Here is a 72,089-nt window from a genome sequence, read left to right on the forward strand (position 1 = left end):
TCACATGATACGCTTTTCCTCCCTGATCAGATGAGTGAACATGATAGCCCATTTCTCCTCAAAAAACACCCAGCAGTCAGCAGAGCACATTATGTAAACTGTCACATAGCTATAAAGTGGTATGAAATATAATATGACACAATACAACAGTACAACAGCTTTTAACCCTGCAGTGTAGTCAACTAAAGCACTTAGACCTCATTATAGCTAAAGCCTAACTTAATACAGCTGAGTGAGAGGCAGTTGTTTTCTTTGAGTTTCAGAAATCAGGTGGTTTAGGTGGAGGATCAGCCTGCCACAGAAAGCACTTATTTTGCATACATAAAATTAACTTTCCATAGGTGTCCTTGAGTATGTACTTGAAGTTTACTAATAGATGAACATCAGTATACTCTGTAAAAGATTTGTGAGCAAAGGTTGTTACAATAAAATTTGTGGAAGAAATTTCACCTGTAGAAAAAAACACATTGGAAATTATTATCTTTGTAGTCTTCTCCAGTTGTGTAAATCTTGAAGATCTGCAAGATAATACACATATCTAAAGGACATAGTAAATCTGTTAATGGATTTGGTCTCATAAGAACATAATTTTTTTTCTTTATGCTTTGGAGGCAGATGAGAGGGAACCTAGTTTTAGTGACTTTTTACAGGAGGAAACATCCAATAGAATTAATTTTTTTTTCCTTTCTGATTTTATACTATGTTGCTGAGATGAATTGTCTTTTCTGTAATTTGTACGATGAGAAAAGAGGATCTCTTAAACTAGTAGAAACTGTGGCAGATGGTTTTTCAGGTTTTCTTTCTAAGGCTATGACAAAATCTCACTCCTCTTCAAGATAATAAGCACAGTATTTTATCTTACATTCCAGAAGAATTAGTGTGGCTTTACAAGTTTGTGGTTCTTTTATTGTTTGTTTTACTTTTCAGCTCTGAGTCATGTAACATTTATTCTCCTTTGGTTTAAAAACCCCATGAATTTCCTTTAACACTTTCCTGTTCAGAAGATCCTTGAGGGATGCTTTACTACACCTTTCTTCTTGTCCAGGTCTCCATTCTTTTATTGCAATATTGTTTGGTTGTACATTGTAATAAATAATTATTTAATGTTTTTGAATGCACTTATTTTATTTTTTACATAATACAGAATTAACCTTGCTTAGGTGGAGAAAAGTCAAATTACTTGTGTTCACATTTATTCAGCATTCAAATTTGAACTATTTTCAAAGTACTATATATTCAGGAAGTAAATTCTATTAAGATCATCATCTCAAATGTTATTCTGACCTTTTATAAATAAAAAGGCTTACACAGGCTATTTTTATACCCTTACACAGGCTATTTTTCTACTGTAATAAATTAAAAACACCAGAGCTTGAAATTATTAGTTGCAGTCAAGGGGACTGAGAGACACTATCCAAAACTGCCCTCAATGCAGCATTGACAAGTTCTGTTTTCCCCAGGAAAATTGCTCAGAAGCCAGGACATGTCCTATAACCCTGTAGGCACCGAGCAGCTCAACAGCCAAAATTCTCTTGGGATCCAGAAATGAGACATTCTTCCCTTATTCTTTAAGGGCCTGTGTCAATACACAGTTTGCCTAACAGGAACAGGAGAAGGTTTCACACTATGAAACAGCGGCAGCTTTTGCCCAAGATAAAGCAGAAAGAAGTACTGATTGTGTGTGTCTTTACAGAGCAACCTGAAGGTAAGAGCATTACACACCAGCTTGGGAGATGGATTCAGTCCTCCTCTCTGCCTGAGCAGATTCAGATATTTCTTGCTCCATTTAAGAAACACTGTCCTTTAGGCTGTCTTACAGTTGCTCAAGTGATTGAATATGTACCACTTCTCCAGAATCTGTGAAAATGTAAGATTTTTTGGACTGGACAGAGAGAAGTGAAGGACGGATCGGTGATCCACTGCCGGGATGCTAGGGAAAACAGCATCCAGCATCTGCTCCGAAGACTTTTTTATCTAGTTACGATGAACTGAAAAACACAGACACTTGGAGCAGTGGCTTTGAGCAGCTGGGTGCTTCTCAACTCTATCACTGTCCCCAGTAGCTTTGTGGTTAGGACACTGCTTCAGGCAGGGAAGTGAATTAAACTTGATTCTCCTGCTTCTGGGGGAACATTCCAACACATTGAGCAAGAAAGGAAGGTAGGAAGGGGGTGAAACAGCAACCTTTCTGTTTGCAAGGAAAACCTGGACCTTGCTGTGTTTTAGAAAGAGCTTTGGCACCGTTCTGTAGAAACAGGTTGAAGCTAATCCTAACTGGAAGGAGATATGTCTGTTCGACCTAACATTTGTTTATCTCTTGTCCTGAAAATGACACATCTATCGTCTTCAGCACTGCTCATCGTTAACTAGGTTTGCACATGGGGAATTGCATTTTGAGGTGCCCATTTCCTTAAGAATAGAGAAGGTTCATCAGTAGATATAATGTAGTTTTGACTATTAGAATTGTAGAAAGCATGTAGACTTTCAAACACAAGGAAGGCTTATGTACCTGATAGATTGCATATCTTTCAGTCAAAAAGAGATAATATCTTAACCTAGAAAGCTTATTTTGCTTATCTCTTTAGGCTATTCTGTCCATTACAGCACTAACAGTGACTCTTCATGGCTTCTGTAGGAAACTTCTGAACCTGATCAATATGGATTGCACCATCTGTGACCGTGCATGAAGGAATATTTAGTCTATGGTAAAATTAAAACTCTTAATGATGAGCAGCATATAATAATGTAATGCAATAAATTACTTTTCCATTGATGCGTTATTTCTCTGTGCTGTTTTTCTTTTCAGTTCTTTTCATGAATGGACTCAGAGAATTTTGCTTTAGATTAATTCTTTTACAGCTATGGAGAAAGATATAGTAAAAAATTAAGCAGTGGTCAGGCTTTCTCTCCACAGAGCAGTGTAATTACTGCTTGTAGCAATCCGGCCTTACCACTGGAAAATAATGACAGAATGGATCTAGCAGCTTTGATTTCTTTGGGCCTAGCAGGACTGAAAAGACAAGGGAAGAAAAGCCTCTATTTTCCGGGATGCTTGTGGATCTTTCCATGTCAAACAGTCTCATTTGCCCCTTTGTTTCTGAGGTAGTGTTACTTCCATACCTGAAGGTGGAATTTAAAATTTGGTGACTTCTTTTGCATTTCACTCAGCCAATTCTGCATATCTATTCTTGTTCATTAAAAAGCAAGTTATTTGTCAGGTTTCCTAACACCTTGAAAATAGGACAGAATAAAAACCAAATCAAGATATCATGAAAATCATCATGAAAGCCTTCCTGTAAAAGATGAAATTCCTAAGTATTTACTGCTAGCTGATTATGTTATTTAAAACCATTACAGATTTTGAGAACTGGCAACATGACAGCCTGTCAAGAGAACAGTTTTTTCTGTTATTCCTGAGGTTGGAGTACTCTTGATAGAGTAGCATGAGGATGACTGCTAACAGCTCCAAACTAGGCCCAGCAGTCATAATTGGTCAGTTCAGCATCTCCCTGGCTATTCAGTTGATCATACAGACAAGCTTTTAAAAAGGCTGTCAGATGTTCATACCTCCTTTGCTGCCGATACTTAATAATTTCTGCAAAAGCACTTTGGGTACTTCACTATTCTTTTATTAATGGTCTATTTTCTCTCTCACAGGCTGAAGATGCTTCATCTGTATGGTTTCTGCTTCAGTCACGGTCTGGAGTCCATTAAAGAAATCAATGAGACTGTGAAAGTCTTTCTTAACCTCACTGTCCCCACTGCTAACATTTCAGCTGAATGAAAAATTCTGTGTATCCTGAGGGACATTTTTGGCTTTCAAATGTACCTCTGCTTTGACAAAGAACTTTTATGTCATTTTGTGCCTCATATTTTTTATGAAGTAGAAGCATAAAGTTGTGTTCTTTTGCAATATTATGCAAGTTTCTTAATTTCTTTGCCTTGGACTAAGTTTTTAAAGATATAGGTCATGCCTTTTCCCCTTCAGAGGTTATAAAGATGCACTATATCTGAGAAGTACAGTCTACATGACACCCATTACTAAATACATCACGCTCAGTTTTTAATTGAAGAGAATAGGAGTGAGTCACATTCAGCACGACTAAAAATTATACAAAGAATGAAAGTATATAGCAATGGTCTATAATCTGCCCAGACCTGGTATTTAAGTATGTGCACCTATCCTACATGCTTCACCTGAGGTGCATACCTGGATGTAATGGGGTAAGCAGCAGAAAATGCCATCAAAGTCATAACAAAGGCAAATGAAGGTGCAGTAGGAGAAAGGCAGAGAAGGGAAACAGCTGTGGGGAAGAACCACTACCACGGCACATCTGCTGGAGAACTCCCAGAGCCACTCCGCTCTGCACGTCACCCTCTCACCATGCCCTTCACCTGCCTGCACACGCTGTGCTTCCTTTCTGGATGGTAGGGAGAGGACTAGCTGCATGAGCAGGTACGGGTACAAAAGGAAGAGATGGAGCACCAAAATGGGATAGTGATGCTTTGAGGTATATGGTGGCTTGCAGAGATGGCAAAGTTTGTGTCAGCAAGTGGATAAATTGGAGCAGGTTTAATTAATTAGTGTTCACAGTGCTGTGGCTGGTATGATACCTCTGTAATACTAACTGTTATCAGTGAGGTCCTTCTATATTACTGGTTGGTTCTATTTTACTTATGCTCTACTTGCCAAGTAAACTGGACAGTTTGTGCTAATTGCTAAATTACATGTCCAAATGTAAAATGGACAAAGATGAATATGCAAGTTATTGTAGCCACAGAGAGATCCATTCACTCTCTTAACCATCCATAATATTGGGAAGATTAGTTAATATATGCAAGAACTATAGAAAAGAAATACTCTGTCTTCAGAGTAAGGTCTGAATAGCGTGCATTAAATTGTAAATCATGCCCAAGTCCACATACAATAACGAGGAAAAGCAAATTGCTGAATAATTGTTCCAGTTTATGTTCCATTTCCTAACTTTTAAATGCTTGATATTCCAAGCAGAAGTCTTCCTTTACCTTGTGTGCAAGATTACTAAAACGATATATAGAGAAGGATGGGAAGAGGTCTGCTATTCCAGCTATAGGATCTGCCTGGAGCACAGCACTGCAGCTTTTCTCGGCTTCTGCATTGTTCTGCATGTATTCAAATCACATTTAAGAGTTCTGTAGCTTATCCCACCGGCCAGCTCATCTCCTCTGCTCTTTTACTGCCTGGGGCAATGCTAGGTCTTGATGTCATGTGGTGCCACACCTCCTGTTTCCCTTTTCCCTGTCTCCTCTAATCTGCTCCATTTAATCTCTGTGTCAAACCCCACCTTTTCCCACTCAGTACAATAGGACACTTTAGTAGTGATATGATGAAGCTCTTCTTGGTTTTTGTGTTATCTTAGGCCTCCCTGAAGTTCCTGAGCATGATTTCATGTTCAGTTCTGCCTCTTCAGCCAAACAGATGCTCTGATTAGCTTGTGAAGTAAAACAGATAGACTGAAAATTGCATGTAGGGTATATCTGTAACTGTAGCTTTGGTATCTTCTGAGTTTAAAACTTCTCCTGTACCATATCCATACTAGTAAACCACAGAAACAGTGCTTTGGTTTTTCATATTTACTTAATTTAGAGCTGGATTTGAAGGGACAGATCCTTCTAAGAACAGGCACATAACTTCAGAACAAAGCACTGTTTTGCCATTGCCTGCTGGGAATCCTGCCCTTACCACTCACTCTTAGGTCTCACCAAATAAATAATCTTTTGTTATCTCTGTGCTGTTACGTTAGGACCATTTGACTGAACCATGGCCGGCCAAGCAAGCACTCGTTGCCTGGCACTGTGTAACACTGCAGGCATTGTCTCTTTTGCAGATATACCTATGCCATGGCAGTGCTAAGTGACACACCGTACTTCATGCCAGTGCCTGAGATTTGTGTGAAAAAACTTCTGTAACAGTGGAAATAAGGGCGGTGCCAAAGACAATTACATCCACCAAATACACAAGGAATTACCTGCACAGGAAGGCAGAAATTTGGTCCATGTAGGCATTGCATTGGCAGATATTGCAAGACTTTTATACAGCTTGATTCAAAATTGAATGTTAATGTGAAGATTTCCACTTGTTTTCACTGTTACTAATTATTTACTTGTATCATATGGGTAGAAACATAAAACTTTCAAAGAAAACAAAGATGCAGACATTTTGCTGCAGGAGGGTCAAATCCCAAGTCATATAAGAAAACCAGGGTTAGACAGAAAAGTTTGGGAAAAGATGATGCTAAATCTCAGAGGAAAAAAACCCCCACAAACCAACAAAAAAACACATGGGGGCTATATGTCCAATGTCTATGCCCTCTACTTAGCAGTCCAATGTAGTCACCACCACAAGAGATACCCACAACAGAGTGAATAAGAGAGTGAGAAGGATAAGGATTACTGACAAACATCAACTCAGAAACCTACAGCCACAAAAGCAAACAAGAAGGTAAGCACATCAATTTAGGTGGGAGCTCCCTGTCTGACTAGTGAGACCCCTTCAGCCCCGGCTGAGACTCTTGCCGTTCAGCTCAGGAGCTTGTCCACGCTGAAAGGCAAACCTCCTGACTTCTATGAACAGGTAGCTGGTGTGTGTAAGCAAGATAAATTTGTCTCTTGATGGCTGAACCACCCTTCATCAGCCCCATAACGGCTTCATGATACTCTTTGGGTACAAAAATTTGATGGGCGGATGAGAAACCATGAAACAGAAAGAACACTTTTGTTAAATTAATTCTGCTTTACTAAAACACTAGATCTTGCTAGACTCAGAATCCGAAGATGATACCGCTTTGCTACTCTTAGTAGTTCTACAATTGTGTAATGGAAATGTAGTAACAAAAATGTATAAAATCATAAATTTAAGTCCTTCAGTTATCTGATATTTGTAAGCTAAAATTTATATTCCACATTACTTAGCAGCTGTATTTCTCTGGAGTGCAGAGAACATTTCACAAAACATTTTATTGACTAGATTGTTGGCAGGATTTATGCTGAGTCTGTCTAAGCCTGACAAAGTAGTACGCAAAACCTGTAAAATAATAGTAATTTCCTTTGAGGACATTCCACATGTCTCGGGCAGAGGAGCACTTACAGTTCCGATTCACAGCACGTGATTTATTCTAATGAGAGGTCAGCTGGACTATTTGTACTTTTCTGGATGAGGTACTTAGCCTTGGGCTATGTTTTGGTCAATAAGGAAACACCGTTTTGGTAGTTGGATTTGTATTCTGTTTATCACAACCTTGGTACACAAAATTTACATTTGCAGGTAGACGTAAAGAAGAGTAAGTGCAGGGAAATAATAATAATAATAATAATAATAATAATAATAATAATAAAATCTCAGTTAAAATTTATCTGCTTCCAATGAAATCTGAGTTTTGAGTCTGACTTCAAGAAAGTGAGAAGCCTTGACTTCTGTGAAGAGAGACAGGTGCTAGTTCTTCTGTGCAGAGCACTGGAAATCCGGCTCCTTTGGCCGATTGGTTTGAATGTAGCTTTCACATTTTCAGTTTAATCTGGTATTTTAACAAGGTGCACGCCTAAACCACGGGCGCTGGGATGGCAGCAAGCACGTGCTCGGCAACGTGTTAAGCCCACGACCACTCGTGGTCAGTGAGCAAGACTCCATCGAGCGGATCTTTGGGCCACCCTGGGTTCTTTGCCTTCCACGAACGCAAGGACTACTCCTTGTTCGGTTGGCGAACAGAAAGGAGATTTCACGCCTTGCGGTGACCGCATAGTACCGGGGCTCACATCTGACGGCTGCGGGGTGGGTGGGACGTGGCTTGAACCTGTGCTCCTCGCAGACAGTTAGTTACCTGTGCCGTTAGCGACGTGCGGGGCGGGGAGGTGCGCAGGGGGAACACCCTGCCCGTCCTCCTCCGGCTGCGGGCGGGAGCCCGGCGGGGGCGGAGGGGGCCGGCACCGGACCGGCCCCACCTTCCCCCGGGGGCGCCGGCTGCCCTGCCCGGCTGCCGCGGGCCGCCACGGCACGCCACGGCACGGCACGGCACGGCACGGCACGGCCGGGCGCCTGCCACCGCCGACAGCCGCCACCTGCGGCCCGCCCCCCGCCTCCCGGCCGCGCCCGGCCCCGCGGGCCGCCGGGGTGGAGCAGGGCCCGCCCCGCCCCGCCCCGCCCCGCCGACGGCAAAGTTGTGCCGCCAGCTCGGGACGCCGCCGCTCGCTCCGTCCCGTCCCGTCCCGTCCCGTCCCGTCGGCGGGTAGAGTATCCGCGGCCCCGGCCGCGGCGCCGGCCGATGGATCCCGAGGCGGCGGGGGACGAGCTGTCCCGCCTGCGCGCTCTCTTCCTGGCCTGCGACGCCAGCGGCTCGGGCCGCATCGAGCGGGAGGACTTCGCGGCGCTCTGCGCCGAGCTGCGCGTGCGGCCGGCCGAGGCCGAGGCCATCTTCCAGCGCCTCGACAGCGACCGCGACGGGGCCATCACCTTCCCCGAGTTCGCCCGCGGCTTCCGCGGCGCCACCCGGCGGCGGCCCGGCGGCGGCGGCGAGCCGGAGGGCGAGGTGGGGGAGGCGGCGGCGGCGGCGGCGGGCGCCGCCGCGGGGCTGGAGCAGCCCTGGAGGGACTTCGAGGTGCGGCTCGGGGACGAGGCCAGGTACATCCCCAGGTAAGGCCCGGGCCCGCCGTCGCCGCCGCCCGCACTCCCGCCCTCCCCCCCCCCCCCCCGCCGCCGGGGGGGGGGGGTGGCGGCCGCCCCGGTGGGAGCGGGGCTGAGCCTGCCCGCGGGGAGCCTGGCAGCGGCAAACCTTGCTCCTGCCGCCCTCCGGAGGGGGAACGGCCCTCCTGGCAGCGGCTTGCGCCGGTGCTGATGCAATACCCTGCCGGGGAGAGGGCAGCCCGCGGGACTCGCAGGTGCATAGAGCCCTCACCACGTCTTCTTCCCGGTTTTGAGGGTTTCCAGCTCTTGTTTTTCCAGCCTGCGGCCGCTTTCTTGCTTCCTCTCCTCTCCTCTCCTCTGGGGAAAAGGAGGCCGGTGAAACGCAGGGGACGCAAAGGGCTGCCAGCCCCTCAAAAGAAACTTTGTCCCCCCGCCATCCCCCGGCCAGCCGCCAGCATCTTTTTCTTGCACCCCTGTCTTCCTGGTAAAGGCAGGCTAACACCGCCTCTGCCTCCAGGTTAACGGTGCTCGTAAGTACGGCTGTCGGGCTGAGGAGCTCACTGAAGTCCGTGGGAGCCTTTGCCCTCGATGACAGTGAAGTGAAGACAACTGATGGTAGCTTGGTTTGGGAGCAAACCCGGTCACCACGGCTCTGTCAGTACCGAGCTGGTTCCCGTTTACAGAGGCACATTTTGGTGATGCGCAGTAATCTGCCTGGAACCTGATGTGCTCAAAATTAGTGGGAAAACGTTGGCCATAAAAATTACAGAGTGATTCTGCTTCGCTTTAAAATCGTAACTTAAGGTGGAAAACAAGCAATCCGAGTTGAAGGGGCTTGGCAGCTGGCTAAGAGGCAGTTTAAAAATAATGCATACGTTAGTATATCTGCAGAGGCTGTGTCAAGTCCCAGTGGGTCCTGGCTGTGAGGTACACAGAAGCCAGAAGTAAAAGGCACCTTAGTTTCTGTGTAACTTTTGTAACAATCTGGTCGAATGTGCAGTTTGTTGTTTTACAAGAGCATGTATTAAATAATCGGCAAATTTTTAGCATACCTGTCTCCATGTAGTGCACCTTAAGTTCTTATCTATCCCAATAATATGGTTCTAGCCGCTTTTAAAAATGTGTTTGGATTGTGAAGTGAAAAATGTCTTCAGAGAAATTTTCAATTACTTAACCTGCTACTCATGGGCGCAACTGGAGTTGATTGTTCTTTTATTTTTGGACTGGAAGGGTAAATAACATTGGTTAGTCTTACTGGACCGCTCCATTTCAGGTGGATCAGTAACTTCATACAGCTCTTACCTAGTTCCTGATGCCTTCCTTGCTACATACTTGCTTTCTGCTGAAAGAGAGCAAACACGCTCCCCCCACCCCCCCAAAAGAAAAAAAGGCCATTGGAAAATTTACAGAAGCAATTTGTAACTCAACCTAAAGCCAGACAGAAACTCAATAGGAGATAGAAAAAAACTGACTCGTGAACAGTGGTGGCTTGTGAAAACTTCTATCTACTTTTGGTAATAAGCATATCTCGGTATCTTTGTTACTATGTTTGCAGCAGCAGGTTGAATATGGTCCAGTTGTTTGTCTAAGAGGATAGTAGGAAGGAAGAGGAAGAGCTTTCGTTGGCTTGGCTGTGCAGACACATCCTTTACTTTTGTTAAATTTATCATGACACAATGTCTTTTGTGTTATGATTCTTGTACATCTAAATTGCAAACAGAGCTAAATTTTGATAGTTAAATACATGTGTATCAGGTGGGCAGTAATTTGATGTAAATGCTTCCTATTCTTGTTCAGCTTTATAAATAGCTTTGAACATCCTTTGCAGTCAGCTGTATTTATTAGGTGTGTGTCAATGTCAGCTGAAGAACAGTGTGCCCTTTGTTTTCTTGTTCTCTCTCTTTTCTGTCCTGAAGTGCTAGCAGCAGATCTGTGTTACAGCTCAGCTTTTTTCCATTTGTGGCCCACATCATTTTTTGTTGAAACGTGTGTAAGTTTTTTTCGCATGAGTAGTCCCACTAAAATCATTAGGACCGCTCGTGTAAGTAATGAATATATTGAAATTGATTGAGGAGTCTGGTCATAGGAGAGTTTTTAAGTAACAGAATATAACAAAACCATACAAAAGTACAAGCTGGTACTTCAAAAATGTTATTAATCTTTTTATTTAAATGATTATTTTTTTATTTTAGTTGTTTATCAGTTCAGGTTTTTTTAGGGAAAGGCAGTGCTTTGAAAAACAGACCTAGCTTGGAACGTACCTCCGTCTTAAATACTATAAAATAGTTGGTGTCCTCACATTGTGGTTTATTACTCTTCATATGTTTGTTGTAACATTGTTGTTGAAAACCATTGGAAAAGTAATTACAAAGAAGAAACTCCTCAAACCCAGGTGAGTGGAGCTAGTTGTCCCTATTTTTTTATTTAGAATTTGTGTTTTTTATCTCAGTCATTTTGGGGTTCAGTACCCTCAAAATGCTGTGCCTTCTGGCCCCAGTCTAGCAAAACCCTGGCACATGTGCTTTGATGCTATTGTGGTTTATATAGACAGAAACAAGGTATAGCAGATGCAAGTAGTGAGAAAAAAAACCAGGGCTGAAGTCAGGAGAAAATTATGCAGTAAACACCTGTGGTCTCTAGCATTCCTAAGCTTGATTAAGTGCCCATGGAAATCAAGGGGAAGTTTTTCACCGATATCAAAATGTATGGTTCAGCCTCTGTTTCTGTGACTGAGCTTTTAAAAGCCATAAATAAGCCTCCATAATAAGGTGTGAAACCCAGTACACAGATCAATATCCTGACCCACTCCTCAGCCTAGTAGCAGCCATTAGATGCGAGACTGTTTACTGCCAGCTACTGCCTCATTCCAGTTACTAAAATGAGCATATGCTACAATAAGTGTATTTTGAATTTAGTTAATTTTAAAAAAGGATAGTTTTATTATGGGATAGATCCTGCTTCTTTGTAGTTTGGTGTACAATTTGCACAGTTCTGTTAGCTTATACTTTAAAGCATCCAAGTCTGTATGTACTGGAGCTGTGGTTGTATTTGTTGCAGTTAAACAAAACCAGTAACATCAATGGGTTTGTTTTCAGCCTTGTTCCTTCCCTCCCCACCTGAACAGGTTTTTGGGACTAAATTCAGTTAGAATTTGTCGGGGGGATGCAATGAGTCTATGGAATGCCTGACAGTTTGAGAACAGCGTGACCTTGAGCAGCTTGTAGTGTATCCTTGAGAGTCTGGAAAGATCTGAGAAGACCAGTACAAAAACAAGACAGTGATAAGAAGAACTGTCCTAATGAACTCGCCAATCATGAATTGTTAGTTACTAACCAAATCAATCATATACTAACACACGCTCTGAAGAAGGGGATAAAAAGGTGTGTTAGAAAAATAAAGTAGCCATTTTGCATGATCTGTTACTTGTGTCTGTCTCTGCCGCGACAAGATTTCTTGGTAAGGTGGTCATTGTGAGTCAAAGTGGTTTTTGCCATAGTCTTTACGCGTGCTCAGTGGGCAATTGTGCCTCTAGCACAAAAGAAAAGTGGAAGGTCCTTCTAGGCTGATAGCCTAATATAATGTGTGAAGTCAGATTTTAGTGGAGTTGCATAGAGGGTTGAGGGCGGGGGTTTTTTTGGCATTCGTTTAATTTGAAATGCAGCTACCCTTCTGTGTTGTTATATTCAATCGGGTATAATGAGTAATTAAACGCAAAGGATTGCAATGCCTTTGGTTTATAGGTATTGAATGGCCAACTGGAGTATGCCTCTGTGAGCCATAGGAGATATGTTTTATTGAGAACTCAGGCATGTTTGTTGGTTTGTTCCTCTAAGAAGTATTTGCAATGGTACAGGAGTAGACAAGGTTAAGAAACTTGCCTATTTGGTGCTCCAGGCAGTGAATCCTCCAGCGCACTGCCTCCACTGGAAGGGTTTAGTCCTTGACTGTGTTACTAGGTGTTGTGTTTTTTATTAATATGTGGCCAACCTCAGATCTGTTTGGATTTCAGCGGTAAGATTGAAAGGTTCCCTTCATGCTCTTAATACGCTTGTGGTCCTTTAAACATGTGGGAAAGTCTCCTCATGGCAATGCTTTTCCATTCCTCAGCTTGAACAAAGAATGATCCAACATCCACTGGCACTTCAAGAGAAAACCTGTACTTACAAATGCTGCGACAGTTATTTGTGTCTGTAAATTGCAGGCAAAAAACTTCCCAGAAAACAGATTTTGAAATTTTAGTGTCAAAGACCTTCAATCAGAAAGAGCAAAGGCTTGGGACTGTGTCTGCTGTGTGCATTCTTGTGTATTGTGGAATCACGCTGGGATAAATTGAATCCCTTTAAGCCCTACCAGGCAATTTTTGTGAGATATTTGGCAAACTGGATAATCTGATTAGAAAATGAACTAAATTAATTCGAGCATGAATGGGTGGATGAATCTGGACAAGAAAGTTTGTATCCCTGTTTTGAGTTAAATTCTTCTGAGAGTCCTCATACTTCACTGCTTTTCATTTTAGTCTTGGGGTCTGTTTTACTTGTGTGTCTTGTACTTTGGGCCAAGCTGACTGTTCATCGGATTCTGATATCAGGGCTACCACACTGCGAGATTTTGTGCATAGTACAGTTCCAAAGTCTTCTAATTTCATTATGTTAACTGTTTGCCCTCAATCATGTCATCTGAAGCTGTACAGAAAATGTGGATCTGGGGGATGTGATAAAATGAGAAGAGAGTGCTGTTTTTAAGATGAGCTACTTGAACTGTGAAGACAGGTGATGTTTGTGGGATATACTGCTGTGCTACAGCAAATAAAAGGTGCTCTGCTGCATAAAAAAAACATCCAAAACCTGTCATGCTCTTGCCTTCATGAGCCAGGATAGTTTTTTTGCCGAAGTCAATACAGAGCACAGCATCAACTCTTGTCAGCAATTTGTGTTTACTTCCAAGAGATGATGAGCCATGATATCCAGCACTGGAGGGATTTCCTTGGAAGTGGAAGTGTGTTCCCCAGAGAGGATTAAGGCAAATCCCGAGGAAAAACAAATGCTGGGTCCCCCTTTGTCACAGTGCTGGAGAGGGGATGTCTGCTGTAAGAATGATGTCTTGTCTTTTAATATGTCTCATGACAGGGTTTCGACAAATGTGCTCTGCTGGAAATGTGATGAATGCCTTTCTGTGAGCTAGAAGACTTTCTGAGCTACCTTAGGTTTTACTGCTTTTCTATTTTTTTTGCTTTAATCAGAACAGCATCTGTGCCAAGTAACTTAATCACTGTACCCCTTGTTTTCCTGGTATTTTCATGTCACACAATCATTTGTCATAAGGATATCCTTTGGAGTGTTCTCCTTTTCCACAGACTTCATCTTTCCCTCCCTGTCCCACAGTCTTTTCCAATCCTGCTCCACTGGCTCCAAATCACACCTCTGTCTTTAGGAAGAGAACAGCATTTATTCCCTGGAAACATTAAGCATCCCTTCCCTGGGAATCAGCCATTGGCCAGGCTCTCTCATCTTGGGGTTGCAGGTTGGTTTGTCGTCTTTTAATGTAGCCTGTTTCTGAAGGGAGAGATACAGAAAAAGAAAAGGTGGTATTAAAAAAAACCATAGTGCTTCAGGTTGAGAAGTACCTTTAATTTTACACAGTGTTAATGTTTTGTTTAATCTGTTTTTTCTCAAGGCACTTAATCTAGGAGAAAGTGTTACGCGCTCAGCTGTGACAAAAGTAGATCCTTTCCAATTTAGAACAGATTTGGTTGATGTTTTCTGGTAGCTGATATGATGGCAAGTCCAAGGTGTCTGCTTTTCAGAAAAAGGTATTTATCTCTTAGTGGCACACATAAGCTATTAGTCTCCAGTGTAAGGACAATCATGAGATGTGTAATGAATGCTTGATCTTTCTCTTGCTCTGACCACCCAGTGCAGACCACTTTGTACATCATCCCTTCATGCCCGTACCAGAACAGAGCTCTGTAATTTTACAAGCTCACCTACACTGGGAAGAAACCATTAGAACAGTGTTGTAAAACTTAGGAGTGGGAGCATATTATCAGCATGAAAAGAAGTTTAAGTGTAGTGTTGCTTATCTTTGCTTTTACCTGCACCTACAAAAAGAGAAATTACATTTTCCAGTGCTTGAAAGACGTCTGGGTCAGGAAAACAGAGAGAAAGTGTTTGGAGAACCTGAAGTCTGCAGTAAGAACATGGATAAGAAAGAAGATAGAAGTGTAGACACAGATCAGTAATTGGCAAGGGATGGTGTTGAGAAAGATACGGATGTACACAGAAGGACCTACAGAAACACTCCTGCTGGGGAACACTTTGGTCTAGTTATCTTACCTCTCAATACAACCCTCATACAGGGTTGACAGCCCTCGTGCAGCTCCTGTCCAAGTGAGATTTTACCTTGTTTTGCTGGTTTGTACTCCCCAGAGTGCTCTGCACAGGGAGGCCCTCAAATCATGCTGGTCACCTTGTCAGTCTTCACCTTTCTAAAGCAGACCCAGGTAAACATATGCAAAATATTGACGGAAGAAACACTGAATCTTTACCATGTAAATGAGGGAAGGTGGTATTACAACATCACTGGCACATCTTTGGTTTTTCTCCAGTTTTCCACTAGCTTGTTGCTTTTTGTACGTCTTTGGTGGAAAACTATACTGAAAATACTGCCCTTGGGGTCAGACTAAGGGGCCCGTGTAACATAGTATCCTCTCTCTGGCAACTACATAGGGAACACATGTAAGATACTGAGCAACTGTAGAGTTATTCTTATCATAGAATAGTTTGGTTTGGAAAGGACCTCTACAAATCAGTCCAACGCCCCTGCAATGAGCAGGGACATCTTCAACTAGGTCAAGTTGCACAGAGCCCCATCCAACCTGGCCTTGAACAATTCCAGGGATGGGGCATCCACAAGTTCTTTGTGCAACCTGTTCCAGTGCCTCACCACCCTCACTGTAAACTTATCATTCTTTGATAAATTCCATTGGCTCCCACTGAGTTGCATTCAGAGTGTGGGTCATTAGGCAAATGCTCACTGTGCATTCAGCAAACCAAAATAATACTATGTGATACGAGTTAACATAGCTCTATGGGTTAAATGAAATTATGCCATTAATATAATCTAATTATCTGATATGTCTAATCCCAGTGTTGTTTTAATTTTTTTTTTTCCTTCTCTCTTCTGCTCCTCCTGTATTCTACCATGGTATTTAAAATCTATCATATTACAAATTGTGTTAGCATCATGGCAGTTTTATTTTCTTTCTGTAATTTGCTCAGGAACTCTCTGAAACCATGTGAACACAGTAACTTTGCTTAAGTTAACTCTTATGTGAAGTTGTGCACATATTGACTAATTATACTTGCTAATTAGTAATTTTACAGACAGCTTACCTTATAAAACCTTTGAGATGAGGCAAGGTAAAGCCAGAGCAATACTTGGCCAGAATACTATACTTTTTTGGTTATAAGCGTTTTGTGTCTGTACTTTGTAGAAGTAGCAGAGAGGTAGTGCATGTGTGGTAGGTAGTGTAACCATTGCGTCACACAGGCCAAAGGGACAGTTTCTTTCATGTCTTATATCAAAAAATGCATTAGTATTTGTGAATGTCTACAGTTGTGTTAGTGGGCAACTTAAAGGTGTGCAGTTAAATCCATTTAAAAGTGATTTTGGGATTTCAAGGAAGACCAGTTTTAAAGGGCAAACCTGAGCATTTCAGATGAATTTTGCTGAAACTGAAGTGAAAGCGTTCTGGTTGCCTTTTTGTCCAGCAAAAGGATAGACTATTCAGAGTTCAGAAGTCAGCTTGGCGAAATCCATTTGTGAAATCTTCCTCGATAAATGATTTTGAATAACTAATGAATTTGCAGAAAGAAATAGCATGTATTCAAGGGGAACTGGAGACAAACAATCAAATTGGGCAATATTCATTGCAACTAATATGTCCTGCTGCAGCGGTGTCACTGATATTTACCAAAGCATGTGAAAACAGAGGAGTGATTGAAAATACAGAAAGAGACAATTCAGAACAATTCCTCTCATAATCATCAAATACTTACTGCATGTTGATATAGACTGTATATAACTACATCTTTCTAAAATTCTGTGTATCTATAAAATATCACAGTGTGCTTGCTGGTAATTCATCACAGATACTTGGAGTGATTAAATCAACAGCAGTCTTGCCAGTTCATGAAAGTATATCACTTCTTGCTGAAGGCGTGATTAAGCAGAGTCCCATCAATTTTGTTGCATGACTTTAATTTCTCCTCTGTTTTTTTGTTGCTGCAGTAGTTGTTGAGTCCAGTTTTTAACTAACATCTCCCATAAAGTTGCCACAGAAGCACTCAGGTGAGTGTCACAGAATATCAGTGGCCAATTTTAATCTAAAAAAGCCTTCCAGGCCCTCTCCAGGATTCTGAACACTTGTGGTCGTATGGGTATTGTTTTGCTTCTTAGGCCTAAGTACTGCTTCATAAAACTGGGTCACTGAGATATTTTGAAACCATCTGGATGGTAGCTGGTCACTGGGCTAAGGAGGAGTAATAAAGAGGTTTTTGTATCACAGAGGGAGAATAAACTCTCACAATAACTATTTTGTGCTTCTGACTAGTGCATCTTAAAGCAGACTTAGCTGTATGGCAGGGGCTCAGCAGCATGGAGATACTGATTTCTATCTTTGGTTCTGGTATGTGTATTTGCATACACTTTGAAAAGAAACTGCAAGAGGGAGTGGCTGTGGCATTCTTGCAGCTGCAGAAATGCGTTACAGTATTCCATTACAAATCTCTTCTGCTCCTGGCACAAAATACAGTAAGCAAAGGCCAGACTAATTGATTTTCTGCTCCCATCAGCATAAGACACTATACCTTTAATTTTGCTACTCCATTAATAATCTGTATGGTAGGAGGCCTCTGCTATTGGCATTATGCATGTGTTATTTTTGAACACAGGATGTATAGCACAGTTAGAAGTACCGTGTGTTTTTATGGATGTAGCTTCATTTGATTTAAACACAACAGCTGATTAATCCTGCACAAGGTGGGGTGAGAAAGATAGAGTACAAACATAACCCTATAATCTTGTGAAAAAAATTATGTAGGTCCTGAAAGATCCAGCCATAATTCAGTGATTTGGAAGAGAATCAGGAAAACATTTGCTCAAGTAATGAATATTTTATGTTAGCATCAAGTAACAAGTAAATTTCTTACTGTTTGCTTGTCTTCTAGGAAACAAGGTTATTGGTAAGCATCTTGTTGGTGAAATTTAAAGTAAATTTAAAGGAAAAAAGAAAATTTCAGAACATAGATTTCATGTTTGTATTTTGTATTTCTAAAACTCATATATGTCGACCTAGATAGTGCTGAATTTATTTGCCTTGGAAGAGTGATAAACTCCATCCATCTGCCATTTCTATTTTACATGCAACTCATTTAAAGGACTGTGTGTATATATATTCACACTGTTTGAAGAAGTGACATTCTTCAGCAGCTAATTCTGGATATGCACAATCTCTACTTCTATCTAAAATTTGAAACTATTCTGGAATAGTTTATTGGCTGTTTTGGTGAGCAATTTGCAGCTTTGAAGGACAACTGCTGAAGTGCTAAGAATTTATGAAATGCAGCATACGTTACCAGCTCTCAGTCCAACTATCAAAAATAAATGGAATTTCGAATAGAGAGGCTATGGAGAGGCTACATATAGTAATGTTTGAAGTACAGCTAGGCTCCAGCTTCAAGCCTACCCAGTGTTAATGGAAGTGTGGTAGGAATTCTGTAAATGGTAACACCTTGAGATACTGAACTTAATGTTTGTCCAGCTGCATGTACTTGGAAACCGGTGTCTAAATGCTACATATCTGCTGTGCACTTGAAATTTAATTGAGATCTGATGAACCCAAACCTCAGACTTATTTTGTGATACGCATTATTATCAAAACCATTTAAAAACTCTGTTGTGCAGTAAGCCCTTTAGTGCAGAAATTTCGCATTTGTCTGTGTGTTGCAATAGTACAGAGTGAAAGGAGGGCAGATTTTAAGTCTACAGTTTTGTTTTCATTTTTTGGTTTTTCCTAGTTTTAATATTTCTGATGGTGCTGATAATGTCAGCATTGTTTTAGCGCAAAGTTGTTGCTAAGGAAAATGCCCCTAACAGTTTTTTAAATGTGAATTATTGAGTAAACGTACATTTGGGGAGCTCTTTAATGATACTTTATTTATACATAGTTTGTAGCATCTGATGATCTGCTAAATCTGTGTGTTATTGTGACTACTTGTGAACCTTGACATTACTCTGTTTAAAATATATTTTGAAAAAGAAATTGTGTGCATGCATTGGAAGATATTCAGAGTACTACATTAAGTTTAACTTAACTTCTGGAAATACTGAATACAGCTAAAGCATTAGGCTTTGTAAAGGAAACCCTTTGCAAGACAGAAACATGTATGTACACAGAAATGCCCCTGGCATCAGTAAGTCTATATTTCTTTGTGCTGCTGTTATGTTTCTGTATATTGAAATGAATATCAGCATTTCAGCTGGAAGGATGTTTTACGGTGTCCTGAAGTACTTCAGTTGTTTAAGATGGGAATCTGAGCTATAGCAACAATTATGGTACTTTTGCAATAAAACAAGCTATACCTTCAGTGTGGAAATCACCTAGAAGCAGCAGAGTGCTGCAATGTTGATAATCTAAGCTGTGGAATTGCTTCAAGTGGGGAAAAAATGCAGATTGTTGATATCACGTGCATGTTGAAGGTATTAAATAGCACTACCTCCATAGAAGATAGGAAAATATCAGCTGTCTAACGAGAAGGATCATTAAATCAGAGTTTAAGCTTTCCTTTAACAGCAACAAGACATCATGTATTTGTGATATGTTAGATATGGTGTTACACTAGAACTTGCAAAACATTGTTTTTGTTTGCATTTCTGCCACTGATATGCTGTATTTCCTCATTACTGGCCTGCTTTCCCTACCTTTCTAGACCTGATCTTCCCTTTTCCTTTTTTTTTCTGTTTAAGTTCTTTAATACCATGTTCTGGCATATAGTTGATGTGGCAATCGGCTTGAATTTTCATTGGGACTGCTAAATTCTGTTATAGGATTTTCTTTGGTAGATTGCCTTAGCGTAATCCAGATGTTGGAACCTAGCTACCATGTAACACAAAGGGTTACATGGTGTTACTAGTGGTATGACCAGAAATCAGTGCTTTTTATGTAGTAACCTGTGTAATAATGTCTTGGTGCTTATGCTATTCTTTGGTTTTGTATCTTGTCAAGATTCTTTGCTTTGACAATTAAAACTGTATACAATCTATGTAAGCGAGTCCAGATCAAATGGAAATTGGAATATACTATTCCTGCATTGGTCCAGCTTTTAAGAAGCAGTGTAAATTTCAGGAGGGCTTTTAATAACTAAAGGGTCTACAGAAACTTTTTGCTTTCTTCTGTACAAGATACATGTTATCTTTCACATGAGAATCATATACAGAATTGATTTCTTATAACAATGAATTTTTGCAGTATAAAACAGGGCTGGTGTTATGAGGAGTGCAGTAGTCTTAGCTGGTTGGCATTCATACTCATTTTCATTTCTTATGCAGCCTCCTAAAGTTGTAAACTTATTCACAGATTATGATTAACATTAGAGCCACCAACAAACTTGATACACATTATGGGTTATTCCAGTGGCATGCTCTTCAATACACCATGAACAGAAGTACAAAAAATTTACTTAAGCTAAAAAGTTTTTTTCTACAGTAACTGTTTTAAAGTAAAGAAGCAGGAAGGGTAAACATAATTTAGAAGAATTCAGACATTATATGCTGAATGTTCAAAGTCCATATCTAACTTGCTAAATTTTAAAAATATGCAAAAAGGGGAATATCTTCATTCGTAAAACATTTTTCAAACCTATTATAGAACATTGTTCCAAGTTAGTGCATTAAAATGGTATTTCTCTTTCAGACAAGAGCAGGTCAGTGTTCTGTATCAGAACATACACATAGCAGAACCAAGATTAATCCAGCCGTACGAACGTGTTATTAAGAACTTCATCCGAGAGATCAAACTTCAAAGCACAGAGATGGAAACTTTGGCCATCGCTGTAAAAAGGTATAGTGAGTTGTGTTTCTGGTTCAGTTATGCAGTTACTTTTTTCTCTATTGCACTTTGTTGGGTTAAACTACTGGGAGCTAATGCCAAAATAAGTTATGCTGAGTAGTTCCATAAACATGCAGCAGCTTGCAGATGATTCCCTGTTCATATTTTGGATAAGTCCTGGACCAAATTTTTGCAGGCTCTATTCTTGTCTTAAAACATTTTAACTGCTCTTCCTTGGCTGTAACTTTGAGTTTTAGCATACATGTCCATTATATCTTCACTTTAGAAACCACATTTTTGCTTCTTCAGCTTCAAGGGGTGTATTTACCTATTGTAACTGCTTGGCATCTGCAATCTCACATCATTACTGCCAAAACCAAACAGATTAGCTCAGGACAAAGATCTTGTTTGTGTGGGTCATGCAAGTTGCTGTAGTTATCCTTTTGAAGTCTCTTCATAGGATAACCAGAGGGACCTTTTATCTCAGTAACTTGATTTTCAAAATACAGATGTGATGTATTTCATACGAATCATCAGCTGTCAGCTATTATTTAAAATCTAATTTGCCCGTACCTTCAAATTAATTTGTGATTTTTGTTTCCCAACCATACCAGATTCAAGGTCTGGGCAATGTTAAACTGTTGTCATGTCTGTCTGTCTAATTTGTTTCAGCTGAGGTAGGCAGATGTGTTTCACATGTTTCTATCAAGTCAGAGGGTAATCTCTAACAGAGTATTCACTTTCAAATTTTAGAGCTCAGGATAAAGCAGCAGTTCAGCTCAGTGAGCTGGAGGAAGAGATGGAACAACGAATACAGGCTGTGGAGCATAAAGTTAAAAAGGAAGTGAGTATTTTATATTTACAGAATTTCATAATTGCCAAACTCTCAGTGGTCTTAAGCAGGATTGATGACTGGGTGTGTTTTTGATCCTGATGGGCTGACTAAAATCTGCTGAAGGCAGGGCCTGGATGAAAAGAAACTATCCACGAGGTCGAAAATGTATTCTCTTAATGCTTTCCCAAAGAAGAATGGCTGCTCAGATGTAATAAACCAAGAAAAAAAGTCTTTCTCTTTTGTGAGAATTTGCTGGCCTGGAGGAACTTATTTCTGAGACCAGTATTGGAAACAGATTGGAGAAATGACCTTTCACCATGAAAGAATGGAATCTAGTTCTCCTAGTAGATGAATTTACGTAGAAATTAATGCTTAGGTCATTTGTTTCTAATTTGTGTATCTGCCTAAAGTGGTCATCTTTCTTTCCCTCATTCTCATCCTGAAACTATATTTTAGAGAGTTATAGACATGAGAAGGTAATTGTGATGACAGTCTGTGAGGGCCTGAATCTCTGAAAGTTGATGTGAAGTTCTGTTTCAGTGTGCTCAAGTTTTAGCCACCGTTTCAACCGGTTTGAAACCGATTGATGGAAAAGTACAAGAATCTTCTTCACCTTAGCCATTGAAAGATATATTAGAGCCACATTCGGCTGTGTAATCCTAAGCAGAAAGCAGCATGGTAACACCACCCTACTGGTGTTGTCTGTTTCATGCTGTTACTAAATTCATGTAAGATAAGCCTAAATTTATAGTGTGCATAAGAATAGCAGTTTGTGAAAGTGTTCTAATGTGGACATAAGAAATGCATTAATTAAAACATATACTATTGGCATAATTATTACTTTGTAGGACATACAAAATACTGAACGTCTATGTATTTGGTATGGGTTCTTTCATCAAAGCATTTGCAGAATCAGAAGAGCAAAGTGCAGTCAGCCAACTTTCTGATTTTAAATAGTTCATGGTAATTGATCTGTGAAGGTAAACAGTGTTCTGATAGATGTACTTCAAACAGCATCTTTTTCTATATAAGAGGCAATACTCCTACCAAACCATAAAAGTCAGTTGTTTTCCTAGAAACAAAATACAATGACATAAAAATGTTAAAGGTATCACTCCAGTAAAAAAAGCGTATCATAATGTGTTAAACTAACGACAATGCAACTCTCAGGAGAGGTAAACTTTCTATTTCCAGAGAGACTAATAATTTACTTTTAGAAAACAAATACATTTGCAAAGGAAAATTTTTGTTCTGCAAAAAGTGGTAAAAAAGCCCTCAAGACTTTTTAACTACTGTAAAAAGATGACAGATGTGTGTGTTCCCTCACTCTGAGAACAACCTCCACAGCTACCTACTAGCATTATGTAAAAACACATCTGCTATGTATTATCCACATCTAGTCTGTGTTTCTCATTCTAAAAAGTCCTCAAATTGTCACCGAGTTGCATGGATTGCGATTTCACCCTTTCACACGTAGCTATAGATATGAAAGTTGGGCTGTAACTTGTATCTCGGAGCGCTCTTTTCATTTTCACTCCTGAATGTTCCCTTTCGCTCGTAGTTCCACATACTCCACCTACTAAGACGCCCTGAGAGTAAATGCAAGATATTTACTTTGTGGGATTGTACTAAGCCATTAATCTTAATGCCTGTACTCAAGGCTATTGTTCGTCAGAGTGATCTCACTCATGCGGCTGTGACACCTGCCTCTGCATGATAGTATCTGCAGGTTGAGCCTATCCTGTTTCTTCAGGGGAAGCAAATAGTTGCCAAACAATACCAGCAGTTAGAGAGTCCAGCTTGAGCCGATTACTTTGATTATCGTTTTAACACACGGATTATCACTTAACACACGGATGTCAGCATCGCCGACAGGAAAGCACTGAATTCTGAGCAAAGTCCATGTCTGTCCTTTCCATGTGAAAACTCAACCTGTTTCATTGGCACCCCCTATCACTGCTGCATTCTGGTTTCTTGTGTTGCGAAACTGTTCATTGAAGTCCCTGGGGAGTGACTGGAGTGAGTTAAACACATACTCATCTATAACATGCAGAACATACCATTCTTCTCATTGTTGAGAACTCATTGATGAACTTCCTTTCAAAATCTGTTTTGATTAAAATTAAACACAGAATAGTGTACTTAGTTTGATATTCAGACGAAGTACCAAATGAAACTAAAGGTGCTGTCATAAGCGTGCCTTTTACTGAACATAGGCCTGTAGTGTTCCAACAGTTGGAAGTGAAAAAATTTAAAAGAAATGCAAACCTAAATAAGTAACTGATGGTGGCACAGTGATACTATTACTAGCACATTGTATGCTGAGCCATAGAAGGCTGGTTTGAAAAAAAGGATGTAATGCCCTCTTTTGTGTGCGGGTGTTTATGTATACATGTATATTTGAAACACCTAAATTTATGTACAAATAAAATTTGAACTTCCAATTTTGTCTTCCAATTTTTTTTAAGACACCGAGAATGTTAAGTACCTATGACATGAATAACAAACACTGAATTGATGCATATCTTTGCCTGCACCTTACCATTTTATTTCTATGAATATTTTATAAATGGACCGCATTTACAGAATCAGAATCTGTGGATCTTGAGGAAGGGCCAGGTTGACATGATGGAAAGACAAAATTACACACATTAAGCAAAGGGGAAAGTGTGTGGTTTCCAAACTGATGAATGCATTTTTTTTAATAAACAGTTGAAACCTGCCTCAACTCTTAATAAAATTAAAAATATTGCAGGAGAAGCGAAAAGCTGAAGAAGCACTAAATGAGCTGAAGCGCCAGTATGATACTGAAGTTGGGGATCTTCAGGTGACGATAAAAAAACTTAAAAAGGTGAGTTGAAGTCATGGCGAGAGTTTTTAAAATGTTTTAAGAGATGCTGACCCTATGAAGTGCCTTCCCTAAGATAAATAATCGTAACGTCAGCTTTTTAATTTAATGTGTATTAGTAAATGGCAACTGCAAATAATTTTATAGGTTGTGTTGTCATCCTGAGCTATTGTAGTCATTCTGTGTAATTTACTGAAACACGTAGGAAAAGGAGCAACTGCTTGGCAAATTCTGTGGCTGAGTAATTTTCTAGGTCTGTGAAGATGTTAACAGTACAGTTACCTAGTCTTATATTTGATACAATAGAAATAGTCTAATGTATTGCCTCTAAGTATTTGTAATTTATAGATTTAGATGAAATTGGCAACTCAAATATAGTAACTTAAAATAATATAGTGCTTTTAGCAGCTAGTGCGTTTCTCTCAAATGTTAATGGTAGAGGTGGGTTTAAGCTGTAATTTTAAACTGATATTACTAGTGGAACTAGTTAGTACTAATCTGAGCCTAACTCCAACCTGATCTTTTAATTTAATACCTAAGTATAAGGTAAACTGAAATCTCTGGTATGAATATTGATTTAGGTTCTTTTGGAATTTAGGTTTGATTTTGCTATAAGTTTTGCCAGAATTATAGTGACCAATGAGGATATATTTTTGTTTCTTCATATTGAATTGCACTTAAAAGTGCATTGATAGAAAAGGGTATTTCTCAGAAGAAACATGAGAGCTTGAAAGCTTGTAGTACAAATACTACACAGATGAGGTAGTATATAATTTTTTTTTACTTTAGTGGGGAGATACCTGTTTATATCTTCTCAATATCTGGCTTCTGTGTCACTAGTTATGCATGTTCAACACCTACAGAATGCAAAATGGTCATAAAATATTTTTTAAGTATTGATTAAAAAAATTGTATAGAAAGCCAGTGATTTTTGGAGTAATGCTGTCTACTCGCACAGTTGGGAAAACTCTGGATTTTAAAAAATTTAATAGCTGTAAAACACTTTAAGGATAATTTAATATGATTTCCATTACTTTTTATGTACTTTGAATCAGAACAATCAATAACATACATTAATTGTGCAATTTTTATCCTTCTAGCTGGAGGAGCAATCCAAAAATATAAATCACAGGGAAGATGTGGTTGAACTGAGAAAAAGAATACATGATATGTTGCTGGTAAGAGATTATTATTGTTAACATATTAATTTAGCCTCAGTTTTAGCCTCTACAATGCAGACTTTTTTCTTTTTTACATTCAGTACTAGTAAGCTATGAAATAAACTTTTGAAGTTGGTAAGTATATGAGCATCTGTAACTTGGCGAGAAAAAAACGGTTTGGTATAAATGCATACACATTCTAGGTATAACATTTAGAAATGGCTTGAGAAGATATAGTCCCCTTTTTGTGTAACTGCAATGGAAAAATAAAAATTCAGTAATTCTTGCATGTTGATTTCCTGACTTCTCTGTTGATTTAGAGTTCTTTAATTTTCTTTCCCCCTCTGTGCTCAGATTTTCTAGTGTTTCATTTTTATTTAATTTTGATGGGGTTTATTTTACTATTATAATATGTCAGCATTTTATGCAGGTGACTATGACAGCTAACATCTAATATCTTCCTTCTTTTAAGGAAAATCAGAAACTTAAGAAAGATCTTTTAGAAGCACAGACAAATATAGCTTTTCTACAGAGTGAATTAGATAGCTTGAAAAGCGAGTATGCAGATCAGACTCTGAACACTGAGAGGTAAGGTACTTCCCTGGTGAAAAAATTATCACGTAGAAAAAAATCTGTTGTCTGATGTAGTTGTTATGTATGCGGTTGGTAACTGTTATTTTCTAAATCTGCCATAAATGACAGGTACACATTTGACACCATGCAAAGTATGCCATGGCTACTGTTCACTTCTCTTGTCAGGTTTCTGAAAAAGCAAGTTCTGGATATGATGAGAACTCTCATAATCTTGCAAGGAAACCTATTGATTTTACTAGGACTTTAGTTCGGAGGAGAAGTTATAGCATCAGGCAGTTTTTTTCCTTCATGACTTGCACTCAGGTGAATATCTGTATGAATATTAGGGAGAATAGTTTTGGAAGCCTCCCAAACAGTTTCACCCAGTTTTTTTCTAAAGTGAATGAAAGCTGCTTCTTGACATTCATTTAAAGGAGCATAAATGACAGTTTCATTATGTGATTATCTTCAGATAACACAAATGATATTTCAGGGGGAAAGGAGTTAGTCCATATGGTTATTTTGTAGATCTTTTATTTTTCATTCACAGTCTTTGTTGAGATATAATGACAGAAATCAATCAAGTTACCAAGTGATTTTACTTTGCATAAAACTGCTTTTAACATATTTCAGCAGAAACGTAAACATAGAAAAACTGTATTCAGAAATATTTTGAAATGCTATCTTTTCAGCACTATATATTTATTGCCTCTTACAAATCTTGACTGTTGAGTTTTGTCCTCTGCCAAAAGCAATATTATAAAAATAAAAAAGGATATCCTGTAGAGTATAACTTATTGGGGTTTTTTTTGCAGAGACCTAGAAATGATCCGAGAGTATACTGAAGACAGAGATAACCTGGAAAGACAAATTGAAATACTTCAGTAAGTACTTAGTAGTTTAGGTTTTTATTAAACTTTGTCCTGTCATATTTGGGGGTAAATGTTTTTGTATGCAAAAGACTGGGGTGACATTTGGGAAAAAATACCAAGTAAAAATACTGAAATGGCCTCAATTCTCATAGAAGATACTGTGCTCAACTCTCATAGAAGGTACTGTGCTACTAACTCTACTGTGTAACTGAGCCACTAACTCTTCATTGTTTTATCTTTCTTTTCTTAACCTCACTGACTTTCTTTATGATAAGCTGAACCAGATTTGAGTCTATCCATGCTATTATGAAAAATATTACTTGGCTCCTTTTTTTATTGACTTCACTTATCCAGTAACTCCGTGTCTTATCGTTATCTGGAAAGTACTAAGTGTGTGGAGTATTATACAGGGTGTGTACAGATTTCTGCTTTCAAGGAGGATCACAATGAATATTTTTCTTATATCTTTTGTTAATTTCCTTATCCTAAACATATTCTTTCTTTCAAGTATCTGAGTCGCATCTATCCTTAGAGTCATCTCAACAATACTTAAAGGGTAGTCAGTCACTTTGTATTTCAGAAATGGCTGTACCAGTTTACTACCCCATAGCTGTTTTTTAGCGGCCATTCCTACAGTGTCTTTTTTACCCTCAGCTGACCACAGACAATGCTACAGAAGTGAAACAGGGTTTCCTAGGCTGCTACAGGAGGCTAAACTTCACAGTGCTTTTTTCATGTACAATCATTTGAGTATACAACAGCACAGTTTCTAGTTCCACATTACTCTTTAGTGTTTATCTAAAGACAAAAAAAAGTGTATTTTTTCAATTCTTCGTTGTGGTAAGTTACATAGTTTTTAATGTTTTCTTTACTCTGCAAGTTAAACTATGTTTCGTTGTTAGGTCAGCTAACAGAAAGCTACATGACAGCAATGATGGTTTAAGAACTGCTCTTGAAAACAGTTTCAGCAAGTACAACAGATCATTGGTATGTATTTATAATTTTGTTATGTTGTATTAGAAGGTTTAAGAATTAACACAGGAAATGCAAATTTGTTTGTACTTCAGTGGGTACTTAGAAAATTGAGTTTTATTCAGTGGACTTATTCTGGGAATATACTTGTGTAGCTGAATTTTGTCAGATTTTACTTATGTTTTGTGAAATAATGGAGTTCTGTTAGACCACAACTACTTTCTGAGGTGCTTTGGAAAGTAGTGATTTTTTTAATAAGCTACGGCTAAATGTATCTGATGAGGTGAATAAATCAGCAGTTTCTTTTGCACTAAAGGGAATATATTTGTATTGCATATATGGGAGTGCCCTACCACTGAAAACACTTTTTCAGAAAACTGCTTTCTTTTAGTAGCAGGGGCTTAACTGAATTTGAACTTTTGTCCAGGCAAGTCACTGTGAAAATGAGTAGCAGTGACTGTTGATAAAAGGGATCTCAGTCAGACCCTTCTGGGGTATCACAACTGTACAGGGATGTGTTGTAACAGATGCAATGTGCCATCCTCCAAACCAGAGAAAGGAAGACTTGAAAGTTACAACAAATTTATTCTATGCTGCCGTTTTGCAATATTGGGAAACCTATTAAACTCCAAAACTAATGACTGGGCAAGGCCTTACATCACCAGGAAAGAACTAACTTTTTAGAAGGATGGGGCCAGAATAAAGGGCTCATAGAGACAATACTGGTCAGGAAGCAGGAAAATAGGGGTCATTGCCTGTTTCCAGCGTACCAGACCAATGAACACGAGTGCCTTTTGCTGATACAGGCTACCAACGATTCACTGCAGATGCAACAGGTGGTAACATTTCCTTCAACCGTGCCCTGAAACGTAAGAGAGGCAGCTTACAGAGAAGGCAGAGGAAACTGTTCCCAGTGAATAAATGTGTAAAGGGACAGCAGAACTTACAAAATATTCTGTCATGTGCTATCAGCTGAGATCTCTCCCTCTCTCCACTATCTCACTCAAGAAGCAGGAGGCATCTCTACCGAAACGCTCAGACAGTGACATTTCCCTTTTAACTTTAGTAGTCAACATGCCATTTTTCTAAATATTACTTTTCAGAGTTTAGCATTTCAGTCTTCAGGTGTAGTCAATGAAATCATCCTCTTGGAATTTCTGTTGTCTCTTTCGATAGAGTGTGACTAAGCAGGTTCAGTATTAAGGCAACAGTGGAGCCTAAACGCTATGTGTAACGGGCCTTTTGACATTCAGTCCTATATAAAGCATGAGGTTTAATTAAAAATAAGTAGTTGAATATATATGAAAATATACAGCAGTAATTTTGATGATGCACACTTTTTTCATTACAAATCTAGATGCTTACACTGTGTTCATCAAACTTATTATGCATTTGTTATGTATCTGTTGCAGCGGTTAGCAAACACTTCACCAGGAAGTACCATTTCTAGAAGCAGCCCTAAATTTAATGGTGGACAGTCTCCTCTAAACCCACGATATGAGAGGTAAGCCAGGTTTGCTTTTATTAAGTTTAAAAAGACTAGGGCTTCATACTTGTCTTAGTAGAGCAAATATTGTCAAATAACAGAGCAAATAGCTCTGTCTCATTCAGAAGGAATGTGTGACCATAGCATATGATCCAAAGTATACTGAAGTCAATAGGAATATTTTCAATGACTTTGGAAAGCTCAGGGAAACTCTTTTTGGTGCAATTCATGAACTTATGGAAAGTTCAGACAGCCTCTTGTTTTGCCTTGGACTGTTTTGATTCTAGTTTGATTCTCAATCTCTTCTCTTTGCCCCCAAGAAACTGTAAAAATCTTCTGAGGGCCTCTGTTAGCTAGCTTACTCAGCACTTAGGAAATAAAACATTTTCCTTTTTATCTTCAGCCTGTATGTCTGGTTTTCTCATGTAATAATTATTACAAAAGTATGTGGTCCTAATTCTTCAAAAGAATGAACATCCTCATCTCACACTGACGTGCAAGAGTAGTGAATGCCCTTGGATATTAATTGGCTAAGAGCCACTGAGAACAGTAAGTTATCTAAGTGCAAATATCAAATGGTCAGAGCTACTTTGGTTTCGTACTTACTGGATGCAGGTCATTGCTCAGAGCTTCCTTAGATCATTGCAGAGAATTTCACTGAAGTCACTGAACATTGGATCCAACCTCCAGTGCTAGAGATGATGCTATGTTTTCACTTTTCTTTTTTTTTTTTTTAAAAAGGCTGGAACTGCCAGCAAAAATGTGTGTCCTTATTCAATTGATAGATTTTTCGTATTTTTTCTTTCTGTGGTACTTCATACACTAGAGTGATCTCTGTTAGAGTTCTTGGTAGTCTGTGTTTTATATTTTGCCAGAGAGATTAATATCTTTGGTAGGGATTAAGTTGGCTGCTTCTTCACGCTAATAATATCTCAATCCATTCTATAGTGTTACTCTTATTCTGCTGTCTCTATGTGAGATGTGTTTGCTGGCTGTAAAATTTTGCTTGTCACAGACTGATTCCCTCTGCTGAATGCAGACAAAAAACCAATTCCCCTCTGTTAGACCCTCTGCAAATTTTGAGAGGCATCCACTACTAAGCCGCATATTACATTGAGTAATTTTCTGAAGGGGTAACTAAAACCTCTCTGGAGGCTTAGCGATGTCTTTCTGTGTGAATATTTATTAGTAACTGCCATATGGTGCAATCCTCGCATTCCCACAAAAGCAAGAAGTGCAAGCTACTTTAGATGAAAGTTTATGTGGTAGGAATAAAACTTAACTCTTAACAGGTGTGACTTGGTAGTGTTAAAAGACAGAAAGAGATATGAATGTCCCCAAACCTGTTCGTTTTCAGTACTTTGTCTCCTAACATCAGATCAGCCCCTCTGGCAGCAAACTGTCTTTACAAGGATTGATGCTGACCTTGTCTATTCTAGCAGTTTAGTGTTTCACATCCATACCCACTAGGACAGAGCCAAACTGGTTCTCTCTTCTCCACTGTGACTGACTTGGAGACCTTTTCTATCTCACTTTAATTTGTGCCTGTCCCGGTCTTGCTGCAGGAGCAGGATGATGCCTGTAGCCATAGTAAACTTTTTGATTCTTTTAAGATTCACTCTATTAATCTTTCTTTTCTGTAGTTTCATTTACACAAATAAAAACTAATTTTTTTCTGTAAGCCATACTGTCTTTGCTGCATCAGTTTAAATATTTTTATATATTATAGCATCCAGAATGAAATAAAAAAAAGGGTTTTGAAGGAAAGGTGAAAGAAATGTAAAAACTTAAGTTTAGTGTAGCCTACCAAACTGTAAGAAAACATGTTTCAGTGACTTCTTCCACCATTACTGATCTCCTGAACCTGGTTACCCCCTTTTCTCTATTTATAGCTGTTACTTATTGGCCTGTGTGTATCTGTGAGCAAATGCATTCATTTCAGTTAGATACAGTATTTCAAGGTCATTTTCTGTGTCTTAGAATAGGCCAAAATTAGCTAAAGCATCAGGTATCATCTTCTGCCTTTGATGTGTTCATAGTACATAATTTTCTGAATCTTTTGTAAACAATTATTTTTTCTGTGTATGAATAAGTAGACATTCTTACTGAGACTTGGGAAGTCATCATCAATAACATTGTTCCTATAGTTTAATCTGAGCATCCTAAGAGATATGATTGAAAAAGAAATTATTTAGAAAGGCAAAATAGGCATTGACATACATCTGAAACTGTATAGTTACCATTTCTAAGTATTGACTGTTCCAGAATGGCTCCAATTCCGTTGGGAAAAATAATTGTGGAATAATTTTTTTTTCTTCCCCCCCTCCCAATATTTTTAGATCATCTCATTCTTCTTGTGTGGATGAAGATTATGATTCTTTAGCCCTTTGTGATCCTATGCAAAGGATAAACTATGAAGTTGACAGCTTACCTGAGAGCTGTTTTGACAGTGGTTTGTCTACCCTGAGAGATTCAAATGAGTATGATTCAGAAGTGGAATACAGACATCAAAGGATTTTTCAAAGGTCACAGTGTATGCAAGAAAGCTTTGGTGGTGATGCTTCTGATACAGATGTGAGTGCCAGACTTACTCCTTCTCTGAGAAAGACCTTGGCTGGAGACAAAATTAGTTTCCTGGTTTTTAAAATGAAATAGATCTTTGCCCGTTGGCCAGTTAAAACTAAGTATTTGGGTTATATGTGTTTAAATAAGATTAGTGACAATTATTTGGAGACTGCATAAACTCTTACTGCTCTTTGATATAAAATGTTTGTTGTGACATTTTTAATATGTTTTTCAGGTAATAATTTCATTTTTTGAAGTAGATGTGGTTTTTGAAGGTTGTTAAACAGCATGTGGACAGGAGCCCATTTTTTAATGATTAAAAAGCAGATACTATAGAAGTAAAATAGGTTTCTGTTCACTTTCTCTTACTATGCTGTGACAGTGAATGAAAAAATCACATATATGAGAAAAAGAATACTGTTAGTGCATACATTGACTTACACAGTAAGTCCTAGAGAATTTAGAAATGTAGGAAGGTGTTATTGTTTCCATTTTGTTGTTAGTAAAATGGAGAGCTTTACTGATCATAGAATCATAGAATGGTTTGGGTTGAAATGGACCTTAAAGATCATCTAGTTCCACCCCTTCTGCCATGGGCAGGGACACCTTCCACTAGAGCAGGTTGCTCAAAGCCCCATCCAACCTGGCCTGGAACACTGCACAGCAAGACTAGTGTCAAGCACAGTAGAACATGGGATTTTTTCTAGAGCAGTTCCTTTACTGTGCGTTTAGTAGAGACATTTAGTCTCTGTTAGCAGTTGAAAATGCTATGAATAGTGCTGATTACAGCTGTGCTATAGTTAATTTAGCTTGAGTAGTAATAGTATAGACTAACGTCTTGCAGGGAAATTCTTAATTTTTGTAAAATAAGCTTTGAAATAAAGTTTATTGTAATTATTTTTTAAGCTGATATTTTCTATTTGGAAATTAATTCGCTCTATATGGAAACTGTACTGAAAACATGTATGCCAAACAGCAAACACATTTAAGGACCAAATGTAGGCTATAGTAAACAGCAAATGTGAATAAGAACAGAATAATCGCAGTATTTTGACTAGAACTGCAGAGTTCTATTTGGTCATTTATCTCTGTTTGATCCAAACTGTTGAAACAAATGTTTTAATTAATTTTAGCTGTGCCTTTCCAAAAAAGCATACATTTCTCACCAGAACTAACACACTAGCTTGTACTTTCAGGTTCCAGAGATCAGGGATGAAGAAGCATACAGTCCTGATAACAGCCGTACACTATTAGACTGGAAGACCTCACAACCAGTAAGTCGAAGCAGCTCAATTGCTTCAACAAGGAAATACATATCTGCTGTCACCCCTCAGGTAACCAGTTCTTTAGCAAAAAAGAAAATACCCAGTGTTTGATACAGAGAATATTTTTTATATGAGTTGAAATGGAGGGGTTCTTTTTATTTTCAGTCAGATGCAACTGAATGTACTCCGAAATACCCCAGTTCAGAGAAAGCTTACAAGATTGTTCTTGCTGGAGACGCAGCAGTGGGAAAATCCAGTTTCCTTATGAGACTTTGCAAGAATGAATTTCGAGGCAATACCAGTGCAACCCTGGGTATAGTTGTTGTTGTTCTTAAAATATTAAAGTGAATTTCGTTGCTGTTCTGCAGAAGTGGGTGAAAAGATCACTCTCTGTGATTGCTTGCTAGGGTTTCCTGAATATACACACACAGTTTCTTAGGCTGTGAGATCTAATTGAGTACTAAAGCTTAGAAGTGCCTGACTGCTGTTTGGAGTGGATAATAGGGTACTGCTCTAATTTAGTTTCTCTTTGCAAATCACAAAGCCTTTTCCTGAGCAATACAAAGCACCAGAAAAGGGAGTTTCAGTGTAATGAACTTAAAATGTGTGTACAATCCTGTTCGCATTTTTCATTGCTTTCTTGTCTTCTCAGATCTTTCCTCTTTGCTTAGTATTTCATACTATCCTTTGATGTCTTTCATACTATTTTTCTGTCTCCATTTCTTCAAAGTATTATTGAAGCTTTGGTTTAAATGCAGCTGGAGGGATTTCTGACTAACTTGTTGTGTATATTATTATAGCTGTCAGCTAACAAACTTGTCTTACTGATTCCAAAGCCTGAATTTTTGTCTTCCAATCAGATCATAGTTATATATTTGTTTTATTGCCTCTGAATCGGGATTTTTGTTCTAATTTATCTTTTTCTTCCTTGGCATTTGAAATAAAGTCTGTTTTATAAAACACTTTCTCTTCTTCCATAAAATTGTTAAGCAAAATAAAGCAGAGAGAGATCTTGCTTGCTGGTCGTAATGCCAGATTTGTATACATGCTTCTGGGAAAATGTATGGGTAAAATATTTCTTTAAATGTTTTTCTAAAGACAAATTAAATATGTCCAGGCAATTATTGTGGTTCAAGGCTATGTGAATGACTGAAATCTCATAATCTATTATGAGATGAATCTTGAAATAACTGTTGTATATGGCACATAATTTTTCTTTTTTTGTTTTTTTTTTTTTTAAGGTTAATGATGTTTTTTATTAGACTATATACATTATTCATTTCAGGTGTAGATTTTCAAATGAAAAGACTAATTGTTGATGGAGAACCTACAGTGCTACAACTGTGGGACACAGCTGGGCAGGAAAGGTTAGTGATTCTCTGCACTTATATAATTTCAATTGGTTTGTTTCTAAAAGACGTTTGCCTTTTTTCATCTAGGTGAAAAAAATTCTGCTAACTATTATATGGTCTATAGGAAGTTGGTATGGCCAATGTTTATGTTTATAAACAGATGTGATTTTACTCTGCTGAGACCCCAGGACAGGTGGAATGTTTATTTGTTACCTTTGGTGATGGCTGAGGTAATCTTTTCTCTCTGTAGAGAGAAATAATTGAGGTTCACCACGGCATTCATTAATTAAATCCGTATGTCCCTCTCTTGCAATACAAAAAGATGGAGTAGATGTACATTGTTTCTTCTGTTTTTAGTCTTTAGCTTTCTTTGTCCTTGCAGACCTGTATTTCTGAGCAGGCTTTATGTTAAAGACTCCCTTCCCTTCACCCTCTTCTCCTCTTCTTTCCTTTAAAGTCCTGATCCTGATTTGCATTGCATTTGCAGTGTATGAAAACTTCTTCCCAAAGACTTTAAAAAGACTTATGGCAAAACTGTACAGATTGCTGAATGTATATCCAAGGTCCTTCAAATTATTGTGTAGAGTTTCCTCAAAATCCTATGACCTCCTTACTTGAGAGCCGTTGCTTCTTTACGGACAGCTTTTGGGGCTTAAGAGGTTAATCCAACACCTTGGAAGTCAGTTTAATCTGTTCATTGATCAAATCAGTAGTTTTCAAGAACCACTTTTGAAAGAAGCTGTGAGAAAACTCATCTTGTAATGTGGAGAGAATCTTATTCAGTAGTGCAATAAAGTAATGCTGTGTTCATAATGATGTTAAATTTACTTCTTTTTTGATAATGTGGCCATATGCAAATCTTTTTCCTGAAAGATTCCGAAGTATTGCTAAATCATACTTCAGAAGAGCAGATGGTGTCTTACTGCTATATGACGTAACGTGTGAAAAAAGCTTTCTTAATGTGCGAGAATGGGTGGATATGATCGAGGTAAGACCCTTGAGTATATACAGCTTACAAACTATGTTTCACTCCATTGTAAACATTATTATTTATAAAATTTGAGTATCTGCATATTGGAATTAGCCAGACTGCAGTCTCTCATAGAAGTAAAAGCTACATGGAAGTCCTAAACATATCCTGATGTATTCAGTTAGTGTTAAAACTGATACTTTTTTTTTTTTTTGTATAAAAGGGTATCATGTAATCACATTCTTCCCATTCACTTCCTTTTGAAATGAGATGAACATGAGACCCCATCTCAGATACCCTCTTGTGGATGGCTTGAGTATTCCTTGGAGTCTTTGCATTTTAAACCAATATGTTAGATTCTGTAAATTAGCTATGATTCAAGTGAAATTTTCAGTATTTCTTCCTACTATTACTTCTTGTTTGTTTATTTGAATACAAATTTGCATTTGATGAAAAGGGTTTTTCTCTCAGACCAGACGCATTTATTTAATAGGATGGAAAGTGATAAGCAGTATCTTTAATCATCTTCTGAAAGCATTTTTTAATCATAGTATAGGATTTGGTCACTTTTCTCATAGTAATTCTGTCACATAGCATTTGGACACAGTAGCCATTTCCATAGATTAACTTGACACATGAAATTCCTTGTAGGGAAACAGGGTTTATGGGAGTGGAAGCATATCTTTGCAGGCTGATGTTTAAGCTGGCTGCTTAAATATCAACTACCTCATGAAAAGGTCGCAGCATGACTTTAATAATTTGTTATTTTTTGTCATTTTTGGTGCTAGTTACTTTTTTGTATTCTGAGTGTTCTAGCAGTAAGGAGATAAAATCCTCTTTACAGGATGCAACTCATGAGAATATTCCAATTATGATGGTGGGAAACAAAGCAGATCTCCGCCAAGCCGTTACAGAACAAGGGCAAAAATGTGTGCCTATAAAGTGTGGAGAAAAGCTGGCTATGGTAAGGTCCAAGTGTACCTGTTTAGGATAAAATGGTCTTAGGAACTTTAATATGAAAACCATGTGAGAAACTAGTAAACAAAAGTAATTTTCTGGTCACTTGTTCAAATCTATTAAATAGGATTCATGGATACTTTTCACAAAAACTGTCCTACTTTGATGGTGTTTGCTGGGCTAAATCACATCTCGGTGTCTAGTAAGCTGAACTTCGTTATTGGCTGGGGTAGTCTTCTCAGTCTTTATGGTGAAAAAGTGAGTTGGCTAGGAGACTGAGTTTTTCTGCTGCCAAAGAGAAATTGCCAGTGCAAACACGAAGCACACTAGTGAGCGTATGAGGCTTTTCACCTGGCTTGTGTCTGTCCAGCTTTTGAGTGGAATATTTTCGTCTTCAAGAGACTACCTTGTACTCCTGCCACATCTGCAGAAAGAAAAAAGAAACTCTTGCTATAAATAGAAGTCTGGACAAGTTTTTTGCATTTATTTATATGGGGGATGAGGAATGCCCATAGCCTGTGTTTTGCGGAAAAGAACGTAGAATCTAGAGTCTTGAGTTGCTGAGTGCTTGTGCAATTGATTGATTATACCAGGGCAGATATCTTATCTGTTACTTATGAAATGATATTTCTGGTTAACCTAGAATACCAAATACTGTAGTTTGAGTAGGTAACAAGCTGGATTCAGTAACCTGTCCTAGCAACTCTCTTCCCATTTTGCAATCTTGTGGAAAAGCAGATTGAGTTTGGACATTAAGCCTACGATGTGGTTTTCATTCAGTTTGTTAATTCAGAATATAGTGAATGTAAAAAAGATACAATTAAGAAGCAATTACTGTTTTTTTCACAGTACTAAAGTGACTATATTGGAGAATAAAGAGTACCAGAAGAAATCATGTTCATTTAAATGTGTGTCATCTTTCTTTGTGTTATTGAGGAAACCATTTGTGATTGAATATACATATTCACATGGGAACTATTTCAGATTAGTTGGCTTAACATTTTATTTTTACTCACAGACTTACAGTGCACTATTCTGTGAAACAAGTGCTAAAGACGGATCTAATATTGTAGAAGCAGTTCTTCATCTTGCTCGGTAAGTAGCCATGTTTTTATTTTTGAATGAACACATCTGAGTATGTTTTGTAAAAAGGACATTATATGTGAATATATATGTACAAAGACACACATATGCATTTAAAATTGTACCAGCATCAAATTCAACAAACAAAATTTAAAAAAGAATACCATGTTAAGTCTTTATAGATAAATGCAAGACAGGATTTATTCTCAGTTTAATCAAGTAACATTTTAGCCTGCAAATGTTACAAAGCTGTCTCAATAATTAATATTTAAATTAGAGCTCAGTTATGGAGCTCACAATTTTAAAACCTGTTTGGTGAATGAATTAAATTTTTCAATGATACATGGATTTACTTTCTTAATTCTTTCTTAAATTAATTTCAAATGTGTATAATTCTATGTATAATTAATTCTTAATTCTTTCACATATATTACTATATATTCGGTTTTATTACTGACCATTCTAATCCCACATATTTTCTTTGATGTCCCTTTCTCTAAATTATTTAAAATATAGAAATTCTGATTATATCCATTTAGCAACCTAGTATTTCTGTGATAATGTATGAGCCAAACATTACAATTCTATTAGCTTTACAAACCATTCTTGGTTACAATATATTTTTGAAAGGCTGGCAGTATGTAATGAATTCTCAGACTCTGTTTTTTCAGTTTAATATGTGGAGCTCAAGGCCAGAATTACAAAACATATTCATGTGATTTTTGCAGCAGCCTAAAGTAATAATCAAACTTTTTCACATTTGGTCAGTATTTGATTATTTGTTACCAAAATACTACTGATTAACATGGCTTGAATACAAAATACTAGCTTTCTAGAGAGGATCATTTCTTCTTCACAAGGGACTTCCAAGTCCTTATTTCCAGGAAAATGCATCTGTCAGATGCAGCAAGAATATAGGCATTCCTTTGTCTGTCAGTGTCAATGTGAAGTGAATTGCTGATTTGTTAAATGACTCATTTCCAAGAACCTGGCCATGGATGCAGCAGTGGATTATGACATTAGAGAACATACATACATTTTATATAACATTAAGCACAGTTGGAAAATTATCTCTAATGTTTAAATGTGATAACTTTGTTTTAACTGTTTCAAAGATAAAAAAAATGTTTTGGCAGTTGGAGCCTGTCATTTCAGAATGTCAAAAAAAAAAAAAAAAAAAAAAAAAAAAAAAGAAAAATTGGTATTTTTCTTCACAAGGTTCACTGATTCTGAAATGGTCTAGATATTACCCAGAACCTTGGTCTGGAATGGTTGGCTGCAATTTCTTTACCCAAGTCTTAGTAATTTGTATTCTTTGAAAGAAGCATTTCATTTTGAAATAAAAATTTCTAAATGAACATTTCATTACTTTTATGTTGAATGATACTGTGTTCTGAGAGGAACTTCATGAATTTATTCTACTAATATTATGAGGACTTAAATTTTTTAAGGCAAGAAATTGTAGAGTTTGCTTTTGACATTCTAGGGGGCCTGTAGTGAGAATACAGCTCAATAATCACTCCTACATACACAACTTCTAAGTCTGCATTTATAATAAAACATCCAACAATGTGTGTTTTTCCTCTGAGGGTAAATTTGTACTTGAAATTGCAGTTATTTAATGAAATACTTTCAGCTATGAATGTATTCTGTTTCTGTGGTAATATACTGAAGCAAGCAAATTAAAGAAAAATGATCAAAAGAAAAGGGAAAACGGAACTGTTTCTGGAATTGTGGGGTTATTACATATCAGAAATTATTATATTTCTGTCACTAACTGTGAACTGTATAGAAATATTGATAGATTCCCAAATTGGAAACTTATGAGACATGCTGATTCTGTGCACTTAAAACCATAGTTTTAACCATGCAATAGATGATGGTAAGCTCTGTAGGATATACTGGGAGAAACAGAACAGTGAACATGAATAGAAATGTATTAATTGAGTGCATTTTTTTTGTTTGTTTGTTTTTACAGGGAAGTACGAAAACGAAGTGATAATCAAGATGATACGAGGTCAGTAACTAACCTGGCTGGGACACCTGTCAAAAAATCAGCACTCACGAAAAACTGTTGCAATGTTTAAGTGACAGATACTTTTCCTGACCTAAATAACTTGTATATTTAAAAAAAAAAAAGAAAAGAAGGATTTTAATAATGTGTTCTTTTTATCATGGATTTATACATCTGTGTATTTAGAAATTGCACATCATGTTAAAAATCCAGACTCTACTTTCTACTCATTCACATTTGTGCACTTGCTTTGCCTCATAGGCTCTGGTTTTGCTTTTCTTAAGTAATGTAAGTCAATGAAGTAAGCTCAGAGTCAATGCTACAGTAGTCACTGCATACAAAATTGTAATATATATTATTTTTACCTGCTTGTTTCTTTATGGGCTCAGTATTTCTTGCATACAGAACATGATAATATCAAATATCAGTCATAGGAAAAGAAAAATTTACAGCTTCAATTAATTTAATCTCTTTTTGCTCATGGCTGCTTATCTAGTTTTTTGAAGGCCTTAAATTTTATATTGATGAAACATTTCCCAAGAAAACTCTGAACTATTAAAGGGTTGCCTAGATCCAAGTAAACGCTAAGTTCAGGGCATGAAGCAGAATGGTCTGTATTAGGAGAAGACAGTGTGGGTGCATGTGGTTCTGGTATGATTTTGCAGAAGTTGGCAAGTTAGAATTTATTTAATTATGGGAGTTGGGGTTTGATTCAGAACTGAGAAGTAGACTTTACATCTGATCCTACACAGCTCAGAAGTGAAAGGAACATTTGCATGGATCATTACCATTCAAAATTCCAGAGCAACTATAATACCTGTGATATGTAGAATTACTGAGATGAGTTAATGATCCAATATCTGCCTGTTTGTTTAGACTAGGTCATTATTAGTATTACAAACAGATATGGGTTGTAATTTTCCCTTGTTTTTCAAATGTCTTCCATTCAGACACTAATTGAGGGATTGTAATAGTACAGGGGAGTCTGTTTTAATGGATATTCTTTATGCATATTTGAAGTTTTAAACCAGCAGGTGAAAAAATTGCTGCACATGCAGAAGAACCTGTATGAATTGTTCATTAAAAAAGTCCCTGAAATGAACAGCAACTACTTACCTTAGTGAGAATTCCTTTGCCTAATTTTAGGAAAACACTGAGAATCTCACCAGGTGGTAGCTTTAGGTGACGTCATCTCTAAAACCTGAGTTACTATTACTTATAATAAATAGTTCCCAACAGTCCTATGGTGTAGTAAAAATTGTAGGTATTTCTACAGTTAACAATCATGATCCAATTCTTGTCAGCTTTCACTAATTTTGATCGGAATGGGGTAGGGCCCCTTCAGAGCCTGCAAACTGTTTCAATCTTCTCTGTGTGCATTAATGAAACAACTCCAGGTTGAAATCTAGCTCAGTAAATCAACCTTGTATAATGTTTTATGGACTGATTGGAAACCCATATGACTAGCAGCTGTTACTGCATTTTGTCAGCACTATATCTGAACACTGTATAGACTGTGTTGTGTTATCAGTTTTAGAACGTGTGGAGTTCTCAGAAACAGGATGGTTCATCATTTAAAAAAACATACAGTTTTAAAGCAGGAAGAAACAGTGGTTTTAGGCATCCTTTGAAACCTCTAGATCAGAGCAGCTAATCCTCAGGTAACTATCTGAAAGCTTGTTCTTATCAAGACAGAGAAATCTAGTGCCAGAAGTGATAAGTGTCATGGTTTAACCCCAGCCAGCAACTAAGCACTGCACAGCCACTCACTCACTTTCCCCTCCCTCCCAGTGGGATGGGGGAGGGAATCAGAAAAAAAAAAAGTAAAACTCATGGGTTGAGATAAGAACAGTTGAATAGAACAGAGAAGAAGAAACTAATAATGATAATGATAACACTAATAAAATGACAACAGTAGTAATAAAAGGATTGGGATGTCCAAATGATGTGCAGGGCAATAGCTCACCACCTGCTGACCGACACCCCGCCAGTCCCTGAGCAGCGATTCCCCGCCCCCACTTCCCAGTTCCTAAACTAGATGGGACGTCCCATGGTATGGAATACACCGTTGGCCAGTTTGGGTCAGGTGCCCTGGTTGTGTCCTGCGCCAACTTCTTGTGCCCCTCCAGCTTTCTCGCTGGCTGGGCATGAGAAGCTGAAAAATCATTGACTATAGTCTAAACACTACTGAGCAACAACTGAAAACATCAGCGTGTTATCAACATTCTTCGCATACTGAACTCAAAACATAGCACTGTACCAGCTACTAGGAAGACAGTTAACTCTATCCCAGCTGAAACCAGGACACTCCCCCACTCCCCCCAGTTCCTATACTGGTTGTGACGTCCCATGGTATGGAATACCCTGTTGGCCAGTTTGGGTCAGCTGCCCTGGCTGTGTCTTGCGCCAACTTCTTGTGCCCCTCCAGCTTTCTCGCTGGCTGGGCATCAGAAGCTGAAAAATCCTTGACTTTAGTCTAAACACTACTGAGCAACAACTGAAAACATCAGTGTTATCAACATTCTTCACATACAGAACTCAAAACATAGCACCGTACCAGCTACTAGGAAGACAATTAACTCTATCCCAGCTGAAACCAGGACAATAAGACACTTTATTTCAGTATATTGTGCTTCAGCCTCGGAAGAGAAAACATGTTTGGTGTCCTTTTTGAAGTACTAAGGGAATCTTCACAACTACCTTATTCCACAGAGGAGGCTGTAATGTTGTAGCGTATTCCCAATCAGCAGTACAAGAGGCCTCACTGTCATCCTGATGCTTACCTGGACCATGTGGCAGAGAATGAAGGAGGAGATGCAGGTGTACCAGAAATATGCCTGGTCACATATATATTGTTTACTATTAACCCTGTATTATTTAAACAAGAAAATTAGAGTTGCAATTAGCTTCTCTGAGAAGAAAACCATGCTTAACTGAGCGTGTTGATGAGGGCCTCTTCAGTGTATAAAAGCTTTTCTCTCCAAAGGAGTGAAATGGAAATGGAATTAATGTGGGTTGTACTTACAGATAGTTCTTCCTGCAGCAGTAGGGAGGAGAGGGGGAGGTGATCCAGCACTTGCTTTTTAAAGTGTAAGCTTACAACATGTAGGTGTTTGCGTTTTCTCAGGATGAGAAGGTCATGATTATAAGCTGTTACTTCCATTCCAAAATATTGCTCCTTCAGTGTTATTAATTTCTGCTAACTTGCAGGGCTTAGACTGAGGATCAGTGTTATATGTGTCTCTCCTGAACCACAGTGTTTGACCAGCTCTATGGTCTTGGCCTGCAGTAAATGAGGTGAAATATGCTTGCCTAAACCTTGTTGACACACCTGCATGAGTGAAACATTGGTTGGGTACAGAGAATCATATAAATTTAATTGCAAGAAGTATTTCTGGAAGTGGTTTTGTCTAACCTCCCAAGCACCCAAGCAGAGATGGACTGTTTCCAGCCCTGGATCAGGTTAGCTGTGGGTTTGGCTAGCCAGGCTATGAAAATCCCCAGACGGAGATATCGCCACCTTTCCGGCAACCTGTTCCCCTGCTTGCACTCCTCTTCTGGATAAAAATTTCTCTCCATGTCCAACCTCAGTTTGCCAAGTGGCTACAAATTTGTAGCTGTTTCCCATCATTGTATCCTCTCCTGCTACTAAGAAGAGTTTGGCCGCTATCTTGGTAACTCCCCTTTCACTATCTGTAGGCTATTAGATCCCCTTTGGCCTTCTCTTCACTAGTATAATAACGTCACAAGGTACATCTTGCAAATGCGGGTTCCACGTCCCAGAGTTAGCAGTGTGTGTGCGTGTGCAGTAATTGCTTTCATATCTGAGATTCTTACCACACAGAGAGAGCCATGTGAATGTCCATGCCTGTAGAGAGCCTGGCTGAAGGATGTAAGTTCAGAGACATGCCTTCACACCTATTTTTTTTCTCTCTGCAGGACTGAGCCATTGGTATTTTGGGTACTGTTTTTCGTTCATTTTAATGACCAAAATCTCTCTTGTGTTGTTTGGCCAGATTATATAAACTGAATCCCCTTTTTAAGCTCTAATTTTTATGTGTCATGTAAAGCAACTTTCATTTGAAACTGTGTTGCTTTTTAAATAAGATTCAGGGTTAGAAACTGTTAATAAAGTTTTACCTTGGAGTAAGTTTTATGTTCAATGTCTAAATGATTAAAAAAGCTCTACCAAATGGGGATATAGCTGTAGCTCAGTTGGAACTGGTTTTAGAAATCCTATCATAATCAGCTCCATCAAGTCTGAATATTCATATAATACCATGTAGAATTCATGTTATAAAGCAAAGAACTTGGAAAACAATTATTTAAATATTGAAATTAAAGCAAGTATCTAACATGGAAATAATGACTATATAAATTTTTCTGCTGTTTTGCATTGAAAGGTTACCTTGCCTTCTACCTAAAATGTAAAATGGCAAACATCAGCTTTATGTTCTGACATGGTTGCACTATTGTACTTCAGATGTTTTTATGGTTTAGTTTAGTACATAAGAACTGTTCATTTAATCGCACAATTTTTATTTTTTTAGTTAGTGGATGTGTCCCTTAATACATGTATTTATTTGGAAAGGAAAGGCCTTTCGTGTTTTTCCTCATGATCTGTAAATAAATTATTTTTATTTAGTTGACATGGAAGTATTATTTTGTCCTGTATTGTTTTTGACCCTTTTAAATTATGGTGTAGTACACATTTGTGAGGCACTAATTTCTGTAAGTCACTCTGAAAATGTTTTGATTACATAAGTTCTTGTAACCACTTTGCGCCTGTTTAACACACATTAGTGGCTTAATAAGACAAGCTGCAGCTTCTTTTAATTGTTCTTAGAAGTACAGTTATGGCCTAACATGATTTAAGTATTTTTCTGTGTAACTATTTTTGTGTTGTCTACAAAATCCTCTGTTATTTTAGGAAAAATAAATTACAGTTTTAAATCTGTATAGCCTGTTAAAATGTATTCCATTCCAAGGAAAATATCTACAGGCCACTCATGCAAGGAGCATCATGTAGATGTGCACCCATGCAGATCCCCAATTAAGCTAATAGGTTCTGTGCTAGTACAGACAATCTGTTCATATATAGATCCTTTTAAAGAGATTTTCTTTTTTCCCCAATCCACTGCTGTACAACAATGCTAGGTAACTTTTTAGGGAACAAGACTTCAGTGAAAGATCCCTAATTCATAAACCAAAGGGACATATTTATTCATATAGTCAACGCACTTTTTTATATTACAAAGAAACCTACTTCCAAGATGTTTCTGACTGTATTAGGTAATCCAATATCTCATATGCAGTTCAAATGCCCTTACCACTACCCCTGCCAGATTTGATATGGCATGTAATGCTATCCTGCTGACTCTGTCCAGGTTACTTATGGATGGAGAAGCTTTTTACAGCCCTAGTTATTTTACTATTTCTCTCCCACTGTATTACTGTGAAGCCTAATCCTTTCTTATTGGTATCCTTAGGACTAGTAACATCAATATTAATCTTTTTTTTTTTTTTTTTTTTTTTTCTTTCACGTATCTTGCTTTGTGAGAAAACTCTTCTTACGGTAAAAGAAAATTTGACTCATGTGGAATGTAGGCTCAAATGTGTTAGTTTGTAAAAAAAAGTCCTTTTTCTACAATTTCTGCTCTTTGAGTTACAGCTATAGATAGCTGGGTTTATAGGAAATTAGTCATTAGGTGGCTGAGTAACAAATAAACCCAAGCTGTGAAGGTTTCCTACTGAATATAAAGTTAATTATTTAAAATAGTAATGTATTTTCATACTAGTTTGAGGAAGAAATTCAGTGCCAATTGTGTGTGCCAACTTCTAATAAAAGTCTGTGTATTAGATAATAAGGCTTTAAATTGTGAAAACTTTTGAAACTTTTAATTTATACTGTTTACAAGTAGAAGTGTGGTGTTCATGTGGTTTGTTCCTCCTCAAAACTACAGATCACTGCATTCACTGTAATTTTGTACATATATATGTTTAAAAAGAACTACACACTTTTGATATTACAAATTGATGTATAATAAAATATGTTTCAATAGCCATACTTCTTCAGTGTATTTTCTTTTTGTAAGTGCTTGTGAGCTGCAGTCCGGCATAGCATCTGTGACCTGTCAGCTTAATGTCACTAGGGCTCACCAGTTTCTATGGCCAACAGCGTGAAACAGTGATGCAACCATTGGTACCTCTGACTGCCTCCAACTTCTAAGCTTCGATGAACAATCATCAACTTACATCTGAGCGCAGAGCTGTCCTTCCTGTGAGTCCCAAATAAGTCTTGAAATTATGATGCTGTATCTGTTTACAGAAATACTTTAGCCTCTCTGACTCTAACCACTAATATACAATATTGGTAAGGTAAGAAAGAAAAGAAAAAAGTAGCCAAAAGTGATAAGCCTATTGCAAATATGCTCTATATAAGGCTCTACACCTCAAACAGAAAATACTTAGGGGTCCATATGTCAAAGAAAAACTGCCCCAAACCCCAAATTAAAAGTTGCTTCAGGTAAAATTGGCAACTTTAAATGTTATAATAGAATTGTTTAGGTTGGAAAAGACTTTGAAGATCGAGTCCAACCATAAACCTAACACTGCCACGTCCACCACTAAACCATGTCCCTAAGCGCCATATCTACATGTCTTTTAAATACCTCCAGGGATGGTGACTCAACCACTTCCCTGGGCAGCCTGTTCCACTTCCTTAGTCCTGCTGGCCACAGTGTTTCTGATACCGACCAGGATGCTACTGGCCTTCTTGACCATGTGGGTATGTTGCTGGCTCATGTTCAGCCGGCTGTCAACCAATACCCCTGTGTCCTTTTCTGCCAGGCAGCATTCCAGCCACTCTTCCCCAAGTCTGTAGCACTGCATGGGGTTGCTGTGACCCAAGAGCAGGACCCAGCACTTGGCCTTGTTGAACCTCATACAATTGGCCTCGGCCCATTGATCCAGCCTGTCCAGATCCCTCTGTAGACCCTTCCTGCCCTCAAGCTGAATAACACTCCCACCCAACTTGGTGTTGTCTGCAAGCTTACTGAGGGTGCACTCAAGCCCCTTGTCCAGATTGTTGCTAAAGATACTAAACAGAACTGGCCCCAATACTGAGCCCTGAGGAACACCGTTTGTCACTGGCCGCCAGCTGGATTTAACTCCATTCACCACAACTCCTTCAGTCCTGCCAGCCATGTTGATCCAATAGGAACTTAAAAACACTTTGTTGTCTTGTATCTTCTTGCAAATACATTCTTAATAAGTACAATACTCAAAATACTGAATATACTCAATTTTAATAAAAAGTAAGGTAGTTGAGAACAATCTAAGAGAGGTATCACAGATTTTTAAGTTAGTCCTTAGACCTACTGGCAGAACTGCTCTGGTGTATGTTTCTAGGCTTCAGTGCAGCTGCTGCTTTGCTGAGTACTGCTGACATGTGCCCTTGCAAAGCTTTGACACCTTGTTCTCTTTGATGAGATGAGTTTAGAGTGGCATTGGGTAGTAGTACTTTGTGTATCTCTTTTTGTTTCTAGGCTTGGAGTGAAACTTTGACCTTCTCCTTGGCAGTTCTCAAGGAATTTTAGATTTGCTTGAGTTGGTTTTTGTAGCTACTCTGAAGTCTATAAAGGCATTATGTTCTCATGCATATAAACCTCCGATTTAATTGGAGGTAAGGCAACAGAAAAAGTGTGGCTTGGGACAGCAGGCGTAGTGTGAGAGCAAGTCCTATTTTTCAAAGCTCATATGCAGCTTCACTAGTGATTGGATCTGGAGCTAAAGCATGATTGTGTGCTTCTTTCTGCCACAAAGCAATAAGCCCTGAAAGGATGGGCTGGAGTGTGTGTCACTAACAAAATGCTCTTTTCAAAGCCTGAATTCCTTTCTTTTAGATCACAAAGGTAATAAGTAAGACAGCATATTTAATCTTCATATTAGTTTTCTTCTTTAGGTATTTTCCTCCCTTATTTCTGTAGCCTATTCTTCCCATGGCTATAAAAGTAGTAAGAATTAGCGTGTAGGTTTGCCTTTTTTATAATTTGCACAAATTAAAAGTTATTGTTGAAATTGAAACATTTAGCCATATTTAATACCTCATACTATCAGCATATAATCAGAAACAATTTTTATAGTCCTACATTAAGGGTCTATATCTTCTTACTGGTATCATGGTCAGTGGGGAATTCTAGTTCATAAGCTAGTGTTGTAATCCAAAGAAAATGAGATGTGCAGCAATGAAAGTTGATCTTCTTACTGCAACTAAAAATACTCACCTGGTAGTTTTTTATTTACACTATTCTATTACTTTGTGCAAATAATCACTTTGTTAAGAACTTGCTGTTTTCCTTTTGGAAAAGGTCTTTTTTTGATCTTATTTAAAAATGGGGGGGGGGGGGGGAGGGGGGGAAATCAAAGGCAGAATCAAGGATAGAATCCTTAAAAAAATGGAGAAAATCCTTCTTGTGAGCTGCTTATTTCTTCTGCTCCCCACCTCCAACCGTGAATTTCCATGAGGAAAAATGTTGAAAGTGTTGGCACCAGAATAAAAGAACAATGGAAACATTTAAGATAGAGGGAAACAGAAAAAAAAAAGGCCAAAGCTACTATATTTAGAACAGAATACTAGTTGCCTCATGGCTTTTTTTTTTCTGAAAGTAGCTTTCTGCTTTAGTCTGTATCCATTCCTGTAGAGTGTTTCCTTTGTAGTTCTTAGGGAATTGTTCTATTCATGTCACAAACATATCTTTACAAAGGTAATTGTTATTGGAGTTGTCAGAGAAAATCTTCAGGCATTTTGCAGTAAATTTGTGACAAAAGTTCCCTTTATCAGTTGAATAAGTCAAAGTGCCTGAGATTTGGATTGATTCCCCTGAACAAACTCACTTAACCTCTATATACCGAATAGATGCACATTCTAAGATAAAATAATGGAGCAAATTAACTGTGTGAAAGCTGTCAAACTAAAACTAGGCCTGTGAGAGCAGACAGTGCTGTATTTAAACTGTGTATAAGTGATGAAAATAAAAATAGAAGTTATCTGTTTGGTAAAATATTTTAGATAAATCTAATCTAACCCCCAAACTATGAATTACAGTAACACTTTGTGAAGTAGTTGCTATTTTCTAAAATATTCCTGCTAGACTTCATTTTACCCCAAACTGAAGACATTGTTCTGGCACTATCAAAGCTGTAACATTAAACTTGCCTGTAACCACAGTTGTGGGTCACAAGCACAACCTTTGTGAACTCTGTAACTCTTCCCATTCTTAACCATTATCCTTGGTCAAACTGGTGGAAATCTGAACAAAGCTGTATAGATAAAATAAATTCTACTCTAAGAGATTTTAGCAAATACACGAAATTGCATATGCTTTTTTCACATTTATTTTCAAGTCATCTGAAGTGACCAAATGTGAGTGATAGTGTAAGGCTAATAACCCAGTGACTAGTAACCCCTTTTTGCACAGCAATATTCCAATTATGGAAAATCAGGTTTATGGAGGTATACACATATGTATGCCTACATACACATTAGAATATATATAGTCTTATTTTTCTTTTATATACACACAGGCAGTATATATATATATGTATTATGCGTGCATATACATATATGAAACAATGACTACTGTCTTTACTTTAAAAAAATTAAAATTCTAGATCACAGGAGCTTTCCCATAGTGTTTTTCATAAAAGGAATAGTGACATCACTGTCCTTGTCATCTTTTCCTATTAGTGTAAGTCTGCTCTGAATCCAAGGTTGTATCTTCCTTAGCACATACTGGCAACTACTTTTGCCTTTGAAACCCGCAGAGTATTTTCAGTGTTTTATTGCAAAGTGCTTTGGGCTACCGTGCATCACGACCTAGACTAGACAGACCAGGGAGTCGTGTTGAATTTGGGATTCCCTCATGATGAATTAAAATAACGTGACACCAAATGGTCAGTTAAACATTTTATTCATGGCAGAAGCAACCTGAACTTGGGAGGCATAATAGTAGGTGCAGGGGTTTCTCACAACAGGAATTGGCATGGAACTGCCTCAGTAACCCGTGTAACCCATGATAACCATACACATCAGTTCAGGGAATAAGGAGCTCCCTCCCGTTGGGTCACAAGGTTCAGAGCAGATCCCCTTGCTTTCTAGAATCCTTCTCAGAGAGGAGCCCAGGGGCAGCTGGATCTACTCTTAGTCCCAGAATTGGTCGACAGTTTTATGTCTTAAAGGGATGAGACAGAGAGAGAAAAAGGAAAAGAGAAAGATTTCACCAGTCCTGGGTCCAGCATTGATCCCACCAGCCAAGGGGTCCAGTTCTGGAAGGCACATGCATGGGGGCTTCAGTGTGTGTCCTTTTATCATTCTTGCCCCTCCCTCGGGTGGGCACTTGAACTGATTAGGCTAATTAGGTGTCATGAGTGGTTTGTGAACTTGTCCCACCACAACGTTTGAGACATTAACTCTTTCAGTATCTCACACCATGTACATAGTATCATAGAATCACAGAATCATTTAGGTTGGAAAAGACCCTTAAGATCATCGAGTCCAGCTGTAAACCTAGCACCGCCAAGTCCACCACTAAACCATGTCCCTAAGCACCCACATGTCTTTTAAATACCTCCAGGGATGGTGACTCAACCACTTCCCAGGGCCAAGGTACTACAACAGGTTTTGCATTCTATTCTGTAACTACTTGGGAATATGCATCAACATTTGAGTATAGAAGTGCCTCAGAATGATCCTTTTTCAAGATTTGCATGAACGATTTAGCTTGCAAGGTGGTCCCAAGGAATAAATAGTGTCTTTGCTAAAGACTTCATGGACCATTTGAGCACTACAGTTCTCACAGAATAGCTGTGCTTTTTGAAGAGGAACGTGAATAATTGGAGCAGTGAAGTGCTGTGATGGGCATGAAATCTGTCCTTCTTAAATAGGGAACATACACGGATCATTTCATGTGTGTAATGGAGAGAGTTTTTTCTGCCTGTTAAAGAAAGACTTGTCTCTTTTTTTTTTTTTTTTTTTTTTTTTTTTTTTTTTGAAGTCTATTTACAAGTAATGAAGTACAGGGAAGGATAGGAGTCATGAAGCCTGTGTGTACTGGCTTTCCCAGAGTGCGATGACAAATCAAGCTTTTAAGTGAGTTCAAAATAGAGCACGACACTTTCAGTGAATGGAACAAATTGGTGATGTGGAGTGTGAAATATCTTTGGTGATTAGCTACTGATAGGATTTTGTTGAATAAAAGTGGTAAAATTATACTTCCAAAGAATACATTTGAAGCTAGATGGGGAGCTTTAAAATCCAACCAGCAAAGCACACAAGTGCCTATATAACTTTGAATGAAAGGAGTATAAGCAGGTTTAACCTGGGTCTTTTTCTTTAAAGACAAGTTCTGTAAACATTTTGTTAAGCTATAATATTTTATTCAATCCCATCTTTTATCTTACTTTTATCTTAAATTTGAGATTTAGGATTTAGGCAATTGAGTAATTCATATGTCAATATTTAAAATATTTTCTTCTTGAAGGAAAGTTGTATATCCAAAAAATGTGACCAAATATTTGAAAGCCAAAATCAACCTGCACGGCACACCCAGAAAGGCTTACTGTTCTGCACCCAAGTCCTGGAGTTTTCTAGTTCTTGTTTTAGTCTTTTTAGTTTTAACTTCTTCCTGTTCTCTACCTGTTTATCTATCCCATACTCTCACTATCCTCCTTCCATGTTTTTTCATACCCCTCTCATTCATCCACTTCAAATTATTTATGTTTTTTCTAGTTTTTTTTTTCCTACCCATAGCTATTCCTTTGCGAACTTCCATCCCTTCTGCTTCACTGTGATCACAGTGCAAGTGCTGTGTCTTCTGACACTCCTGGGTCTGTGTTTGCTCGGCCTCAGGGAAAACTTTCTCAGATAATTATGTTATCATTTCATCACCAACTTACTAAAGGAGAGCCCAGGTGGTAGACACTTTCTCTGAGAGTGGTTGGCATTGGTCTGATTTCAGATACGAAAATGTGGGTAGCTGTTTTTGTCACTGATTCTTTTCAGATAAGATCTTATGGGTGGAGTAGAATAGTCCATTGCAGTATCTAAAAGAGTGCATGCCTGTGTCCCAGGGGTTGATTATTAGTTAGCTAGCTGTTTAGTGTTTAGTGCCCTCATTTCTGCCAGGTTCATTACAGAGATAAAAGGTTGCTAATGACAGAATTAATAGTTTTGCTGCATTTATCTGGGGCATTGTAGTCCTGGGTTAACCAAAACCTGGAACATGTTCTGCTAGTCAGAGCACAAATGCATGAGAAACTGAAAGGTGTTGGCAAACTGAAAGACTGTAAAGGTGGCATGAACAAGTTGGGCTTTTTTTCCAGTATTAGTCTGATTCAAGAGAGGATTTTACTGTAGCTAGTTACAGAAGATGAGTTTGCACCATCAAAAAAACATTATGGACTCAGGACTGACTTTGGTCTTTTAGGCCTGGGTATGTGCTCTGATTGCGTTCCCCATTCACAACATGTTTGTTTCCATTCCTCCTCAGTTTGCACATTCATCTTGTTTTTTAGCAGAAAGAAAATGGGAGTGAGGTCCAGAAGAAGCTTCCCTGGAGCATCCAAGGAGCATCTGTGATGCATGCTCTTTAGATACAGCCTGAGAACTTGGAAAAGGCAATAGTCTGGCTTACATAAATGCACCATCTACTTAGTTTATGATCTCATTGGATCAGAGACTGACTTTCAATGTTGTGATAGTGCTAGACATAGGCCTAGGTAATGCCTTAGTACAGGCAATGACACTGTAACCTTTGAACAGACTATTCCTTTTCCCAATTTGTAGCTGTACTTGAGTGGCAATAGCTTGCTTTATTAGGAAGAAATGCCAGTTTAAGGAAGTTAAATTTGAGAAATCAGCATTAATTTCATAGAACAACCATCTCATACTCCAGAACTTTTGAAAAATAATGGTTAATTTACTCAAGAATGGTTAAGTAACGAACATTAAGGGTGCATTAACCCTTTCCAAACACCTTTTCCACCAAACCAGCTACACTAGTTGTATGATTATGTAGCTAGCTGCTGTAACTTGATTACATTGTTACAAATGACTGTGAAGTCTAACTCGAGGTTTAAGTCTGAAGGATTCAGATGGTCTCCACCATCTTGCTGCATGTAAAGAGGAAAACATGTGTTTTCACAGTGGAGGTTTACTATGGTGTTTCAGTTTGTTATAATCTACTCCAGTTAACTGGTATTTATGCTGGTGAAACAAATAGTTTTAAGATTTTGCATCAAGAAACTGCATCAAAGGGTATGATTTTCAGCATTTGTAATATGGACAAGGTCCCATTAGAGTTAACATCTATAAGCTAAGCAAAAAAACACGGTCACAAAATATTGGAAATTTGGAACTACAGTATGAAGGACTATGAAACAATTTGTCTACAATAAAATACAGATTTTGTAAAAAACAAAGTCTGAATTTTTAACAAACCTTATACTCATTTACTCCTACTGAAATGACGGACAATTCTGCACATGCGCAAGTTATGGAATGAAGACAATGATGCACATTTATGATTTACGGTTTTTTTGTTGAAATGTCTGACACTGTTTATTGTGAAAATCCCCGGTAAACAGTCACATATGTAAAATGTTTCCTAGATAAATTAGACTAATTTGTTCATTGAACTAGTTGTCACGTAATATAGATTTCTTGTTTGCAGCTGTAGCTTTTCTGAATTTCTTGTCATAAAGTATTTTAATGCAACACAAAAGTATCACTGAATACAATGTGATCATTTATTGCACTACACATTCCATTTGCAGAAACGTTTATTTATTTTTTTACATTCAAGCACTCTGTATATTCAAATGATAGTTTAAGGCTAAGATTAACAAAGATTTCACTCTCAAAAAATTCTGTCGTACTTCAGTGATACCAAACTGAGCACTTCTATCTTGAGAGCAAAGAAACCTTTTGCAGCAAACTCTCTCTTCCAGTTGCTTGTTCTTTGTAGTCACTAGAGGGCAGCAATGTTCAATATAACACTCTTAATTCTCACTATTAATCCCTCAGGTTAGGCTCCTGTTGCAAAAACAACCAAACACATAACCCCCCCCCCCCATTAGAAATACAAACAGTCAAAAAGTAGGTTAGTATAGCAGAACACTTGTACGATGTTAGTTAAATTCAGTACCGTTTTCAGTAAAACAACCCTTCTGAGTGGTTTTTTTACTTGGTTGTGAAAATTACCCCAAGGCTAAACTTCACATTCAAAAATTCTAACTCCCTCAAGCATTTTTTTTTTTTTTTTTGCCATACATTGGTTTAGCTGTTCTCATGTTGCAGTTAGTGGTGCAGCAGATATGTCTGTGGCTATGGGTGCCAGCTGCTGTCTTGCAAAAATGCTTGGATCAGTTTCATTCTTTGATTGCTTTCATTTGTCTTTTAGGTTATTATTATTATGAAAACAAATTGCTTAGGGTAGTTTTCTGTAATGAAAAGCATTTCATTAAGGTCTTTGAATGAAGGAAAAAAACCCCATTCTAGCTCCTCTGGCTGACAACGTTGCACAGAGGAATGTGTGCCATGTTTTGTGTCCTGGATTATCTTGTGGGTTGAAGAGATTACTTCTTTTAAGAATCCCTTTACACATGTATCTTGATAGTCTGAATTTGTTAATTTTGAGTAAGTAAATAATTAAACTATAAGAAATAAAAGGCCTTCACTTTGGGACTATCCTGATTAGAATTTTTGGTTGTGTAGTGGCATGCATTAATTGGCAATTAACTCAAGTTAACTAAAACAACTGTAAATGTTAACACTGGCTAGTCCCAAGGTATTTATTCATTGCCCCATTTCATCAATGCAGCAAATGTTTGTTCTTTACCCTGCTGATCAGCCTAGGGTAATGAACAAATGTTTGCTGTTGGAAACAAATGAGCTCCACGCTAGCCTTACTGCGTGTGGAAAACACTTGCAAACGTGGAAAAAACTACTCATTAAGTGGCAAGCCTCTAACCCTGGATCAAAGACGCTGGCGTGGCTCTACTCCTCTGCCTTCACTGTGGAGGCTGTGGGCTGAGGTGAGACCTGTCCTGCCATCACCCCTAGAGCGCAGTGCCCCGTCACTGAGGCCTGGGTTAGCTGCCTGTGGCTGTGGAGGGTTTGCTGCCCCCCAGGATCATGCGAGGCTTGAACTGAGGATTTCCAGGTGCTGCACAAACACAAGAGAAAAGGGATCTGCCCCGACCAGCTGCCGTCAGCCTCCTGTGAGTCCCAACACTGCAAGGGACTGGCCGGTCTGTGCCGGTGAGGGCACGGCGAAGGAGGCTGGGGCTCCCTGGGAGCTGCTGAGTGAGGGTGAAGCGGGACGCTGGCCCTGGGACTTGGCCTGAGGATTCCTCCCTGTAGCAGTGGGGCTGCTGAGTGGGAGTGGGAGGGCGTGAGGGTGGAGCTGTGGGGCTGTCCCCTCTGCCAGAGGTGGTGGTGTGAAAAGGCAGCTCTCAGGGAGCCTGGTGTGGTGAGGTGGTGAGTGCTGATGTCTACTGCTGTGGATATGCCCCAGGGTGGGGTTTTTGAGCCAAACTCCTACCACATTGTGCGTGGAGTCCCAGTGTGTGGGAGGAGAGAGCGCAAATATTGTCCTGCTGCAAGGCTAGCAAGGCTGTGGTGAGGGTGGTGAGGAAATTAGTGTTTATGAAGGGGAATAAACTCAGAGGGATGGGGAGAGTTGGGGACAGAAAGCACAAAGTTGGTAAATGGAGGCCTTAAGAGAGTGCTCTTTATATGGGCAGCCTGTAACAGCACCTATTTTTGGGAGGATGTCAGGGCAGCAAGCTGCTAAGCATGCTCTTCTCCATCGCCAGGTGAATTGCAAAAAGAAGAGTAAAATTTCATGCTCAGCCAGCCTCTCTGTGACGGTCAGCCTTGCCCCGCTCTGGGTGCTGGTGCTGCCCCGTGCTCCCACACGCCATGCCGGGAGCAGGGCACAGCCCTCCATGGGACTTGGCTGTACTTGGCTTTATTTATAACTCACATTGTTTTATATAAGGATTTTTCTTTCTGTTGTTTTGGTTTTTTTTTGTTTTGTTTTTTTGTTTTTTTTTTTTTTTTAACAGGGAATTCCAAGATCAGTCAGTCACATCCACTACCTGGAAAAGCCCCATCGCTGGCATCATCTACCTCCCCGATGGACTTTTTGGTGGCTGCAGCTGCTGAGGGTTTGGGAGCCCAGGCCTCTGGGCCTATGTACTTAATAGCCCTCTCCAGTCACCCTGGGGAGCAAATGCCCTGACACCCTACATGTGTACATGGGTATATGTTTGGCTGTCTAAAAGGTAGACCAGGAGGTAGGGTCTAATCCCAGATGGTAACTGAGTATTAAGTTGTGTTAGAGCCCAAGCAGAGCCCTCTTGGAGACCTAGAGGAGTCTGTAAGATGGTGGGTGCTGAAGCTACTGTGAGTTGATGGTGTTTCCTGAGACAAAATGGGTTCGGAACTGTTATTTCCCCTTTGTCTGAACATGTGAAGAAGATTAATAAGAAATAAGGAAATAAGGATTTTATTATTATTTTTTTTTTTTTAAGTCTCATAGATAGCTTTGATTTCTGGCTTGTTTTCCTTTGTTTTGGGGAGAAGGTGAGTGGGAAGTAATAAAATTTTTTTTAATCAAAGCCACGTGTATCTGTCCTGGAGTTTTGATGTTAAATGGCTTATATTTATGTGTGTATGTGTATATTCACATATATACACACAAAAACTTTCTTCCAAAATGAGTTCCTTATGAGGTTTCAAAAGCCATGTTTCTATGATTGTTTTTGTGTTGCTTCAGTAACTCTGGAGCATTTATCCATGTAATAGCATGGTCTTCTGCTTCACTGGTTATATAGACCTCATGCTTCAATAGCTTTGATAGGATTCAGATGAAATGCTGCTTAGTGTATTTTGTGTTTAAAAGCTTACTTACAGCAAATAAGAAAAGCAGAAATTTAAAAAGACATAATCAGGTTGACTTAAGAGGCTAATTAAGTTTCAACATATATTAAAATATATGACTAAACAAATGCCTTATTAATTGGTGTAAATGTTGCTGTGTATTGTGGTAGAACTGAAATGTGAATTATTGGCAAATATAGTTCTTGTAAATGAAGAGATCTTAATTCCTTGTGTAAATAAGAAATCCTAATTGGCAGTGTATTTTAGGCATTGATTATGAAAGTTGATTCAGGCAGGCAAATATCTATGTGACCTCAACAGAGTCTTCACAAGATGATAGTGGAACAATCATTACAGGGCACATGTGATGCTGATCTAGATTAGCCTACAAGAGCAGGCTTAACCATTATATTACTAGTATTCCAAAATAATTAATCTGAGTGAAATTGGCTGCCCTAGCAGATGAGTGAAACTGAATCAGATAAAAACTAATGCAGGAGTGGTAGATACAGAAGATAGGTATGGTCTTCACATCTCAACTAACTCAGTAGTCTTATGCATCTCCAGCCACTTTCTTGCAGCTCCAGTTCAGCAGTTACTTTCGGTGTGCCCCAGAGACAGATGAGGGTTGCTCTGGAACAAGTAAGAAAGTAGATTTTTGAAGCTGAAAATCTTACCAGCTGTGCCTTCTCAGATGTCACTGAAGTTCCAGTTCAGACTCTGCTATTAGTAATTCTACAAGTATGGCAAAGGAGAATGGTTGCCTTTCCATAGAGTTCCATACATATGAAGCCTAATAGCTTAAACCCCAAACCTGAAATTCAACTGAGGCTTGAAAGCAGCTGATTGCACCTAGGGAAGGAGGGATGTGACAGGTATTTTGGCAACTCACTACTCATGGACTATTTGTGACTGCTGAAGTTAGTAGTATCTATTAGATAATGTCTACAGGCTTGTTATGTTCACTCAGTTTACCCCCTCAAAATTTACCAAATAAGACACTAGTAGTGCCTAGGAGGGCTTCTCCCTAGAAAGTAAATGACTACCAGTTAGAGACGCTATCAGGAGAAACAGAACAAATACGGGTTATCATAATGTCTCCAGAGTACTCTCCAGAGTCCAGCCTATAAGATGTAGCTGTCTGCCAAAAATGGCTGGAAATCTAGATTGAAGATTTGCTTCATCCTTTTTTAAGTAGCGGGAAATGTTGATGTCAGATGCTTGCTATTCCTTCTTTAGTGGTAATCTTGGAACCACAGTTTCAAGGACTCTTCTCTTCGTGGTTCAGGAACTTCTCCACAAGAAGCGCATGCAGAATCGACTTGAGCTATGGATGTGAATCTGTTGCCTTTTTACCATGAGAAGGTAAACCACCTCTGACCTCAGAGCAAGAACTTTAAACAGTTAGAAAAGAGAACTTCCTGTTCTGTCACAACTCCGGAGACAAAAGATTTTTCTTCATTTGGTGTTGTGGATTTTCTTTTTAAATATGTGCAACAAGGTAAAGCTATGTCAGCCCGTCAAAACTTGCTGCAAGACAGCTTTAACTGGAATGTTGAAAGTCTAAACTCCATATATAATTTACTTTTATCTGATCATTTTTTCAGTCGTCCCTCCCCCCCCCCCCCCCCCAAGTCCTTTACAGATTCAGCATAAGACTACATTTCTGAGTGTAGGATAGAGCATGATCACTGTCTGTATTATAAAGTTCAAGTTTATTCTGAGAAAACCCTAGGCTATGAACTTGTGATAATCTTTGTCCAAGCTGTTTTTCCTGTTGTCTGGGTAAGTCAGGTGTTGGTCAGGCCTAGTTCATAACAACCAAGCTCATCGAATGGCTGCCCCAACTAGGGGTTTCTTAATTATAGCATAATTACCTTCAGTGAGAGACAGCTGTATCCCCCACAGTGAGGAGGAAAAGGATGTGGGTTTTGGAGCTGGTCTCTACTATCTACTGGAAATATGTAAAATGTAAAATAGAGAAGCGTGAGGTCTAAAATAATTTGCGTAAAATAAATTATTCTGAATGGTAACCCCTCCTCCATGGTGAACACCATCTGTCTGGAAAAAAAAAATTGGTTAAATCTTGTCAGAGTGCAAGTATATGTTGTGAGCCATTTAGATTACCAGAGCAGTGGTCTGGGTTTTGTAGTTTGAATGATTTGGCTAATCATTTCTCTTCCCTTGTTTCAGGGGATCAAGGGAACTCAAAAGGGACAAAGCCATTGTATTACTCACTGTTTGCATCTCAGCCTTGGATTTGCCTTATCCAAGAAGATATTCCTACATTTAATTGCTTGTGTTTTTAACAAAAGTGACTAAAGATACAGTGTTGTATTGCTAGTGTGGGTAAGCTGGAAACCATACGCATGCTGATACCTGAAGTTCCTGTGATTGACCCTTGACTGGCATAAGAGTATAACATTTCCGGGAAAACTCCCACAACAGATAGAACAATCAAGCGTAGACTTGGTCTGCCTATCCTAGATGGTATAGCACGGTGTGGCAGAACACTTCCGTTTTAATTGTACCGGAAGATATTGCAAAACAGATAGTATTATTCCTGGGAAATAAAAGTGTATTTTCATAAGACTCCCATACCGGTAAGTAACAGACTGCCAAGGTGCCTGCTTGAAGTGATTTGGGAATGTGAAAGAAAGCTAGACCTTTCAAAGAATTAAGATACAAATCTCACTTAAAGCTTGGACAAAAGAAGATTTCACTGTTTTCCAAATGCTTTTTCAACTCTGCATATTTTTATCAAGATAGCACATGTAACTTTTTGATTGTTTGCTCATCATCTGCAGCATGCAAGTCATAAAGTGGCTAGTAGGGTTAAACAAACCATCTGACTTAAACAGGTAGTTTCACCAATTTTCTTTGTTTTCCACTGACCTCATTCTGGGAAATGGTTGAGCTGTTTCTGCTGATACATTTAAATAAATTTAATATAGCCTTAAGCAGAGAGAAGCATGAAAATTTCCCTCTTACCTAGTAAAATTTGCTGAAGTTATAATCAAGGGATAGAATTATAACAAGCATAATGCAACCTTCATTTTTCTTGCAACACAAATGAAAGTAAATGTCAGTAGAACTGAAGTGCAAGTTGTTGTAGAGGGAGTGAAGAAAAATATATATCAAAATCATTGCTTCTATAAATGGTGAAAAATATGTAAAATCATACTCTCATGTGATCTTTTATTGCATCAATATCTGACATGGGATATACAAAATGGTTTTTTTTGAGATGATTTGAGAGTATTCTGTGAACTTTTCCATTCAAATTGCTGTGAACACAGACCTTATAGTGTGATTGGGGGGATTGATCTGTATATTGATTTTTTGAGGAGTACCTAAAGTCATGTAGGCACTCATGATATGACTGTGTGCTTTCATGCTGAGTGTGCAAGAGGCAGACTACACAGGCTTTGCTAAACTGGTAGGATGTGTGAGGACAGAGAAAACAGTATGACATATGATAGAACAAATCAATGCAGAAAAGATGAGTTTCCCAAATTATGATAAAAGATCAAATGGAAAAGAAATAAGTAGTCACACAAGTATTTAATGGGGAGATGGAAGCATGTGGCCAGAAAAGACCTAAGAACAGTGGTTCTGACTGCCAAGTATTTAGGAAAATCTGGATGCTTGGCCAGGTTTGTGGGGTTTGTTTATTTATTTTTCTGAGTCCTCCTTGAGCTCTTTTTTGTAGAATATGAGGCTTCCGACCACCCCTCCAAGATCTCCAAAGGTCTGATAAGGTCTGATAACCTGGGGTGTGACAACCTACTTTGATGACCTGACCTACTGGCACACGTACAGACTGTCTGTGCAGTGCAAATAATATTTTTTTTTTTCCTGAGCATGCACTATGTGGCACATGTTTCCATGTGTAATTCCCTGGTGTCGTGGTTTAACCCCAGCCAGCAGCTAAAGCACCATGCAGCTGCTCACTCACTTCCCCCCTCCCCTCAGTGGGATGGGGGAGAAAATCAGGAAAAGAAGTAAAACTCATGGGTTGAGATAAGAACAGAAATGGATTTAACAGAGCAGAAAAGAAGAAACTAATAATAATGATAACACTAATAAATTGGCAACGGTGATAATAAAAGGATTGGAATATACAAACTATGCACAATGCAATTTCTCACCACCTGCTGACTGATGCCCCATCAGTCCCCAAGTGGCGATCCCCCCAGCCCCACTCCCCCCAGTTCCTATACTGGATGGGACGTCCCATGGTATGGAATACCCCGTTGGCCAGTTTGGGTCAGCTGCCCTGGCTGTGTCCTGTGCCAACTTCTTGTGCCCCTCCAGCTTTCTCGCTGGCTGGGCATCAGAAGCTGAAAAATCATTGACTTTAGTCTAAACACTACTGAGCAACAACTGAAAACATCAGTGTTATCAACATTCTTCGCATACTGAGCTCAAAACATAGCACCGTACCAGCTACTAGGAAGACAATTAACTCTATCCCAGCTGAAACCAGGACACCTGGACAGAACCATTCCTGTAGAGATGAAACATATTTTTCACTTGTGAATTGGAGTTAGAGTAACACTGTCTGTCATATAGAATTTGTATGCCAGTACTCTACATATACTGAAAAGAGATTAGTATGTTTTTATTTGGTGAGTTTTCTAAATTCTAGCTAAAAATCTAGCAGTAGCACAAGATATCCAATCAAATGCTTAATGCCACCACCTCAGGAAGACCCTAAGCTGCAGACTACTGAAAGTTAAGAAAGTTCACCAGAGAAGTATAACTATCCTTAAGTCATCAGTCTTTTCTTCCCTACTGTACTCATCTACTTGAGACAGAGTAAATTTTTTTTTTTTAATAGCAGGCTGTATTCAAAACAGTGCTATGTTTTGAATTCATACTGAAACAGTGTTGACAATACACCAGTGTTTTGGCTATTGCTAACTAGCGCTTGCCTAGCATCAAGGTTTTCTTTTTTTCTCACTCTCCTCCCTCTCATTCCCCTGTCAGCGACTAGGGTTCTGATGGGCCAGAAGCTGGGAAAGGACACAGCCAAGACAGCTGACCCAAATTGACCAAACGGATATTGTATGCTGCATAACAACAGGGTCAGCAGTAAAAGCTGAAGGAAAGGAGGAGGGAGTAGGGACATTTGTGGTTATGGTTTGTGTCTTCCCAAGTAACCATTATGCATGCTAAGGCCCTGCTTTTCAGGAAATGTCTAAACATCTGCTGGCCCGTGGGAAACAGTGAATAAATTCCTCCTTTGTTTTGCCTGCACATGCAGCTTTTGCTTCACTTGTTAAACTGTCTGTTTCGATCCATGAGTCTTCTTGCCTCCCTTCTCTTTTCTCCCCTTCCTGAGGGATAGGGGGATGATGGAGTGGCTGTGCATGTAATTGACTATTGGCTTGGGTGAACCCACCACAGGCCTTTTTGTTGCACGTCATGGGGCTTAAGGGGTTTGTCATAACATCAGATTTGATTGTAGTGTGCTAGACTGTGTTATAACTGCTTAAATCTTAATTGCCAGGCTCCCATGCTTGCCACGGGGCTCATTTACTTTGTTGTATATTAAAATCTATGGTTTGTTAGTGGCTGGTTTTGGTTTTTGCTGTTTGCTATACTGCTTATCATCTTACTTAGTCATGCCTGGTAACATTTTGATAACAATATGTGCCCATGTGGCTGGTCATATGACCCTGGTATTGCTACCACACAAGTACTGCTGTACCAGACATGCACAAAGTCAAATATGAACTGGAGCAGGAACACCCCTGAAGGGACTCTGGCCCATGAAAAAGCCCTTACTAGAGCAGGTACACCCTCAGAAGGACTGCAGCCCATGGAGAATCCATGCTGGTACAGGTGCAATGGGTGGATGTTTTTGCAGTAGAAACACTATAGCCTGGTCCAAAAGGACAAGGGGTGGACATTGTAATTTAACCTGTTGTTACTCATGGTCTGAGTTGTATAAAAAGTGCCATAGAAGGAACCACTGAAACAAATGGAGGATGAACCTCATAAGAAACTGGGCAAGTGCAGTGGTGACTCAGCCTGAGCTGGCTTTGCTTCTCGACAACACAACAAAACATTCTTCTGTTATCAGCAACCATTGTAACAGACGGACCCCAAGCTGTGGACTGAACAAACTCAATGGACTTTCATGGTCTCACCTTTCTCCTATTTTCTCCCTATCCTACGGGAGAGGTGAATGAGCAAGAACTTGTCTGGGTGTTTGGCTGTTGGCTGGGTTTAACCCACCACACCTACTCATCTGTTACAAGATACATTTAAAAAAAATTCTTCTCCCTGGATATGGATGTCACATCTCCCTTTCAAAACCTTAGAGTTCTCTCTGATCAGCAGGGACTAAAGAAAAGGAAGCTGGGAAGAAACTAACTACTAGATGCTATTTGAGACAGGAACTTAGTCCAGAAGGACCTTTCATGTGATCCAGTAGAGTTTCTTCTGTTATTGATAATGAAACAGTCTTCTCAATCTCCCTCACGTGTTGATTCAGTCATATTACTTGGTTTTGCTATCTTCTTAGCAGGAAGACAAGTTGAGTTAAAACTTAAATTAATACTTGAGATTTATAGTATCAGATTTATAGTATAGATTGAGGAATCACTCAAACTTATAAATGGGTGGTGTATGCTTATGTGAAGACTACAATTTTGTCTTGAGATGCATTAATTTTCAATTAATCAAAGAGTAAAAACACTGTCAAAAAGAAATTGCTTAAATTTGCAAATGGGCTTTGCTATGATTGTGGAATGAGAACTTGAAAAGAATTGTTGAGAACACTGCAGTCAGAGTTGTATCATTTTATGGAACATCTGATTAGAACTATGCATCTTTTTCTATCTTATAGATTAAAAAGGACCAAAATGGAACATGATAACTAACACATTTAAAATTAAGCTAGGTATAATACTAAGGGATGTACAGAAAGGGATAAGGAGTCAATGAAAGTTAAATCATGTTATCTTTCTTTTCCCCTTTGGTTCAGAGTAAATAATTCTTCAATTTACTGTACATATGGTAAGGACTTTAGCCACTCTTGAAGTATGCTTGTAAGTGACACATACAGAGTATCCTTCAGACCAGAGAAGGCTATGATGCACGTGGTAGTAAATAATTTTTTTCCTGGGAAGAATACAGCAATATCATTTAATCCCAGTGTCTGATTCTACCATCTATCCTTATTTTTTTCCCCAAAAAGAGATATACAAGGGTCTAGCCAAACAGTTATGTAACCACTGACTTGCAATCAAATTTTATTTCATTACTCTGCCTCTTTTTTTTTTTTGTTTTCATGACAAAGAATAGATTATTTTGTGGCATGGGTTGAAATGTGTCTGGCACCTAAGTTCTTTGACAGACAAAGCTTAGGCTGATGTGTGCAATTCTTTTTTACTGAGGTATGAAAATTGTGGGTCTGAATTGAATTTTCAGGGGTTATTTTTTGAAAATGAAGTTGCTAACTGACAGGGCTTTTAAGTAGTTGTGTTATACTACAGCAGCTAAAAGAATAATCTTTATGTACTCTTGTCAAGATAATCCTTCTTTGTGGCTTTTTTTCTCAAATCTGTTGGTTGAAGAGAGGGGATTTAGCCTTTTGGATCAAGTTTAAACATGTCTGTTGACCTGGATTTACAAATATCTGATAACGAAGGCCTAGATATCATACCTTAAAATCACACAGACAATGGTGTCAGTATAAAGCAGTCCAGATTTGTATTAAAAGACAAAACCCAATAAATAAATAAATGAATGAAAGAGGAAAGGTCCTATAATATCAGCTGAGCATGAGGTAAATCTTCTGATTCATATTTTAGCAAATAGGGAAGTGTTGCTATCAGTGGCAGCAGGATAGGTGCTGGGGCAGTCACTGGAGCAGAAATTCCATATGGGTGGATTATCTCCTGCAAATGTGAAAAGAGGAATTAAGTAGTGTTTGAAAATAGTAATTTTTGCTTCTTGAGAAACTGACTGCATGTCAAAGCATTGATTTGCTTACAAGTATGAACTATATCTTTGGTGTGCTAAATAATGCTAGACTGTAGCCTCTGTTGCATAGATGCACATTTAATTGAGACCAGCTCATTACTGCCTCTCTCATTACTCTCATTTCTCTCATTACAGAGAAGAGTAATCTTTCAGAGAATGTGTAATGTGGTGATAGCTGATGACAACTACAGGAAAATAACAGAATATGTAACCAGTCAGATAACAGATCAGCAAATGATTTGTGATCATAATTTGGGAAACATGGGTTGTTTGCAACACCATTCTCCTTGTCAGATTGTAAATTGTATGTACAAATACTTGCATGGTCAAAACTTTGACTGGTGTGCCTCCATAGCCTCTATGTCTTTTCATAATTAACACAACAATAGAGACCAGTAATTACTGTTCTTCTATTTGATCTAGCAGTTAGACTCGTACTCATACACTTCAAGACTCCTTTGTATAGGATTTTTTTGTGCATGTATGCACAAGCATGCACAAAAATCCATTCATCTCTCACTAGACTGCCTTCTTTTTCATAATGGCTTTGCTGTGACCTTCTTGTTTCAATGTCAGAGCTATTACAGAACTTCTGCATTTGAACTTCATGTCCCTGATAGTCAATAATTTGACAAGCCCTTCAGCTCAAAGAAATGCTGAAGATATTACATCCTTCCAGAATATGTAGGGGAATCTTTCACTATAACAGGCTGTTTGAAAAAAAAACCCAACAAACACTTAAATTGATTAATGATGGTACTTACCAATTATAAAGTAGTTTTCCACTTCAAGATGCTTCAATCATTAATTAATTTCTCAACACCTTGCTATCCTCCCCATCTGCTCCACCATTCGCCTCTCCACCCATTACTGTTATTTTCTACCATACTCTAATTTTCTGCTTTAGGTAATACTGCCTCACTCTCTTTTTCATACTTTCATTTGGTGGTTATGTATAAGCATCACATGATTCTTCAGTGTATGTTTTAATGCACACTCATCACTGAGCATAAACCATAAACCTATAGAACATTTAGTTTACTACATTTGACTGTGCATCAGATGCTAGTAAACTGACCATAAATTTATCTGAAACATTTTCAGTGGGTACTAGATTTAGCACTGCTGATTCATTGAGAGGTTGTCGTATACAAAAATTAATGCTAAATAAACAAATAGATGATGATAGCTTCGGCAATGTAAATAAATACATACAATTAATTCCCCCTTCAATTTTACAACTTCAGAGTGTAGAAATATTAATAAAAGTATTATGAAGTTTACAGTTTGCATCATAAATATGACTTCTAATTACCTAGAATATTAGCGAGAAATAAAAGTAATTTGTTTTAAAATTCAGTAAGTCAAGTGTCATACATCTATTGCAGGCCCAGATGATGGGACATAGGGAGACTGTTTTCCCTTTGGATTTTGTGGCTGGCTCCAGAGAAGGGCATTGCTTGCACCATCCCTCTGGCAAAAGGGATGGAGCTGAAATGCAGATACACATGCCTTCAGTCTGGATTTCTTGGGGATCCACAAAGTATAGCAATGGGCTTTTTTTGCCTTTTCTGTAGGGACTGTTTGGTGTCCTTCAGGACAAGAATTCCTTCCATATGATTGACAGCTGTCACAACTTGTAAGCATTTATTAGTGTTTTAAATTTACATAAGAATCACTATCTCTGGTCAGTTATAATATTATGAATACTGTTAAAAGTGAACAGGTGTTTTTCATCCTCCAATGACTTAACTTCGTAGAGAAGCTGTGTGGTTTCCAAGACTAGAAGGAGTCTGGTTGCTGTTTGCCTTCACTCCAATTAGTTTTTTACAGAAAGATGCATCTGTGCGTGGTGCGTACTTGGTATTCTCCCCATTCCCAACATATGCACAGTTACAGCAGTGCTGTCTAAAGCAAGAATTTGTACTTAAGGTAACAGACAAGGTATGAGTAAATGACACTCCACTAACTCATTGCATTAATATGGGGAAAACTAATGGCTGTGCTGGATGTTTGCATAAACATCTCTGACATTGTCTTGCAGGCGCGTTTGTTACACACTGCATGTAGAGAACTCATGTTGCTTTAACTTTTCTGAGGCTGTTCCACATGGGTATATTGACACTGAATTCTCAAAGACTATGCAAGTTGATTGCTTAACTTTGGTCTTGAGTTCAAAGAGTTTTGCAATTCCTATCTAGCTGTATTTACCTAATCTAGATTAAACTAGATCCATTATTTTTCATCTGCTTTGCAAGGTGTTCGTCTGTAAAATATTGTTTACATTGATGATGAGAAATGATAATTGACTGGTCTTTTTGTCTTTGGGGTTTTTTCTATCTTCCCCAGCAGTGTGGGAAGAGTTGATTTTTCTTTTTCTGTTTTATTTTTTTTCACATTTTGTTACTTTGTAGCAGTTAGCTTGCTTTAATGAACTTGTAGACTTGAAGTCTGTAAAGATAAGGCACTGGCTCTTTTGCATTTTAAAAAAACATAGGAACTTTTGTTTATTGGTTACACATAACTGAGAGTTTTTTTAAAGTGAAAACCAGTGCTTTATAGCTCTGCCTCATCATCAGAACTGAAACAGTTGTTACTTCTCATGGAGATTTCTGGAACTGAATTTTTTATTATTCTATCAAACAACAAAACACCTATGAGGTGTTTCCTTAGACTGCAATGGGAAACTAACCCAAATCTTCTGAAGTAAAAGGTTATCTTTCTTTCATTTAATCTGTAAAACTGTTAGTTGTTGAAGTTCTTTTACAGTATTGATACTGATGATTCTCCTGGATGTTTTGCCTACTGAGCTGAGTGAGCAACTTTCTTTTACCTGAGGCCTTTATATGAAGGACCAGTTGTTCTGGGTCACCAACTAGATGTTGTCTTAAATGCTTGTTGCTACCTTGCTTTGTGCTTCACATTGTCTTTTCTATGAAAATAAATATTCAGCTTCCGAATTCTGGTATTACTTATCACCATGTCCAGCTTTATGTTAATATTTAACTGTTTCTGAATTTATGTACTCAGAAAATCTTAGGCTACAAAAAAAGCTTACTGTAAAGGCGGTAGGCGTGTTTTTGGAGAATTCTTGGCCTGGTCTAAATAGGGCAATTTTTTAACAACAAAATACGAGCAATGGATATTCCTCATACATTCATGGTGTGAATAATCAAGGCTGTTCTTCATTGCTCTTTCGATAAAAAAAGGAACCATTTTATTTCCTCGACCGTGGAATGCTGTCCGATGTGCATCATAATTGTTTTTTAATTGTTCTACCTGAAGAAAACCATGATTAAGCTATAATTAAGAATCCCTTAATTATAAAAGTTTCTGGAAAAATTATGCAAGAAGGTAATAGACTGAATAATGGTGATCTAAAGTTAAGTGATGAATGGGGTGGGATATGACATACATGGAAACCAGAAAAGATGATTATAGCAGAATCATTGTCCCAGAATTTATGGGGTAAAATACAGATAAGATGGTTTTCTGCCTACACCCTGTTTAACTGGGGAGAACAGACTGAAAGGAACTGATGGATGCAATTTTAGTAAACAGATTAGGCAAGTACTCACAGGTCTATGCTGTTCTGATAGACTCAGTGATAAGCAATATTCTTATTAAATTAAGTGTAAGTGAGGACTGTTTTGGGCTTTATATTTATAAAGAAATTGCTAATTAACATAAACATTCTGCTTTTACTATACAAGTTTAGGATTGAATAGCTTGGGGGCTAATTAGCCTATTTCTATTCTGTGGTGATTTTAAGAAAGATGCACCATGCCTGAAATCTGGCTTATGCTGTGTAATTAAGTGAAGTTGCTCTTTGGGATAGTGACTATAGACTCCTCAGTGTCATAATTTCACTAGTTTGTAGCTCTGTCAAGCCCATGGGTAATGTCTGAATGGTCAGGTTTCACTGAGCTTCTTTGTAGGAAAGTGGCTTAAACAGAAGGTGAACATGGGTCCGCAGCAAAACAGGCAGTAGCTTAGCTGGTTAGGTAGTGGGGCAGCGCTCCTGAAAATCTTAGGTTTTAGAGCAATTTGTGGAAGGACAGTGCTATGAAGCATGCTCTTTGGAAAAGGAGAAGCAGTTGTTTAGCTGTGGGACTACTTCCATTTCAGAGTTAACTGACCTAGAGCAAAAGAGGAGTGGGAGAGAGAAACATCCTTTCAAAAGGAATCCAAGAAGCTCTGAACTGTCTTTAATCTTTTTGAACTTTTGGGAGGGAACAGTTGCAGGTACTGGCTGAAGGCAATAAATACTGTCATAGTTAGTGTCACTGGGTAAAAAACTGCTCAACTCACATTGTTTAAATCAGATGATAATTGTTTATTGATTTATTAACAACGTGTAATTATCTGGTAACCTGTGAACTACACATTCAAGGTCAGTATCAGCAATACAACAGAAACCACAGCACTAGACACTTATAACATGTTCATAAGCGCCTACAAATTCCTAAACATGCTACTTTAATGCTCAAAACCAGTAATTCTCCAAGTCCTAATCCCACCATCACAGGCCCTGTGGATCACAAGCTCATCCCAACTCCTGGCTGGGCAGCTTTCCCTATTTCCCCACTGCTTCTGGGATAGGTGCAGGTCGTCCAACTCTGTCTCCATCCATCTAACCCTCCACAACTTGCAGACCACATGCTGGTAAGAAACCCCCGTACAAGGTCGCACAGGCCTACTTGAGGTGGTGGGGGGGCCCCTGCTTGCTGCACCTTGCAGCATCACTCCACTCAGTGGTGCAGGCTACCTCCTTGACAGGGAGGCTACTTCATCAGGTCTAGGCAGAAGTCATGACATGTCTGTGTCAAACCCACTTTGACTGCTGCTCTGTTACCAAGGTCTTTTCCCGCAATCACAATTTCTCTTCAAGCTGATTCCTCTTTCTCAAAATCTTTTGGTAGTCTCTTGGTTAGTGTTTGATCTGGCTGATGGTAGTCTCATGCAAGCTTTGTCTTTGTTCAATGTCTCATACTGTTATCAGGTTTTCGGCAAATGCTTTGTGACAGTTTTGGGTAGGCCGCTTGTATACCCTCTTCACACTCAAATATCATGCCAGCTATTACTATCCAGATCATGTCACCAAGAGGGGTCTTGCAAATTCCCCACACTTAGTTTCCAAAGTCTTACATGAAATTAGAAGATGACCTAATGTATGCAAGTTGTCCTATTTTTTGACAGGAGGCTGTACGTAGAAGTAATATGTCAGACCAAATGATATATCTAGAAAAATCAGATGTTGTTTTGGACACATTGTCCTTCCTGTTTTTTCTGATTTTTCTTTAACACAGTTCTGTATCCTATAAAGATCTTTTTCTGTGTGTTGTATGCAAGGCCTACAAAGTGCACCAAACTGTTTAGTTTAAATCCCTGACACTGATATATGGGATATTTAGGGAAGGGATTTTTTCAAGTTCAGACGGGTGTGGGATTGGTCAGAATTGATGCCTATTGTGTTTGGCTGAAATGTTTCATCTTCACAAAGATATAATGAACTGCCTGTTTTGCCTCAGAAGCCAAAGGAAGGGCAATGCTGCAGCCTACTTAAACCGAAGTAGAACTAGATGTAGACAGGCTAACAAAAGTTAGATTTTCCAGAAGCCTAGGTAGCTTTACTGAGACCAAGGCATTTATTTTATAGGTGTGAAGCCAGTGGATGTTAAGAAATCTGATTTAAGTCTTTCAATGTGCTACCATGTTTTTACAATTTAATATACCATTCACTAGTGCGTACTTATTCTATAACAAAGTACCTCTAACAACTTAAGTGCACGAGGAACCAATGAATGTAATCTAAAATATTTCTCTAGTGTTGTTGCTTTTTTTTCTGAAGACCACTATGACTATTCAAACAAATTCACTTCTGAATAAGGGTAGACATGTGGATGTTACAGATTTTCTCGTTTTCCATTGTACTTGAAAATGTTACTCTTGATTTCTTGGATGATAAATATTCAATGTTCCAGTCTTTCTAACTGAATTTTAGGTTTGGAGATATGATTAAGTATTACCATGATGAGGGCAACAGTAATAAAGTCAGCTGGTCTCTGATCCAACATGCATTAGTGGCGCACAATCTGTGGAGGGGCAAATGCAGTATGTGTTTTGTTAAGGTTCGGGTGATATTATTTGTCCATTCTTTTACACTATCACAAGCAAAGATGGTAATTTATATTGATTTAGATTGCAGCTATCTGAATAATGGTTGTGTTCTCAGATGTCTATGCAGCAGCATATTGTTATAGTCTGAAAAATATGAATTGCAGCTGCTCCAGAACCTATGCAAGAATTTCTCTCCAGTCAAAAACCACTGGTCTTAATAAGGAAATGTTTTATTCATTGTGATGTTCAGTCATAACTTTTTGATAGTGCTTTTCAAAATCTGAAGCTATGCAATTACGATATTTAGAATTACAGTGTATGAAATTCTTGGTTATGGTTCACTGCATGCTTGTACTGTTTGCTTTCCCAGGTAGTGTGGTATGACTCCTCATCCTAACTGCATGACTTTGGGGCTTCTGAGGCAGATGATTCTGGTGAAATTATTATTACAAGAAAGAGAGCTGTTTTGTTTTATTAACTCCTTGTCTTAGGATCAGAATCTAATTCAGTACAAACAGCTGCAGAAAGTGAAAGATTAATACAATGGAATCGAATGACTTTTATTCACAAAAAGATTTCATTGATATATTCCTGGACAGATTAAAGCACTCCTGAAAGCTGTTTTCTAAAGTTAGTTTCAGTAGTGCAAAGTACTTTAGATTTCTTATTTATCAGAGAACCAGTGTAGAATTTATGTATGATTTGTCAGTGAGATGACACCTATGAAAGTTTTTAATGTATTTTGGCACCTAAGTTATTAATTCTGTTTTCTTGCATTAATGATATTAGACTGGACAGAGCACTTCCTGTGAAATGTCTATCAACATTCAGAGAACATGAAGCTCTTTAGATAATATCCTACAACTGATACTTATTCCCGAAAAGGTTCAAGTAACTTCTTTAGTTAGAAGTATTGTGTAAATCTGATTGTTGTCCTTGAAAATAGTAAGCTGTGCTTTCATGTGCATCAGCTGTATCATTCTTGCCTAGGCAGTATTTGATGTCTCCACAAATGCTGCTTGTAGAGGCACTAGAAATTTAAAGCATAGTGGACTAACACTGTAAATTATAGACTTGCCCTGTGTTCTTAGCAGTAAATTTCTTTAATACCCCTTATGTATTTTGGAGAGTTGAAATTGGAGAGGTAATGAAAATGCATTAAAAAATCTGAAATGATGTGGATAGTCCAGTTTCAAAAGCAAAATCATCACCTTCCAATGGTTATAAAGTTCAATGGACTCACTCATTGGGATAAAACCATAGGCTAGATCATGTCGTGTGACTTGTGTCCTGTTGCGGTTCTGTGCTACAT

The 72,089-nt window shown here is 38.5% G+C and overlaps 1 protein-coding gene across 1 annotated transcript; it reads left to right on the forward strand.

The window, feature by feature from the left end:
* The first annotated feature begins 8,297 nt into the window (after window positions 1–8,297).
* Window positions 8,298–39,995, forward strand: RASEF (RAS and EF-hand domain containing). The gene is made up of 17 exons (XM_049795039.1): window positions 8,298–8,665; window positions 20,628–20,774; window positions 21,516–21,606; window positions 24,353–24,448; window positions 25,546–25,623; window positions 26,078–26,193; window positions 26,994–27,062; window positions 27,953–28,037; window positions 29,435–29,526; window positions 31,848–32,082; window positions 33,270–33,407; window positions 33,504–33,651; window positions 34,624–34,705; window positions 35,564–35,678; window positions 36,505–36,624; window positions 37,636–37,712; window positions 39,679–39,995. The coding sequence occupies exons 1-17, from the start codon at window positions 8,298–8,300 to the stop codon at window positions 39,785–39,787; spliced, it is 2,166 nt and encodes a 721-aa protein (XP_049650996.1). The 3' UTR covers window positions 39,788–39,995.
* The last annotated feature ends 32,094 nt before the right edge of the window (window positions 39,996–72,089 follow it).

The sequence above is a fragment of the Accipiter gentilis genome, chromosome Z (assembly GCF_929443795.1).
Source record: "Accipiter gentilis chromosome Z, bAccGen1.1, whole genome shotgun sequence".
Lineage (NCBI taxonomy): Eukaryota > Metazoa > Chordata > Aves > Accipitriformes > Accipitridae > Astur > Astur gentilis.

Coding starts and splice junctions, on each gene's coding strand:
- RASEF (XM_049795039.1), top strand. CDS start 8,298: ATGGATCCCGAGGCGGCGGGGGACGAGCTGTCCCGCCTGCGCGCTCTC. Junction 20,775..21,515: donor TTGGCCATCGCTGTAAAAAG/GTATAGTGAGTT, acceptor TTCAAATTTTAG/AGCTCAGGATAAAGCAGCAG. Junction 36,625..37,635: donor GTGGAGAAAAGCTGGCTATG/GTAAGGTCCAAG, acceptor TTTTACTCACAG/ACTTACAGTGCACTATTCTG.